The following is a 51,359-nucleotide window of genomic DNA, read 5'->3' as shown; positions in this document are numbered from 1 at the left end:
GTTTTGGCAAATTGGCATAATTTGCCCCAGAAATGTTAGTAAGGTTACTTACTGGGGGGAGCTGTCCATGGTCCAAGTTGTGATTAAATTCACAATAAGGCTTTGGGATGTCTGTGGCCATTCTGTACTTGCTTGGATCTATGTAACTTGCTTCTCTTATTACAGGCAGGTACTGGGCATGCGCGAAGCTCATTCCGCGCTGGAGTCCATCGGGTGAGGTTCCTGTTGCTGGAGCTCCCAGGCCTAGGCCTAGGCCCGTCGGTGGGAGGCTGGACCCGCCTCCGGTGGGTCCGAAGATCCCTCCCTGAGGTGGACACCACTGCTGGATGGCCGGATCCCCGGCGAAGAAGGGCAGAAGGTGAGGGGGCGACGCGGTCGTAAGTCGAGGACTTTCGCGGGTCGGCGGCGCGGCAGCAGCGGAGGTCGTAGGTTGAGGACTTCCTGCTCCCGGCGGCTCGGCGGCAATGGCGGCGGCGGCGGCTGATCCTCCCTCGTGGTCGCTGGTCCCTGGTCGCGTGGACTGGCCTGATGGGTGTCGTGGCGTTGGTGAGTAGCCGGTCCTTCTCTTCTGCCTCGGGCCTCGCGTTGTCGGTGTAGCGGGTGGTGAGTTCGAGTCCTGCGGTTGACTTTTCCTGCAGGCGGGCGGTCTTTTGTGCCGGTTGCTGGTGCGCGCGGAGTTTTTTGTGGGCTGTGCCTCGGTTGCCTGGTCTCTGTTGGTTGTCCTGGCCTTCTTGTGCCCCCCGGGATTTTTCTTCGATTTATTGAGTGCCGCGGGAGGCTCGAAAGCAGAGCCTAGGGCAGCGGTGATGGTCTCGATTGCCTTTTGCAACTCGAGATCGGTGGGCGTTTTTCTTTTTGTTATTGCGATCTCTTCGTGGTCGCTTTCAGAGTTGGGCTCTTCGTAGTCACTTTCTGAGTCTCCCTTGTCTGTTTCGGGGTTCGGGCATTTTCGCGCCAAGGGATTCAAATCCTGGCTTCCCATTGGCTGGTGCTCGTCCCAAGATGGCCGCCGGGAAGGGGGCGCGGAGATGGATTCTGCCGGCTCAGGGTCATCGGGTTGGGGTGGCTTACCCTTTTTTGCTGGCTTTTCTTTCTCTGTGGTCTTTGGGGCCTCGATCGCTGCTTCTTGTTGCTCGAAGAGGCTTTGAAGGTCCGCGATGAGGTTTTCTTTGTTGCTGTTTCCCTCCATCAGTTTCAGGATGGAGAGTTTGAATTTATTCATTTTCTGTGCTGTTTCTTCTTCCGGGGCGATGATTTCCTTGGATGGCCCCTCTTCATCTGATTGTGAGTCCAGGCTGGAGTCCTGTTCGCTTCCAGCTTCTGTCTCCTCCATGGCTGTGGCTTCGGTTGCAAGCTTCTCAGCCATCTTCTTGGTAAGAGCTCTGGTCTGTACTCTGTCTGCTTCTTCAGGGTAGGTGTTGGGTTCAGTCATTATCTGGAGTTATGGGCAACCGACCTCTGCTACCATTTTGTTGAAAGCTGGATCTAGCCCAATAACTCAAAGACATAGCCCAATTCTTTTCAGTAGTTTTATTGTTGGTCTGTTGGTACTGGAGGTCACTGACCTTGTACCTTTCTCTTTCAGGTATACATCTGGAATCAACTGTGGAACATGTGGTTGGCCCTTTTGTACCCAGGAGGAGGGGTCAAGAGGTAAGGAGTGGTTACAGGGATTATGGGATATGTGGTTAGTTAACCCTTGAAGGACCGGGTGGTCAGGGAGAAGTAATAGTTAGGCATTTATTATGACAGAGAAGAGACGGGGGCTCTGCTGAACCCGAGTTGGGGCTCCGAACTGAATTTCTGGGAGCCCAAAATTCTCGGCCCACCTGAACTGACGCTCAGAGGGGGCGCTCCCTTCCTTCCCAGCTTGCCAGGCCCTTTCCTCAAACAAGCAAGCCAGGGGGAGAAGGGCAGCTTTCCAGTTTTGAAAATACCCGCCCTCCTGTTGGCCCCCACCCCTTTCCAGAGGGACCCCATTCTTGGGAAGGGGACAAAGAAGGGCCAGCTTTCTGCCTGGCAGGAGATGCCCAGCCCAGGAAGGCTTTGGAGGGCAGAGTCACCAAGTTAAATTGAAGATAAGTCATAAAATAAAAGACTAATAAAATAAAAAAGTAAAATACTAATAAAATAAAATAGAATAAATATTTATTTATAATAATAATTTAAATAATTTTAAATAAATATTAAATAAATAAATAAATATTAAATAAATAAATAAATTTTAAATTTTAAGTAAAAAATAATAAAAAATAAAATAAAATACTAATAAAATAAAATACTAATTAAATTAAATTAAATTGAAATAAGAAAATATGAAGTAAAACAAAACAAAACAAAAACTCATGGAAGGGTGAAACATGGGGGTAGGGTGGGGGTCTCTGGCTCTCCAGAGCCCCTCCCTCCCTCCCTCCAGGCATGGCAAAGCAAGGCAATGTGGGGGCCCTTCCTCTCTCCCCTCCTGGAGACCTCTTCCCCTCCCCCCCCCTCCGCAAAGGGTCTCTTTGTGGACTGGAAGATTTGAAGGGGGGGGAGGGTGCCTACTGTACACAAGCAGGTATGTGTGTATGTGCGTACCCCCCCACACACACCCCGGCCCTGCCCAGCACACGCTTGCCTGCCCACATTTGCATCTGAAAGCGCTGGGTCAGTTGCCCTTTGACCCCTGGGGCTGGGCTGGCGACTCTGAAAGGCTTCAAAGCCTGTTTTTTTGGGGGGGGCGAAGGAGAATGAAGAGCCCCTTGTGGTGGGTCAGTTGCTGTCGGAAGGAAGGCCGATTTCTATAGCCCTGGAAAACAAGGCTGCCCTCCCCAGCCCTCCGAGTCTGCCTGTGTGTGTCTGTGTGTGTGTGTGTGTGAGAGAGCGAGAGCGAGAGAGCTCGCACTTGTAAAGGATCCACTGTTTTCCTGCTGTTCTTTTGCAATGTTTGTGTGACTCGACTTTCAGGTCAGTTTCCTCTGCTTGCCCTTCACACACATCCCTCTTCTGCATTCTCCCCCTTTGGAAGTCTGGATTTATATATATAAATATATATAATTTTTTTATATATATTTATATATATATATATATAAAACATATAAATAATATATATATATATAAAACATATAAAACATACATGCAAAACAAAAACATACATGCAAAATAAGCACATTTCATGTAGAAATCCAGAAAGCCAAAATCCGCACAGAGAATAAACGCATTCCAATGAGAAATGCAGTCAGTGACTTTTGATTCCCAGAAAGTGAGCCTCCGGTAGCCCATGTAATTTACACCCGATTTTAAACCACCTCCTAAATTTTACTCCTGGGGTGACTTTTGGAGCAGCCCCCCCTCCCACCACAAGACTTCCTATTTTATTTTATTTCATTTCTGCCATTGGGCTACGGTCAAGATCTCCCCTTCAGGCTTCATTGAATCTGTACCATTCCGAAAGCATCTACATTTGCAAGGTTAGCAAAACCTCCCTTCCAGCATTGCCTGGGAAGTCTGTTTTCATTATGTGGGTGACACACACTCCGAATTACTATTAGAGGGCTCTAATTATTAGCTTATCAGTTTTATCTTACAGACTCCAAGGACTTAAAATGAGCTCATTAAAACAAAGATCCTGGGTCCCCCTTTGCTGAACGGAGACAAAAGTTGGGGTGTAAAAATGATGCAATTTAGGTCACTCTGGTAGGGGAGATCTGGGCCTGGAGATCTGGGATTCGGTGCTTTCTTAAAAGTGGGGTGCTGCTTGTGGAGGGAACAGGTCGAGCCTTTCTGTGGGTTCGACATCACCTGGACACGGACTAGAGGAGTTTATAAACCTGGCTGGCTGTTCTCCTTTTGTACCCAGGACCGGAGGAAAGCAGAGGGACCTCTCCATTCCTGGATGGCATCCAGAGGCTCACATTGCTCAGCCCATGAGCCTCGCCACATGCACCGGTGGGCTTGATCCTGAGCTTGGGTGGGGGTGGGGGATGCCACCACCATGCTTATGGGCTCCCCACTGCAAGGGGAAGCTCGTTTTACTGGTCAAAATGGAGTGTGTATTTGTTCATTTATGGCACCTGGCTAGAAACCAGGAGATGAGGAGTTCTAGTCCCACCTTAGGCACGCAGGCTGGCTGGGTGACTTTGGGCCAGTCCCTCTCTCTCAGCCCAGCCCACCTCACAGCATTGTTGTTTTGGGGAAAAAGGGAAAGAAAAGGCGCATTAGATATGTTCACCACCTTGAGTTGTTTATAAAACGTAATAAAGGCAGGATATAAATAAAATACATAATAAAATCTTCACTGTCAAGGTGAAGGCTCTTCCCAAGGACAGATGAAGACATTTAAAAAAGGCAGATAGCAAAAAAGCCAGCATAGTTCTAGGCTGCATAAACAGAGGGATAGAACCAAGATCAGGTGAAGAGTTGATACCCCTTTTAAGGCTGCACCTGGAATTCTGTATCCAGTTTTGGTCACCACAATATTAAAAAGCTGTTGAGACTCTAGAAAGAGTGCAGAGAAGAGCAACAAAGACGATTAGGGGAATGGAGGCTAAAACATATGAAGAGCAATTGTAGGAATCTAGTCTAGAGAAAAGAAGGACTGGAGGGGACATGATAGCAGCATTCCCGTATCTGAGGGGCTGCCACAAAGAAGAGTTGGGGGTCAACTTATTCTCCAAAGCACCAGAAGGCAGGAAAAGAAACAATGGATGGAAACTAATCAAGGAGAGAAGCAACCTGGAATTATGGTAAATTTGTCTCAAATGGTATAAGGTTTCTTGCCTGAGCAGGGGGTTGGACTAGAAGATCTCTAGAGTTCCTTCCAACTCTATTGTTCTGTTAAAATTTAATTCCAGGCACTGGGGCCTTGACATTTTCAGGTGCAGATCAGGACATGAAAAGGGAGCCTCTTGGCACACCTTCACCCTTCCGAGGCCATTGGAGATTCTAGCTTAATTTTCAGTTTGATGTCACCGCATTTAGTCTGATGGTTGTGCATTGTGTTTTTTCATGTTGCTTCAAGGCGTTGCAACAGAGGTTGTGCCTTTAATAATTTTCTTTCCAACCTCAGCAGCCTTGCCTTGCAACATCCTCCTTCAATCTCCAGCTACATACCTGCCCTCCATTAATTTTTCTTTTTTAAAAACAATAAGCGGCACCAGTGAGGACAGTCTGCGTGGCTTTCTCAACAGAGAGACATTTCAAAACCTCAGATCCAGGGTGGTGATGAAACTGAGTTTTCGGGATGATTTTATTTCAGAAAACAGGGCACCCCCTTCCTGGCTTGTCTCTTGCCCGTTCTCCTGCAGCTTCCTGTCCTCCGGGAAGTCCCCATTCTCTGACAGCCCCTTTGACTTAGGTAGACGGCCTCCACTTGGGGGGTGGGGCTGCAGGTGGGCTGCTTTCTGCCTTTATTAAGGCAACATCAATCACCCTGGAGCCCAGCGAGGGGGGGGTGCAGAGAAGGAGAGACCCAAGAGGAGCTCACAACTTCTGGGTTCAGCCGAGACCCAGCGGTCAGATGTTCAAGACTGCCCCTCTGTGGGGTCAGCACTCTGTTGCCGGAGGAATATTTATCAAGCCTCTGTCTGGCCTTCACCTTTGATCTTGCTGACAGCGGTGGAAAAATGAATAAGGGGAGGGGGCGAGTTGCAGTAGATAATGGATGGAACTGGGAGGGTGGGGGGAAAGCTGTGGTGGAGAGCTGGATGTGCTGGGAAGCTGCTCCCCCCCCCCCCGCAGGCGCCAGGTTGAAGAAGCCAAGCTAGGACAGGGACTCCATTTCTTCATTTTTAAGGAAAACATTGGTATATTCCCAGGATGGACCCAGGAGGGAGGGAGGGGGGGGGGAGAGAGAGGCTGCCAGGGTTCCAGGCGCTCCCAGGTGCCTCCTGTGGGGAGCAGCACAGCGCAGTGTGAGCCCGCTTCGCTTCAAGCCCCCCAGGGGGGGGGCATGCGGTGGGCTGGGGGGGGGGGCGGAACATGGGGAGAATGGAGTGAAACGGGCTTCGGGGTGGCAGAAGCCCCAAGAGGAAGGCACCTGACTGCGCTGGAAAATCCCCCTCAAGAGTCTGGGGAAGGGGCTGCAAGAAGGGACGGGCAGCCTGGCTAGAAAACGGCTGAGGAACATGGATCTGAATAGACTAGAATAACAGAGTTGGAAGGGACCTTGGAGGTCTTCTAGTCCAACCCCCTGCTTAGGCAGGAAACCCTACACCACTTCAGACAAAGGGTTTTCCAACATCCTCTTTAAAACTTCCAGTGTTGGAGCATTCACAACTTCTGGAGGCAAGTGGTTCCACTGATTAATTGTTCTCAATGTCAGGAAATTTCTCCTTAGTTCTAGATTGCTTCTCTCCTTGATCTGGGGGAGAAGGAGGGCCAAGCCTCTTGCTGAGGGCCCAGAGGTGGCTCCTGGCAAGACACCTGTGCCCCGAACCTGCCCCTGCCCTCCAGCCTGCCCCCGAGACCTCTTGCCTTTGGGTCACTTCTCTGCAAGGAAAACAGATCCTCCCTTGAAAAGTGGAAGGCCGGGTGGGGTCCCAGGTGTGCTTGGATGGGGCACCATCAGGTAATCACAGGGGGCGGAACCTGAGCTGGGAAGCTCAAGCCAGGGTGTGGTGGATAAAGACCCCAGCAAACCCCTCACTTCTGTTGTTTTGCTAAGGACACTTTAAGCAGACTCTAGCCTGGCTGGACTGCTCTGGAGAAACCCGGGCAGGTCCGAAGAAGGACACCAGGGATGGGGTGGGCAGCCAGGGTGATGCACCTGGGACCTGATCCTTGGCTCTCGGGCCAAATTGTCCAAGGGGAGCCTGGGAGGAGGAGGGGAGGGGCAGGGCTTTTCAAACGTAGCCACTTTAAGAGCAGTGGCCTTCTAGAAATGGCCTTGCTGGTTGGGGGATTTTGGGAATTGAAGTCTGAAAAAAACCCCATCTATGGGATCCCAGGTGTCTGGACGCACCTTTTCCAAGCCATGTAGGTTAATAAACGCTGCAGCTGAGGAAAGCTGCTGCCTTTTCATTAAATTTGTGAGTTGGAAAGATTGCATTGCACCCAACTCCCTTGGGACGTGGGCAGCAACAGGCAAGCCCAGTGGAGACCATCTGAAGGACATCCCCCCCACCCCCAGTCAGGAGAGGAAGGGGCAGAGAAAAAGGGGCCTCTGGGCCCCTGGCGGTTCCTGGCACATAATGAGATTAAGTGATTTTATCCTCAAATTCATCCCAAACTCTCTTCCCCCTGGGACCAGAAACGGGCCCCAAACATCAAGGGGGCAGTCAGGGCAGGAGCCTGGGTTCTGGAAACCTGGAAAGCAGAATAAGAGAGTTGGAAGGGACCTTGGAGGTCTTCTAGTCCAACCCTCTGCTCAGGCAGGAGACCCTTGTACCATTGCAGACGAACGGTTGTCCAACCTCTTCTTAAAAACCTCCAGTGTTGGAGCATTCACAACTTCTGGAGGCAAGTCGTTCCATTGATTAATTGGTCTCACTTTTAGGAAATTTCTCCTTAGTTCTAGGTTGCTTCTCTCCTTCATGAGTTTCCACCCGTTGCTTCTTGTCCTGCCCTCTGGTGCTTTGGAGAATAGCTTGACTCTCCCTCTTCTTTGGGGCAGCCCCTGAGCTATTGGAAGACTCTGCTATCCTGTCCCCCCTGCCCTTCTTTTCATGAAACTAGACCTGCCCAGTTCCTGCAAGCGTTCTTTATACGTTTTGGCCTCCAGCCCCCAAATCATCTTACCTTTGACACTCTAACCAGCCCGGTCAGGAAGGATGTTGGCAGCCGCCCCAAAGGATTTTTTCCCTTCAGCTTTAATTCCAGCCGCTGGGAGGAGGGAGGGGCGGCCTCCTCGCTTGACCCCTTGCACTCATTTCTAAAATCACTTTGTTTGAACGTTGCCATCAGGATTGCTCTGCATTTCCCGGCTTTCTTCTTGACAACATCCTGTGCAGTTATCTGGATATTTTCGGCGTCCAGGATACATCATCTTCCTCACCCTCATTTTTTTTTGCAGTTTCAGACTCCTAGGGACCTTGGAGGTCTTTTAGACCAACCCCCTCAACCAAGGTTGGAGACCTTATAGAGCAAGCCCAGTTTTGCTGATGTTGATCTCAAAAATGAACCACTTCATGTTTTTTCTACCTCCTCCTCCTCCTCCTCCTCATCCTCCTCTTCTTCTTCTTCTTCTCCTCCTCCTCCTCCTTCCTCCTTTCCTTTCTCCCCCTCCCCCTTCTCCTCCTTAATGATAAACACCATCATTAAAAATAAACCCTCTTTCATAATTAATTTTTTAATTTAAAAATACAGAAATTAAAAGAGCTGCTTAAAAAAGAGAACCCACCCCCCACCCTATTAGCTAGAATGACTTCCAGCAGAAAATCAAAGGGAGCCTTGGGATGAGGGGTGAGGCTGGTGGAGTGAAGGAAGCGGGAGGATGGAGGCTGGTGGTGCAGATGGGGGTAAATTGTGGGACGGATTAATTAATTCTCAGCAGGTTAAGAAAAACCTTCGTGTCCCTGAGAGCTTCTGAGAAAATCCTGAACCTGCAAAGGCTTCCAGAAAAGGGATGCCAACAGAGATGTCTGCACATCCAAAGTTGCTTCTCACCATGTCGGTGAAAAGAGCCTGCGGGATCCGGGAGCCACAAAGAACGATCCGCTCCCTCCCTCCCCTTTGCAAAGCCCCAGTGCCTCTGGTCCAGAAAGAAGGGGAAGAAGGCAGGGAACCCACACCTGTGTGATGTCATGGTGGGGGACTGGGCGAAGGGAGGCTGCCAAGGGAACGGACAGATAAGAGCCAGCGTAGCCCACAGCTGCATAACAGGCAATAGCAACAGCGCTTAGACTTATATACAGCTTCGTAGTGCTTTACAGCGTCTTCTGAGTCAGCCCACAACTATCTGGCTCCTCATTTTACCGACCTCGGAAGGATGGAAGGCTGAGTCAACTTTGAGCCAGTTAAGATCGAACTGCTGGCAGTGAGCAGAGTTAGTCTGCAATGATGCATTGTAAGGAAGGAAGGAAGGAAGGAAGGAAGGAAGGAGTAGCAATAGCACTTAGACTTATATACAGCTTCGTAGTGCTTTACAGCGTCTTCTGAGTCAGCCCACAACTATCTGGCTCCTCATTTTACCGACCTCGGAAGGATGGAAGGCTGAGTCAACCTTGAGCCAGTCAGGATCGAACTGCTGGCAGTGGGCAGAATTAGCCTGCAATCCTGCGTTCTGACCAGGGGCTGCCAGGGCTTTCAGAGAGGAGCAGAGGAGGGTTTCGCCCAACCTATTTCGCCCAGGCTATTGCTTAACGCATTGTAAGCCGCTCTGAGTCTCCGGAGAAGGGCGGCATATAAATCAAATTAAAAAAAAACAGAAAAAAACCTCTCAGCCTGTTAAAAGGGCAGTGGGAGCTTTGTACTTTCAGGCCTGCAAACAGCTTTACCATTTACGCTCATGCGGTCCTGATCCCTGCCTGCTCTACCTGGCAAGGCTGACAGGCCTTCAGGGGGGAATGGTCCTTGCCCCCCCCCTTTGCTGGTCAGTAGATGTGTTTGTGTGTGTCCAGAAAGCCTCACTTTCTGCTCCATAAAATGGACGGGATTTCCAAATTTCTGGGTGGGTCCCGGGTGCTCTCATCTGGCGCAGGGGCCTGGGGGAGGCCGGTCGGAGCCCCTGCGGGCACTTGGTCCTGCAGCTGCCGGAGGGTTTGCAGGAGCGCCTGGCGCTGCTTGGCCTGGCGCCTGGCCATCAGCCCCATCTGGGTCTCCAGCTGCCCCACCTGGCTCTCCTGCTTGTGACGGGCCTTCTGGTAGGTGAGGAGCAGGGCGCTGCGAGGAGGAGAGAGGGGTGAAGGGGGGGCTGAGAAGGGGAGCCCAGAGTAGCCAGGGGAACCCCTTGCCCAGGGAAGGACCGGTGGGATCCAGAGACAGCAGGATAGGTCTTCCCCAGATGTGCTGGCTGAGGGAGATGGGAGTTTTAACCCAACACATCTGGGCGGGGAAGGGACCGCAGGAGGCTGGGACAGCCTAGCTTCTGTTTTCCTCCTGGCCACTCCATGCTGGTAGACTGCTGCTGTCCATGGTGGGTTTAATCTTAATGCCACACCTCATCAGTTTATGGAGAAAGTTTCTAAGACCCCTTGGAGGGTTCAGAGGCCGAGGGGCCACCAGGGAAAAGGGGGAGCCCCTCCCCTCACTTACCTATGGGCCTGGAAGAAGTCCTGCATGAGCTCCATGTCTTGTGCCTCATGGGCCCTGTAGTCCTGGCTCTTCTCCTCCAGGTCAACCCAAAGACCCTCCAGACGTTCCTTCAGTGCCTGGATCCTGCAAAGAGCCAGAGGAGGTCAAGGTGGGGATGAGGGAGCTCAACCTCCCCCCAGGATCAGCAAACCCGACTTTCATTGGCAGCCTGCATGCCGCCCAGGAGGGGATGATGGGGGCCGCGAGAGGGAACCCTGCTCTCATACGGGTGGGGTGGGGGTGGGAGGGTGGCATTCCTTTCCACCCGTCCCAAAAAAGCAGATGGAAGGCAGGAAACGAAGACTCACCCCCTGCGGGGACCTCGACTTACCACCATTTACTTAGTGACTGTTCAAAGTTACGACGACACTGAATAACGTGACTTGTGACCATTTTTCACACTTACGACCATGGTAGCATCCCCACGGTCACGGGATCAAAATTCGGAAACTGGGCAACCGTCTCCTATTTATGACAGTTGCAGAGTCCCCAGGTCACATGATCTCCATCTGCGCCCTACCCAGCGGGCTTCTAAGATGCCAAGTCAAAGGGGGGAAGCCAGGTTCGCTTAACGACCGCATGATTCACTTAACAACTGCAGCAATTCCCTTAATGACCGTGGCAAAAAAAGTTTGCAAACTCGGGTGCTCAACAGCCACCTTGCTTAGAAACACAAACTTCTGTTGTGAATTGTGGTCATAAGCCAAGGACCCACGTTAAGTACCGTGTGCCAGCTGTGGGATGAAGATTTAACGTTTTCATCTCCAAAAACCGAGGTGGAAATGGAGAGATTCCATCTGAATATCCAGGCTAAGATTTCCAGCATAGGAGCTCAGGCGAGGAGGAGGAGGAGGAGGATGGAGAACCAGAGCTTCTTTCTCTGGCTAAGGGCCCAGAGCGAAGCTGGCCCTGGTGGGACTGGATAGGACTTACCTGGGCTTTAGAGATCAACGCTGCCAATTGTGCTCTCAGCCTGAACCTCTGCTGGGCCAGAGCTTTGCACTCGGCTCTTCAAATCCCCGGGATTTTTTTTCACAGTTAAAAAATAATCTAAGCAATTTAATGTGCCTTGGCAGAGAGAGAAGTGGGGGGGGGGAGGGAGGGAGGGTTCTCTCACAACCCAACAATTCACACACACACCAGGGAATTTTCCCTTTTTCTTGGAGCCCTACATGATGCCAGTGGAGCAGATCCAGCTCATGGCAGCCCAAGTGCTGGTTCTCTATTTTATTTATTTTATTTTATTTTATTTTATTTTATTTTATTTTATTTTATTTTATTTTATTATTTTATTTTATTTTATTATTTTATTTTATTTTATTTTATTTTATTTTATTTTATTATTTTATTTTATTTTATTTTATTTTATTTTATTTTATTTTATTATTTTATTTTAATTTTATTTATTTTTAACATTTGTTTGCCACCCGCCTCGCTGCAAAGGGAACCTTACCGAGCCGAAGTCTCCAGGACTCGGAGCCTCAGGGCTTCCGGCTCCCTCCGGGCCAGGCTTCCCTCCGCGTTCTTGGGCTCAGCCGGAAGGGTCCTCTGGGGAAGGCTGTTGGGCGCCCAGGCCTGAGCCTTGGCAGAGGAGAAAGCAGCTGAACTCCTTGCTCAGGACGGAAGCATTTGGGGGTGGGTTGTGCGTTAAGTGATGGTTTCTCCTGGACCAAGGAGCCCCCTTCCCCTAAGTCATCTCCCGCCTTGACTACTGGAATGTGCTCTACGGAGGAGGGGGGGCTGCCCTTGGAAGGTATCCGGGAGCTTCAATCGGTTCCAAATGCGGCAGCCTGCACGCTTTGGGCAAGTCTAGATTTGCACACGGGTCCCTCTCTTGCGGGAGTTGCATGGCTGCCAATTTGCTTCCGGGTCCAATTCGAGGTGCTGACGGTCACTTTTAAGAGAGGTGCCACCTTGGGAAAGCCGTCAGTGGCGCAGTGGTCAGAATGCGGATTTGCAGGCTAATTCTGCCCACTGCCAGCAGTTCGATCCTGAGCAGCTCCAGGTTGACTCAGCCTTCCGTCCTTCCGAGGCCGGTAAAATGAGGAGCCAGATTTTTGGGGGCAAGAGGTTAACATTTGGTAACCACTCAAAGAATCCTATGATGCACTTATGGGTGGATATACGTCTGAGTCCCACTGCTATTCCGGGCAGGTGGGTGTCCAGTCTCTTCTTGAAAGCCTCCAGTGATGGATCACCCAACCACTTCTGGAGGCAACGTATTCACTATTTTTTCTCACGGTTAGGAAATTCCCCCTGCTGGATCTCTCCTTTGCAAGCCCCACCCGTTGCTTCTTCTCCTGCCTTGTGGTGCCTTGGATAATAGCTTGACCCCCCCCCCCTCTTCTCTGTGGCAGCCCCTCAAATATTGGAAGGTGCTGGTGAGAAGCAACTTGGAAGTCAGGGGAAATTTCCTAATTGTTCTGAGTTAGAACAATTAACCAGGGGAACTGCTTGCCTCCAGAAGTTTTGAAGAAGAGACCGGAGAACCCTTTGTCTGAAGTGGCGTAGGGTTTCCAGCCTGAAAAGGGGGTTGGACTAGAAGACCTCCAAGGTCCCTTCCAACTCTGTTACTCTATTCTATTCACCCCTGGTCCTTCTCTTTCTTAGACCAGTCCTTAGGCCACTTTGGGCCAATCGCCGGAGGTGGGCTGGCCGTCCTTCCCTACACAACTGGAAACCCTCCCCAGCACACCCGGCTCTTGTGGGTACGAAATGGGGCATCTCAAAGGGGGGGGAGGGGTCCGAGGCAACCCTTGGCGCTTCCTGAGGTTCCTGGGAGAGCAGAGGAAGGGGGGAAGGGGAGGGTCTGGGGTGGGGAGAAAGGTTTTTGCGGGAGGCTTTTACCCCGGAGTCTTCCTCTTCGCTGCTGCTGCTGCTGCTTTCTGAGGAGGGGTCTGGCTCTCCCCGGAGGTCTCGCTGCTCCCCCTGGAGGGTCTGGATCACCAGCAGGCAGGCAGCCTCCTGGGCGGGGAGCGTCTGGGTCCAGAGCGCCAGCCCCTGCTTGGCCTTGGCAGTGAGGTGCAGCCTGGTGCCCAGGTCAGCCAAGGCCTCCTGAGGGGGGGCAGAAGGGAGACAGGTGGAGGGAGAGCAGGGGGCCTAGGGACAGCCCCCCCCAGGTGTTTTGGGGGCGCAGAAGAGGGGAGGTCTCTTGCTTCAGCAGACCTCCAAGGTTCTCTTCTGTTCTTCTTCCTCTTCCTCTTCCTCTTCTCTTTGCCTCTGTTCCTGTTCCTCTTCTATTCTACTCTATTCTATTCTATTCTCTGGGCTCCCCCAGGCTCATCAGCCCCAGGGACCAAACCCCTTCAGTTTAAGGGCAGACCCCCCACCCCACAAAAACCAAATGGCTGCTTGGGGGGAGCAGAGGGGAGTCGGAGGGTGCAGCCTGGGTCCGTTCAATATATTCAAATGATTTGCTTGACTTGTGACCACCATTGGGAGCAGAATTTCCTTTGCTAAGCAAGTGGTTGGTCAATTTTATGACCATTTTTTGCCAGGGTCGTTAAGTTAATCACTGCAGCTGTTAAGTGAATACATGGTCATTAACCGAATCCAGCCTCCCCATCAACTCTGCTAGTCCGAAGCTGGCTGGGAAGGTTGCAAATGGTGACCACGTGGCCCCAGGATGCTGCAGCCGTCATAATACAGGCAGTCCTCGACTTACGTCGGTTCACTTAGTGACTGTTTGAAGGTTGAAAAAAGGGACTTAGGAGCCTTTTTCACACTTAATGACCACTGCAGCATCTCCCCCCCCCAAGGTCAGCTGATTTAAGGTCAGATGCTTGACAACTGACTCACATTTATGACGGTTGCAGTGTCCCCGGGGTCACGTGATCCCGTTTTGTGACCTCCTGACCAGCAACGTCAAAGGGGGGGAGGAGACCCTGTGACTAATTTGAGAACTGCAGTGATTCGCTTAACAACGATGGTGAGAAAAACAGGGCAAAACTCACTTAACAAATTTCTCACTTAGCAACATAAATTCTGGGCTCAGGTGTGATCGTAAGTGGAGGACCAGGAGCATTTGGCCAGCCCAGGTTTTGCAGAGGTATAAAAGAAAAGGGGGGGGACCCCAGGGAAGAACCCCCCCCCCGAAGAAAACAGCTCAGATGAGAAACAGAAGCGAAATCTGCACGGAATGGAGGAGGACGGGTAAAGGTCGATCTCTGGCTGGCCGGCGGGAGCGCTCTGCACTGCCACGTTTCGCTCTCGCTTGCTCACAAACCCCAAGGCCAGTGCTAACCTCTCTTTCTCCACCCCCCCACCCCCCCCCCGGCCCCTTCCTCGCAGGCTCACCCGGGCCGTGTGCAACTCCCGCAGCAGCTGCCCCTTCTCCATCCGGGGTGGTGCGGCCGAGCCAGGAAGCGCCTCCTGCAGGGCCCTCCGTCCCTCCGTGGCCTTGGCCGCAATGCCCGCGCTGAGCCTGGCGGCCACGGCGACCAAGCCCGGAGGCGGAGGGTGGGCGGGCAGCTTCAGGGAACTCTGCTCAGCCCGCAGGTGCCCGATGCTCTCCCGCAGCCTCTGCTTGGCTTCTGCCTCGGAGCCCGTCGGTTGCAGGGAACTGGAAGGAAAGCGGATTTCGGAAACTTTGAGGCCGGTGGACTTCGACTCCCAGAATTCCCCAGCCAGCTTTGCCTCCGGCCCCCCAGATGGATGGAGAAAGTCCCTCTCTTAAGACTAGCCAGGTTCTTCCAGGGACGCTTTGGACTCAGAGCGCCCCTTCCTCTCTGGGTCTTCCTCCCAGCCCTCCTCCTGCGATGGATGGCCCAGCCCCCAAATCCCGGCCCTCCCGGCCCCTCAATACCTGTCCGGGACCCCCTCTTGGTCCCAGGAGCTCCCGTCGGCCCTGCTGCAGGCTTGCAAAATCCAGGAAGCTTTCTCCAGGGCAGGGTTGGGGTCCTTGGATGCCCCTACCAGGAAAGGCCAGAGAGGGAGACGTCATGGAGTCCTAGGGCTGGAAGATACCTCAGAGGTCATCTAGTCCAACCCCTGCGCAAGGCAAGAGCTTTACGCCATCCTGGTCAATTGGTTGTCCGGCTTATTTTTCAAAACCTCAAAAGTGATGGAAAGCCAGGATGCAAACGGTTCCATCGACTAATTGCTCAATCACAACAGCACACATAAACGACATAAAATAAACAGAGTGACAGAATCAGAAGGGACCTTAGAGGTCTTCTAGTCCAACTGGAGGCTAAAACATACAAAGAACAATTGCAGGAATCGGGGAGGTCCAGTCTAGGGGAGAGAAGGACCAGGGGAGACACGAGAGCGGCCTTCCAATATTTTGAGGGGCTGCTGCAGAGAGGAGGGAGGGGGCCAAGCTGTTTTCTGGACTGCCATCAGTCAGAAATGGTGTAGGGTCTCCTGCTTGGGCAGGGGGTTGGAGTAGATGACCTTCAGGGTCCCTTCCAGCTCTATTATTCTGTTAACTCCTCTGCTCAAGCAGGGAGCTTTCTACCAGCCCTTTCAAACGGCCGTCCAGTCTCCTCTGGAAAATCTCCACTGTTGGAGCACCCACATTTTCTCGAGGCAAGCAGTTCCACTGGTTATTGACTCTGTCAGGAAGCTTCTCCTTAGTTCCAGGTTGCTTCTCTCCTTGACGAGTTTCCCCCCCCCCCCCCCGTGGCTTCTCCTCCTGCCTTCAGGTGCTCTGGAGGACAGCTTGACTCTCCCTCTTCTTTGGGGCAGCCCCTCAAATACTGGAAGGCTGCTGTCATGCCCCCCTCCTCTTCATTAGACTGGACATCCCCGATTCCTTCAGCCGTTCTTCCTAGGCTTTAGCCTGCAGCCCCCTCATCCTCTCGCTTGCTCTTCCCTGCACTCTCTTCAGAGGCTCCACGTCTTTCTTACAGTGTGGCAACCAAAGCTTCACGGGGTCCCCCTGTGCCCTGCCCCACAGTGCCCACCATCCCCCTTTGGGGCCAGGGGAGGAAGAGGCTGGAGGGGCCCAGCCAGCCATGTCTATAGGGGGGAGGAGAAAGACGGTCCCCCAGTTTTGGGGCCTCACCTGCCCGGGGTGCCTCTCCTCCTGTCTCTGGGCTCGGCTTCTGCTCCGCAGCCGTCAGCGCCAAGAGGGTCTCGTAGGCCTCCAGGCAGCGTTCGCTGGGAGGGGGGAGGTCAAGAGGGGAAGGGGCAACAGGGGCCACGCCAGAGCGAGGTTTAGGTCCACTCAGACTCAGAGACCCAACAGAGCAAAGACCGAGTCCAACTGGATGAAGGGTCGGCGTCCTGCTCTTCCCTCCCAGCAGCCCTGCGAGGTAGGCTAGGCAGGCTAGATGGGGAGTGTCAGTTCCCCCCCCCACCCGCCCCACAGGCCAACCTTGGCTGCCAATCTCCAGCCCCCCAATTCACCCCACGTTGCCCAGATAAGACTCTCTCTCTGCAACGCAGCTAAAGCCGAGAAGAGGGGCGGCTCCCCCTTGCACCCAGGGGGCTAGAGCCCCTTTCTCCCCCCCCATTTTTCCTGGGTCCCCAGGACCTTTTCTTCTGTGTTGCTGTTTATTTATTTTTAATAGCCCCCCCCCCTTCCAGAGACCCCTAAAGACAAATAATGTTATGAAAGGAGGAACACAGATTCAGGGGGCAGCCTGGAGGTCCCGTTGGAATACAGGCAGTTCTCAATTTACGACCACAACTGAGCCCAGAGTTATGGCCATAGGCTGTGCTAGTCATTAAGCCGGGGCTCACCTGCCGTGGAGGGCCAGGGCCAGCCCGGTCTGGTGGGACTCCTGGCATCCGAGCAGGAGGCTCAGTTGCTCCGCGTCCGTCTTGGACTCCTGCAGGGCCCCCGAGAGCAGCTGGTTCAGCCCCCGCAGCCCCTCCAGGCGCCTAGGCGGGGGAGAGGGGCCCGGTCAGGGGAGGGCTGCTGCTACGGCGTGTAACCCAGGTGTGCCCAGGGGGCAGCTGCTCCACCCAGGGCAGTGAGTCCATTCCATAAGTGGCCGTAATGAGGTTCAATAAAACCTATGCAGCTGCAAGAGGAGTGGACCCCAACTCCCCAAAGAGCCCCCACCTCGAGAAAAGGCCCAGCTCTGAGGGGGTGAGGAAGCCCCCTCCCCAAAGGCCTCCCCTTCCAGAGAACTGAGGTGGGGGAGGGGGGCAATCCAGAGGCTTGGGGCCCCTCAAAGGTCTTCGCAGGGCCCCTCTGCTCCTTAGGTCATCCCCCAAATCAGGCTGGGGGGGGTCATGGGACACTGTTACAACCCCTTCCCCAGGATGAATCGGTCAAGCAGGGTCTCCCTGCACAGGACCCCTTGATGAGAGTCTTACAGAAATTGGGGGCAGGGGCATGCTGAGGGATCTCCCCATTTTCAACTGCCACCCCCCAAGAGCAGGCTGCTCGTGGCCAAGCGAGGGAGGGGGGCATCAGGGACCCCTACCTGTGCAGCTGCTCCAGGCTGTCCTGGATCTCTGCGGGGGGCGAGGCTGGAAGGGTGGGGGCAGGCTGCATGCTGGTAGCCCCCCAGGGAGGATGGAGGCTGTTCTGAGCAACCCCTGAGGGCGAGTCCTGCAAGGGAAGGGGAACGTCAAAAATACAGCAAATCCCCCCCACCCAAGAGTTGAAGCTTAGCTTCATTTGGCTGAACCCTCTTCCCCCTCCCCCTTTCCTCTGATCTGGGGCTGAATCCCTCCCACCCCCCACCCCCCACCCCTGGAAGTGTCTCCCCTGCAGCACCTGGGCTCCTTCCCTGAGGGGGCTGGGGGCTCCTCCAGAGCAGGTCTCCACCCTGGACAGGCTCTCCTGCAGCTCCTGCACCTGGATGGAGAGAGGGGGGCAAGGAGGGTCAGGCAAACCGAGAAACACCCCCCCCCCAAAAGGAATTTCCCACAGGCCTCAAAAGGTGGAAAGAGCAGGAGCAGGAACTGAGTTATTGGTACCCTGAGTGGGGCTGTTTGAGGGGCGGCTGCTCCCCCTAATTTCTGATGGGACAGAAAAGACCCTTCCCCACAGAGGGGTGGGGGCTTCTCAGTTGCTGCCTCCTTCCCTGGCATGAGATGCCACCGGGCCTGTGATTGACAGCTTTCAGCAAGCTTTGAGCTTTGGTGGGTTTGATGCCTCCCTTTCTCCCTCCCTGCTCTTTTTCTTTCTTTCTTTTCCTTCTTTCTTTCGTTCTTTCTTTTCCTTCTTTCTTTCCTTCTCTCTCTCTTTCTTTCTTTCCTCGTCCCTCCCTCCCTCTCTCTTTCCTTTTTTTCTTCCTTCCCTCTTCCCGATCCCCAGGTTAAACCAGGCACCCCATCCCAAAACCACTAGCAGAGCCCCCCAACGCCCCCTGCCCAACGCCTGCCCAATACCAGGCTCAGGGCCATCAAGACCTCTGGCTCCCCCTGCTGGATCTGGTGGGCAGCAGCAGCTGAAAGTGGGCAACTGGCTGCTGCAAAGGGCAGCCATACCCTCTGGGTGCCAGAGAAGCCCGTTCACAAAAGGGGGCAAATGTTTGGCCTGCGCCAGTCGTGGGAAGAGTGCCCACAGGCTGGGTGGCACACTTACTGCCCAGGAGGGCAAACAGCAAAGGAAGCAGCCCTGGGTTGGTGTCATCATGCAGGCAGAGGGGAGAAGATCCAGATGTGAACGGGGGGGGGGGGGCGATGCCTGACAGAAGTGGAGGACGGGGGGACGGGGATCCTCTGGACTTTCCTGGACCTCCCCGCCCCCCCCCCCCGTCCCTGATCTGAGCACCTGGCAAGGGGGCTGAGCGGTTCTTCACTCGACTGCACAGCAAGAGCCCCTCTGTCCCCCCTTCCCTTCCCTTTTTTGTATATATATAATTTTTTTTTTTTTTTTAATACAAACATTCCATCTTACATTAAACGGTGTGTCATCTGAGTATAGAATTCTTTGTGTCTTAAGAATGAAACCTACCACCATATTCATTTCTTACATTCATTCTTATATTAATACTAATAATACTGATAAAATAACATAAACCTAACATTTCTCTTCTTTACTTATCTATTTTTACAATACATTGCTCAACCATTGATAAAATAACTCCCATGTATTATAATAATCTGATTCTTCCTTTTCTTGAATTGCAAGTGTTAATCTGTTCATTTCTGCACATTCTAATATTTTCTTAATCACATTTTCATCTATAGGGATCTCTTCGCTTTTCCAGTTTTGTGCAAATACAATTCTAACTGCGGTTATTACAGGAATAATCAAATATATAGTTTCTTTACTATAAATTCCCCAACAGGAACAATTCCGATTTTAAATCAATATGTTGTTGCGACATCTTCTCCAGCCACATGCAAATTTTTGCCCAATATCTTTTTGCTTTCCCACATGTCCACCACATATGATAATACGATCCCGGTGTCTGTTGGCATTTCCAACATTTAGTTGATTTATCTTTAAACATTTTGGCCAGTCTTTCTGTTGCTAAGTGTAAAACATCTTATATAAGTTTTCCTTGTATGCAGTTGACAATGTTAATTTGTAATTCCTATCCCATAGTTGCTGCCGTTTATCTAGCTCTATTGTGTGACCGAAGTTTTTTGCCCATCATAGTTCCTTTGACTTGTTCTTCTTCTAATTTAACACTCAATAAGTAACTCTACAATTTTTTTTATCGTTCTCTTTTCTTTCCTGTCAATATCTTATCCAATTCTCTGTTCCATATAAAAACCATAAAGTTTACCATCCTTTTCATATCATATCAATCCCCTGCTTTTCCAATTCACATTTCATTTTAAGTCCCCCCTTATCTGACCAGATATCTTTGTATCTAACAATATTTCCCATATTAATAATATTTGGATGTATAAGTGCTTCCATCCTCGAAAGCCAGACTGGTATCTTCAAGTAGTGTTGCTCTCTCTAATTTTTTCCCCTACTAATAGCAAAGCATTTCTTACGGACTCTACCTAAGAGCCACTTGCCTTCCTCTGCAGCTTCTTCCGCTCCTGCTGGTGGGCTGCCATGGAGGCCTTGGACCGGCTGAGGAGCTCCTGCTTGGCCTCCAGCTCGGCTCGGAGGGCGGCGTTCCTCTCCTTGTAGAGGGCGGTCATCCTCTCGCAGGGGGGGCCCTCAGCCTCCTGGGGGGGCCTCCCCGAGCCGTCCCTCTGGATCGCCACCAGCCTGGCTTCCATACCCTGGCAGGAGGCAAGCAGTCGGGCGGCCTTGGCAGGACGTCCCCCAGAGCCCCTCCTCTGCCCCCACCCGGGAGCCCACCCCAAGGCCAAAGGAGGCCAGGGGCAGCCAGGTGGGACCTCGGAGGAAACAAAGGGGCAGAAGCATCACGCTCAATTTTGCTCCCTCTTTAAAAGAACCTCTCTGTTAAACTTATTTGTTTCCGTTAAAAATTCTGTTAATTGTATAATTTTAATATACAATAATAATTATTCTGTGGAAATTACACTTGTTAAAAAGTAGGCAAGAAGACACGCTCCACTTCCTGGCTACTTACTCCCTGGCTGGAAACACAGAATACCAGAGTTGGAAGGGGCCTTGGAGGTCCTCTAGTCCAACCCCCTGCGCGAGCAGGAGACCCTACTAGACCATTTCAGACAAGTGGCTGTCCAGTCTCTTCCTGAAAACCTCCAGGGACGGAGCCCCCGTTCAGGGGTGTGTGTGTGTGTGGGGGGGTTCAGCCGCTCGCCCCCATCCCTCCCACCCCCTGGGCACCTGGGCCAGCTGGGCACATCCCTGCAGCTCGGCTTCCACGCTGGGAAGGCGGTTCCGGTAGGACAGGAGGACGTTCTCCAGAGAGGTGACGGCCTTGTGGACTTCAAGGAACAGGTCGGCCTTCCCTGGGAGAGAAAAGAGCCCAGTCCAGGTCAGCCAATTCCAGGGGTCAAGCCCTGGAGGCCAAGGCCCTGGGTGCGAGGTGGGGAGGAGACCGGGAGGACACTGGAAGAGGGACGGGAGAGAGGACCCACCCCTCCCTTTAGGCTGCAGAGGGAATTCTCTCCTCCTGGGAACACATTTGGAAGGGCAGGCGTGGGAAAAGGCAGGAGGGGACCAATCTGGGGGATGGACTAGAAGACCTCCAGGGTCCTCTTGTTCTAGGATCTCTCCAAAGGAGGCGGGGGCGTTGTCCTCTCCAAGGGCTCAATTGGCCAGACCGGTTTGACCTGAAGTCCGAGTCGGAGGCTCCTTCCGAAAAGAGGCCGGCCAGCAGAGGCAGCAATGGAGGCATTTTCTTCCTGGCTCCTGATTCAAGATTTCCCACCCAGAGAGCTGCTCTACTCAACAAAATCTGAGCCCCCGCTGGGGTCTTACCTTCTTCCGGACGGGCTGGAGGCGGGGGAGGGGGGCTCCTGGTACGCCTGGCAAAGAGGGACGGGCATCGGGGGAGGCTGGCGGTGGACTCGGAGCCCAAATCGGAAAAGAAGTCCTCCTCCTCCTCCCTACAGGGCAGAAGAAGGCTGGGTGAAGGAGCTGGGCTTGGGCTTGGGCCGGGGGGGGGGGAGGGGAAAGACTGGGGAGGAGAGGGGTGGGTGGGAAAGGAGGTGCCATCTGGAGTCCAGACTCAGCTCCTGGAGATCATCTCCATCCTTGGAGAGGTCTTTGGAGTTCATCTAAGCAGGGGGTTGGACTAGAAGACCTCCGAGATCCCTTCCAACTCTTTTTTCCTATTATATTCAGCCCTGGTGTCTCTCGGTGGTCTCCTATCCCAGATTTAAAGCATGCAGGAGGCTGCCCTGCACCACTTGGAAATCGTGCGCAGGTAGCCTTCGACTGACGACCTTCTCTTTAGTGACCGTCTGAATTATAACCGGGCTGAAAAAGTGAATGACCGTTTTTTCCCACGTCCCGTGATCAAAGGTCGGCTGCTTGGCAACTGGCATGTACTGGTGACAGTGGGGGTGTCCTGGGGTCCCTGATTGCCATTGGTGGCCAACCTCTGGCAAGGAAAGTCAATGGGGGAGGTCAGATTTGTTTAATGACCGAATGATTCACTTAACATCTTCATGGATTAACAGCTGTGGCGAGAAAGGTCATAAAATGGGACAAAATGCGCTTAACAACTGTCTCGCTTAGTGACAAAAATCTTGAGCTCAGTTGTGGTCGTAAGTCGAGGACTACAGTAATAATCTCCATCTTGCATCGGGGTGAAGAAAATCACTGAACTGCAGAGGGGCGCAAATCTTCACAAAGGGACCCTCCTGCTTTTTTCTGGTAGTTCTTCTGAGTCCTTGGGTGGGGGTGGGGCTAGAGGAAAGGGAAGGACCACCGGGGGACTCCTTGGGCCATCCAGACCATCCAGGCAAGTGGGCGCAGGGGGAGGAGGGAGTGGGGGAGGGGGGAGGGATGTACCTGGCTCTGTCCTGCTGCAGCCGCTCCATCTTCCCCTGCAGCCGGACGATGGTGACCAGCAGGCGGGTGATGCTCTCCTCGTAGTGCAGGGCGGCCTCTTCACCGGAGTCCTCCTGGCCAGGTGGGCCCAGCTCCCCCTGCGGCCCCTAAGAGAAGGAGGAGCATCAGCCACCCCCCGAGAACCCCACACCGCAAGGAGCCAAGGTGCATTCACTGGGCCGGCCTGGTTGCATTATGATTGCTTTAATTTGCAGGATTACAGTATATTATATTTATATTATATTTATATTATATTATATTATATTATATTATATTATATTATATTATATTATATTATTATATTATATTATATTATTATATTATATTTATATTATTATATTATATTATATTATATTATATTATATTATATTATATTATATTATATTATATTATTATATTTATATTATTATATTATATTATATTATATTATATTATATTATATTATATTATATTATATTATATATTATATTACATTACATTATATTATAGCATAGCATATTTATTATATACTATATTATATTTATTACATTATATTATATTATACTATATTATTTTATTTTATTTTTATTGTTTTATTTTTCTGTCTGGGTTTTGCTGTTAATTGCCCAGAGTTCATTTGAAAGAGGGACATTTATATAAATTTTCCAAATAAACGAATAAAATGCATTTAATAGGCACCAAAGGTTTAGGTTTCTGGCAAATAGATGGGGAAGAAATGGAGGGAGTGACCGATTTTATTTTCCTGGGCTCCAAGATCATCGCAGATGGGGACTGCAGCCAAGAAATTAAAAGACGCTTGCTCCTGGGGAGGAAAGCTATGGCAAATCTAGACAGCATTCTAAAAAGCAGAGACATCACCCTGCCAACAAAAATGCGTATAGTCAAGGCGATGGTTTTCCCAGTTGCAATGTAGGGCTGTGAAAGTTGGACCATAAGGAAGGCTGAGCGCCAAAGAATGGAGGCCTTTGAACTCTGGTGCTGGAGAAGACTCCTGCGGGTCCCTTGGACTGCAAGGCCATCCAACCGGTCAGTCCTAGAGAAGACCAACCCTGACTGCTCTTTAGAAGGCCAGATCCTGAAGAGGAAACTGAAAAACTTTGGCCACCTAATGAGAAGGAAGGACTCCCTGGAGAAGAGCCTCATGCTGGGAACGATGGAGGGCAAAAGAAGAAGAAGGGGACAACAGAGAAGGAGGTGGCTGGATGGAGTCACTGAAGCAGTCGGCGTGAGCTTAAATGGACTCCGGGGGATGGTAGAGGGCAGGAAGGAACGTGGTCCATGGGGTCGTGATGGGTCGGGCACGACTTCGCAACTAACAACAACAACAAAAGCCTTAGGTCTTAGGATGACAAATCTGCTGCTGCCATGCTTTGCTCAGGGCTGCTTAGAGTCCTGTGTGAAAATCTACCCACCGTTTCCAATTTCTCCTGGAATGTATGTTTTTCAGTGCCCCCTTTCCTAAGATTCCCATTTCTGCAAGTGTTTTTCTTCCACCTTCTGCTCTTTGTCCTAAAAGTTTGGTGGGCATTTTTCCTAAGTCCTGGGTACAGGTAGACCTCGACTTACAGCCATTCATATAATGACTGTTGGAAGTTACATCAGCACTGAACAGAGGGAATTATAACCTTACTCCACATTTACAACCGTAGCAGCATTCCCGTGGCCACCTGATCAAAATTAGGATGTTTGGCAACTGACTCATACTTACGACGGTTGCCGTATCCCTGGCCTGGATCATGGGATTCTCTTATGCAACCTTCTGATGAACAAAGTCAATGGGGGAAGCCAGATTCACTTAACAACCGTGTTACTCACTTATCAGCTGCAGTGATTCACTTAACAACAGTGGCAAGAAAGATCATAGAATGGGGCAAAGCTTACCAAACTGTCTTGCTTAGCAATGGAAATTTTGGGTTCAATTGTGGTTGTAAATGAAGAACTACCTGTCTACCTTTTCAACCAGGGAATTCTACGGCTGAATTCAGACAATTGTTACGTAGCAAAAGGCTTTTTGGCTCAGGTGTTGCCATAGAAAGTGGAAGTCCAATTCAATTTGAACTTACGGGGTGAATTTCCTTCCTTTTCCTAAAGCAGTGACCGAGGTATCGGGCCTTCTGTTCTGTCCCTGCTTCTCCTGCCAAATGAAATTTTCTATATGTTTGTGTGTGTATGAGTTTAAATCACATTTTCTCATTAGAGCATTTGAACCACTATAGCAGGGCTGGGGAACTGTGGCCCCTTTAAGATCTGCGGATTTCATCTCCCAGAATTCCTGAGCCAGCCCTGGGTCAGGAATTCTGGGAGCTGAAGTCCACAGGTCATAAAGGGCCATAGCTCACCACCCCTGAGCTATCGCCTCACAGGTAGATTGCACCAGCATTTTTTTCAGTCGTGGCACCTTTAAGTTGTCTCTGGACTTCAACTCCCAGAATTCATGCTGGCTGGGGAATTCTGGGAGTTGAAGTCCACCCATTTTAAAGCTATCAAAAGTCGAGGAATGATGGATTAAACCGCCTAATCTCCCAGTCCTCCTTTGCCCCCTGCAAGACACCCCAGGCAGGGCTCGGAAAGGCCCCGGAAGGGAGCCCAAAGGGCCACTGTGCCACAGCTTGGCCCTGGACTCTGCTCTCTGCTTCGGCTGAGGGCTGCAGACCCACCTTGGATGGGGCAGGAAGCCCGGAGTTGCTTCCCCCAATTAAACATTGGAAGCCAGGAATTTGGGTGTGTGTGTGTGTTCCTGTGTTTTCCCCAAGAACAATGACTTGTTTGTCCCTCCGTTCCCGGCTTCCAGACTGAGGCGGTCATTCTTGGGGATGCCAGGGGCAGCCTCCGTCCAGTGACTCCCTCGCAAGCCCAGGGCAGCTTCGCCAGGCAAGGAAGCCAGGAAGTTGCAGCTCTTATTGCTATGCCTCTGGTTGGTTGCCAGGGTCCCTCAGAGATCAACTAGTCCACCCCAGCTGCCCCCAAAGCAGGAAATTAGAGCATTTCACGTGAGAAAGGACTGCTTATCCGGTGGTTCTGGAGCTCCCGATGGAGATTCAGAAACCCTCAAACTGGACCAGAGATTTTTCCCATGGGATCCCCCCTCCCTCCAAATTCTCACCTACCTCTTCCATTCTTTCTCTTTCTGTCTTCTCTCCCTGGAGCAACCTGGTTCTTGGCTTCGTCCTGGCCCTGATGGATGGCGGCAGGCTTTTCCTGTTGATCTGCAGCCTTCCCAGCTTCCCTACACGTTTCCTGCCCTCCCTGAGAGGAAGGGGCCGGGCCCCGGTCGAGCCTCGCCTCGCCTTTATTCCTGGCTCAACAACCCACCGTATTTATAACTGCACCATACAAACCAAGACAGAAAATAACTTGGTTTTGTGGGTTAAAAATTAAGACTTTGTGGGCGGGTAACATCTGCTGTGGCCCTGGGGAGGTTAGGGGCCCTATTGGGACGGGAGGGTCTCGCACGGATGATGCATTTGTGCTTCATGGCACATCGTAGGACAGCCTTTCTCAACCTTGCAGCGGAAGCTGTGCAGCTGGGGGAATGGCTGGGGGATTCTGGGAATGGCTGGGGGATTGTGGGAGTTGAAGTCCGCACAGCTTCAAGCCACCAAAGTTGAGAAACGTTGTGATTACTGGAAATCCCTGCAGCAAATTTAAAGCAGGTGGAATTCTAAGCCAGCAGGATTGAGCTCCCAGCTGGGCCTCTGCTTCATTGTGTTATCAGTTGCAGCTTCTAGTGACTTTTAAAAAGAGGCTGGCTCCTGGGGAGGAAAGCCATGGCAAATCTAGACAGCCTACTAAAAAGCAGAGACATCACCCTGCCAACAAAAGTGTGTATAGTCAAGGCGATGGTTTTCCCAGTTACAATGTAGGGCTGTGAAAGTTGGACCACAAGAAAGGCTGAGAAGGCCAAAGAATGGAGGCCTTTGAACTCTGGTGCTGGAGAAGACTCCTGCGAGTCCCTTGGACTGCAAGGTGATCCAACCGGTCAGTCCTAGAGGAGATCGACCCTGACTGCTCTTGAGAAGGCCAGATCCTGAAGAGGAAACTCAAACCCTTTGGCCACCTCATGAGAAGGAAGGACTCCCTGGAGAAGATCCCAATGCTGGGAACGATGGAGGGCAAAAGAAGAAGAAGGGGACGGCAGAGAACAAGGTGGCCAGATGGAGTCACTGAAGCAGTCGCCGGGAGCTTAAATGGACTCCAGGGGATGGCAGAGGACAGGAAGGCCTGGAGGAACGTGGTCCATGGGATCATGATGGGTCGGACATGACTTCACAATTAACAACAACAAAAGTGACTTTTAATGGTTGTGTTAATTGAACACAACAACAAAAAAAGGGAATATTTAGGGGAAGGAAGGAAGGAAGGAGAAAGTGAAAAAGAAAGCAAAGAAAAAGAGGAAGAAAGAAAAAGGAAAGAAGGGAAAGAATTAGAAAGACAGGAAGAAAAAACCTAAAGGTCTAGAGTTGGGGGTGTCCAAAGTGTCCAGAAAGCGGGGCCCTTTTTCAATGCAATGATCTTTATAACTCATTTGGGGGGGGGGAATTCTGGGAGTTGAAGTCCAGCCTCTTAAAGGAGCCGAGGTCGAGAAACGGGGCTGCAAATCGAAGTCAGAAGCGGCCTTTGCAGAGAAAGAGGCCGGGAAACTCCGGGGCGCTGCAAGGTGGGCAGAGCGACCCTGCAGAGGCTCCCGCGCCTTCCAGCCGTCGCTCGCGCGGAAACTACAAGTCCCGGCAGCCCTTGCGAGGGCGGCTGCTTTGGGTGGTTTTTTTCCTCCCCCCCTTCCTGTCTCTCCGGGTGTGGCAGGTCCAGGTGCGGGGCGGGGGGCTTGCAAAGGGGCGGCGGGGGCTCCCTCGGGCTTCGCCCGGCGCTCCCTGGCTTTGCAACGCGGCGCCCGCGTGCGCGGCGCTCGCAAGGCAGAGGGGGGGGGCGGGTGGAGTGGGGTAAACGGGTGCTGGGCGGGGCGGGGGTGGCTGGGAGGGAGTCCAGGTCCTTGCAAGCAGTGGGGTGGGGGTGGGGGCGCTGCTGGGAAGGGGCTTCGCTGAACCCGGCTTCTCCTTTGCAGAAGGCTCGCCGGACCCGTCTGGCTGTGGGCATCGCTGGGCCAGGAGCCCCCAAAGGAGGAGAGGTTGCAGCCCCTCCCCGCCCAGAAGGTTGGCATCACTCCCTCGTCCGGAATCGCAGATTAAATGGGGGTTTGGGTCGATCGGGGACCCCTCAGCTGCTGGGGGGCCCCAATTGGCTCGGGGGGGGTGGCCGGAGCCTTGCTCAGAGTCGCCCCTTCCTGATCCTGCCTCTCTTAAGAAGGAGGGCTAAGATACGGGGGGGGGGGGGCAAGAGGATGCCTAAAGTGGAGAAAGTGCTGCAAAAGACCCCCCCCCAAAGCCTCCATTACCTCGTCTGGGGGCATAAGGGGCAGACTAGAGGAGGGGTCTCCAAACTCAGCCACTCTAAGACTTGTGGGTTTCTTTCAACTCCCATAATGCTGGCTGGGGAATTCTGGAAGTTGGAAGTCCACAAGTCTGAAAGTGGCGGAGTTTGGAGACCCTGGAATAGAGAATTGGCAGACTGGGTGGCTTTGCAACTGGCCATAGAAGATCTCAAGGGGTTCCTGTGTCTTGTGCACTTACCTGTGTGACTTCTGTCTGTTCAGGGTTGGAGGTTGTTGTGGTGGAGCTTCAGTTCCAGGATCCCCAACCAGTGTGGGAGGCCTCATCCAGAGGGGCCACAGACTGGGGAGAAAGGTTGCCTTAGATCAGTGATTTTTGAACCTTGGCAACTTGAAAAAGGGTGGGCTTCCACCCCCAGGATTTAAGAAGAACACTTGTTGTAAAGTCATTTCTTAAGACTGAGATGGGCAGCATATAAATAAATTCCTATTTAATGTTGGCAAGCTTGAAAACGGCTGCCCTAAATGGTTTTACTGTGAACTCTGCTTCTGTGCATCTCTGCGTTGTGTTTATCATTAATAATTTTAATTAAAATGAAAGAGGGAGCAAAACACAAAGATAATTGTATATATTCTCAAATAGAGAGGGGAAAAAAATCACCTAAAAATGTTTAATGAAAAAGTGAAAGAAATATGAGCAAGAAAAAGAAATCATGTAATCGTGTATAAATGTATTAGAACAGGGGTGTCAAACTCGGCTGCATAGAGGGCTATGTTGGTCCTCTGGGGGTGGAGAGGGGCATCACTCATGTCGGGGGCATCGGAGCCCGGGAGGGATGTGGGCGTCCTGCCCAAGCTCCGTTTTTACTGGCAGAGGCACTGCGGGCCGGTCCTTCGCTATTTCTAGGGTGACCCTGGAGGCCAGATCCAAGCACCCTGTGGGTGTGATCTAGCCCGTGGGCCTTGAGTTTGACACCCCTGTATTAGAAATACGTACGTTTTGGAATAATATTTTGCACTGGGCAAGTATGTATATCTGCCATCTGTCAGAAGTGGTGTAGGGTCTCCTGCTTGGGTGGGGGAAAGGACTAGAGTTTACTTTTACTTTACTTTATTTTGGATTTATATAGATGACCTTCCCACTCTATTAATCTGTATAGAATTGTGTTATGTTTACCATCTCCGAGTCTTATCTGTTTGCTATATCTCTTCCCCAAAGGGAGGACAGCCAGACTCCCACCACTCCCATCACTTTCCCCGGTGAGTGTCTGGCAATCCTGGACTCACCCCCGGACTGTGGAACTTGGATGGACACCTCGGAGACCAACAGCACGACGGAGGAGGAAGAGGAGAAAATGGCGGCCGAGCTGCGGCCCAGAACCCGGTCCAACCCGGAGGGGGCCGAGGACCGCACCCTCAGCATGCAGGCCAGCGTGGGGAGTCGAAGTGAAGGGGAGGGGGAGGCGGCCAGCACCACCACCAGCCCCCCCAGTGCTGCCATCCAGACTCCCAACGGCAAGACTTGGCTGGCCCCAACCCCTCCCTCCGAGTTCCAGGTCCGGACGCCGCGGGTGAACTGCCCAGAGAAAGTGGTGAGTGGAGACAACCCCATCCAGACACCCTTGCCCCCAGCTACTGCCCTCCCTTCCATTTTTCCCTTTCTCTGCATCTGCCTCCCCTTAACCAGATCTCCGATTGGCAAGAGATTCATCCATTTGGAGGAGAGACTTTGCAAAATGTGCCTCCTGCTTTGGACCATTAAAGCAGCTGCCTCCTTAGGATGTCTCAGCATGGCAGCGCACAGAGTTCCTGTCTGTATGTAGGTGTGTGTGGGTGTGGGTGTATTTGTGTGTGTGCTGGCACATGCAGCACATTTGCTGGGACTGTCGACACACATTCAGGTCTTTGAAATGAAGAGGTCCCAAGGATGTTGCTGCTTTAATGAGTCCCAGGAAGGATGCTTTGCTCACAGAAAGAAATTTTGTGAAGCTCTTTTGCAAATGCTGCTTATATGCGGGGTCCCCGGTGCTCTCTGAGCTGGGTTGTTTCCTTGCAGACCCTCCCTCACCAAGCTAGGGAATGAATGAATGAATGCTCCCTATATCCCTGACGGTTAGAACGCCCAGCCTAGTGGTTAGAGCAGTGTTTCCCAGCCTTGGCAGCCTGAAGGGGAGTGGGCTTCAGCCTCCCAGAATTCCCCAGCCACGCTTCTTATCAGTTGCTGGGCCTGAGAAACGATGCTTGAAAAGACAGTTGATCAGACTGAGGGTTGGACTAGAAGACCTCCAAGGTCCCTTCCAGTTCCATCTGATTGATTGATTGATTGATTGATTGATTGCAGGAGAGCATCAGATGGGCCAAGTGTAAGGTTGCACGAAGAGAAAGAAATAATTGCAGAGGCCACTCAAAGAGGGCCGGGAAGAACAACGGTTCAAAGACAGCTAGGAAAGGGAGGGGGTGGGGTGTCTTGAGTGCAATTAAAAAAATGGAGGGGGGCAAACAGGGTTCAACTGGGACCCCCAGCAGAGGGGGGGGGTGGAATTGGAAGAGAAGGGGGGGAGGTTGAAACAAGTGGGGCTGGAGCTGAAAATGAGGCTTGGGATGGGAACGATGGCTCTTTGGTTCTCTCTGTCCTTTGCATTGTATCACTTCCCTCCCTCTGCCCCCCCCCCCCCGAAAAATATGCAGGTAGTCCTCGACTTATGACCCCAGGTTGGGCCAGAAATTACATTACTGAGCAAGAGGGTTCTTAAGCGAGTCGTGGCCAATTTTACAAACTTCCTTGGTGCAATCTGTAAGCGAACGGCCGCCGTTGTTCAGTGGATCGCATAGTCGTTAAGCGAATTTGGCTTTGTTTGTCAGAAGCCAGCTGGGAAGGTCACAGATGGTGATCCCATGATCCCCGGGATCCTGCAGTGGCGGTAAATATCATGCCAGTTGCCAAGCGCCTGAATTTTGATCCCTGGGGGATGCTGTGACAGTCAAAAGTTGTAAGTCGTTTGTAACGTTTGCCCTGGTGGCGCAGCAGACTAAAGCACTGTTATTAACATCAGCTGCCTGCAATTACTGCGAGTTCAAATCTCACCAGGCTCAAGGTTGACTCAGCCTTCCATCCTTTCAAAGGTGGGTGAAATGAGGACCCAGTTTGTGGGGGCAATAAGCTGACTTTGTATAAATATACAAAAGGATGAAGGCTGTTGCTTAACGCATTGTAATCCGCCCTGAGTCTCTGGAGAAGGGCGGCATATAAATTAAAGCAAGGAAAAAAAAAACAACTTCAAATAAGTTGAGGATTTTCTACAATGAGATGGAAAGACACGTATGAATCCACCCATTTTCTCTTGCACGCACACCATTTAACCCTGTCTTAATAAAGAAGAAGGAAAAGTGAGAAAAAAGAACATTTAAAAGACCTGAATAGATCGATGGAGAGTGAGAGGCAGGAATCGCATCCATGTTTAATTTCCTTCCTTCTCTGTCCCAGATCATCTGCCTGGATCTCTCGGAGGAAATGTCCCACCCGAGGCTGGAGTCCTTCAACGGGTGAGCCGGGACCCCTCCCTTGGCCAGAGGGATCTTTTTTTGGGGGGGGGTTTCTGGCTTCCTGGGGCCCAGCAGATCCTCCTTGGGTGAGAGGGGGTGCCGTCTCTGGCTTTGAAGGGTGGCTGGCCGGGCACGGAGGACAAAGCTGGCTGGCCTTTTGGTTCTTGCTGTGGCTGTCCCGCCTTCAGGCCGAAGGGGGCGTCCCAGCCTCTTCCTGGGGGTGCTGCAAAGGCCTGCAGTTAAGATTCTAGTCCTCTTGGCTGAGCAGAAAGAAATTCGGGGGTCTCCTCGTGAGGCGGCCTTGTCTCCTCTAGAACCAGCCGCTTTCTTAGATCTCTGGAGGGGGAGGAAGGCCGGGGCATCTCTGCAGTGCTTCGATGGGCATTTCCCTGGCGGTGCCTCATGGGCCTCCTCTTCCTCTCCTCCCCCTGGCAGGCTGAAGACCAACGCCCTCAACATCTCCCAGAAGATGATCGAGATGTTTGTCCGCACCAAGCACAAGATCGACAAGAGCCACGAGTTTGCCCTGGTGGTGGTGAACAATGACGTCACTTGGGTGGGTACGCTTGCGGGGGGGGGGGGGGGGGCTGTTACACACACACACACACACACACACACACACGGCGGGGTGTCCTTCCCTGCCTTGTCTGCCCCATTTGCGCCCAGACGGCCTGCTCAGAACGGATCTGCCCACTGGTGCCCCTCCGCCAAGGCTTCCCAGCGGTTTCACTGGCAGAGACTGCCGACGGGGGTGGGCATCAGGGCTTCGGCCTTCATTCCTTGAACCCAGGTCAGGCGGGTTTTAACGTGGGGACTCTCCACTGCAGGGAAGCATTTGCTGGTGCTGCCAGCTCCCCTTCGCCGGCTGAGTTCACGCAGGTGGGTAACCCACTTTAGGCCGGCCGTGTTCCTCGGAAGAGGCCGGTTGGGGCAGAGACCGGATGCCGGACACTCCGCAAACGGCCTCTGCTCCTGCTTTCTGGCTTTCACATACTGGCAGTCTGCCAATTAAAACAGTCCATTTAGTGGGACGCCAGGGGAGACAGGAGAGCATCTTCCAGTATTTGAGGGGCTGCCACAGAGAGGAGGAGGGGGGCCAAGCTGTTTTCCAAGGCGCCCAAAGGCCAGACAAGGAATAATGGATGGAAACTGATCAAGGAGAGATTCAGCCTGGAAATAAGGAGAAATTTTCTGACAGGGAGAACAGTCAACCAATCAAACAGAAGTTGTGGGAGCTTCATCACTTGAGACTTTCAAGAAAAGAATCGACCGCCATTTGTTAGAAATGGTGTAGGGTCTCCTGCTTGGATGGAGGGTTGGACTAGATGACCTATAAGGTCCCTTCCAACTCTGTTAATCTGTTAGTTACCATTCAAAGTTACAGCAGCACTGAAAAAAGTTTATGACCATTTTTCACGGTCATAAATGACCTTTGCAGCCTTCCAGTGATCATGTGACCAAAATCCAGACCCTGGGCAGCTGACTCATATTTATGACGGTTGCAGTGTCCCGGGGGTGCCCTGCGATCCCTCTTTTGTGACCTTCTGGCAAGCCAGGTCTGTGGGGAAGCCAGGTTCGCTTAACAACCGGGTTACTCACTTATCAACTGCAATGATTCGTTTAACAACTGAGGCGAGAAAGGTCATAAAACGGGGCAGAACTCAACAAATGTCTCATTTAACAACAGAGATTTTGGGCTCCATTGTGGTCATAAGCCGAGGACTACCTGTGCAGGTATTCCTCGAATTAGGACCGGTCATTTGGCGATTGTTCGAAGTTACGTCCTTGGGGCTCTCAAGACCCAGTGAGCCCTCCCCTCCCCCACCGTCACACAATCACATTTTGGGCTCCTGGCCGCTGACCGACATGTCACGGGTGTTTGCAGGGTCCTGCAGATATAAGACGTTTTCTCCAGAAACTGGCATTTATTTCTGTTTTCCAGCAAGGAAATGACGAACAGTGGATTCTTTGAACTGCTTTCGCCTAACGATGGTGATTCACTTAACGGCCACTATAAAAAAGCTCACCAAGTGGTCGCGTAGCGGGCAACGCGACTTGTGAGCGTAATTCCAGGCTCGTTCACTGTCGTAAACTGAGGGCTGCCTGCGATCCCTGTGGATCCCACAGGATCCGAGCTCACGCGGCCGCCTCTTCCTCCTCCTCCTCTCCGTAGCTCTCCGGCTTCACTTCCGAGCCCAGGGAGGTTTGCAGCTGCTTGTATGACCTGAAGACCATTCTCTGCAAGTCTTTCAGTATCCTTTCCGAAAGGGAAGGGGGGCCCCCGCTGGCAGGAGAAGCAGGGGGGGGGTTGACCTCTGCTAGGGATCTTCCCCACAATTAGGAAAATCTGATCCGATTTGGAGGAAGAGACGGGGAGAAAACCAGGCTGTGTTTTGAAGCTGACCGTTGCCAGTCTCTGGGTCCAATCCGCCTGGCCCAGGGTTCCCACTTCTCGTCTGGCACAGGGTCTTGGCAAGGGCAGAGTCACTTGTGGGACCCTGGCAGAATTAGGATCTGGCCCCGCAGGAGAAGAAGAGGGCCTGGGAGGTTCTGCAGAGCCACTTTTGCGGTTGGAAAGGGAACCTGGGTCCCTGAAGGGCAAATCAGAAGAGAGCTGGAGGGGACCTTGGAGGTCTTCTAGTCCAGCCCCCTGCAAGGCCACCCTCAAGGGTTGAGAAAGGAGGGGCTCCAAACAGCCCCCTTGCTGGGATTCTACAGATAGCGCCTCGATTTTCACACTTACGACCGTTGCAGCATCCCCGTGGTCATAGTTCAGACCCTTGGCAACCGACTCGTACTTACGACCGTTGCAGTGGCTCGGGAAGGGGGATCACGCAATCCTCTTTTTGCGATCTCCCGACAAGCAAGAGTTGTTACTAACTCAACAATGGGCAGGTAGGGTCATAAAAATGGGGCCAAACTCTCCCTTAATAACTGCCTCGCTTAGCAACGGAAATTATGGTCGTAGGTTGAGGACTATCCATTGGGGGTGGTTCCAGCTGGGGATCCTGGCCTTGCGGAGGCGTTTGGAGAAGGTCTCTAAAGTCTCCAACCTTGGCAACTTTAAAACTTGTGGACTTCAACTCCCAGAATTCCCCAGCCAGCTTTGCTGGCTGAGGAATTCTGGGAGTTGAAGTCCACAAGTCTTAAAGTTGCCAAGGTTGGAGACCCCTGCTCTAAATCCAGGCATTGACCTCAACTTTTGCTGATCAGATCTGGAAGGCCTTTTCAATCTGATGTGAGTCTTTCACCTTCCTCCCCCTGGGCTTGGTTGTCCCTTCCGGGGTCATTGGCAGGAGCCCTTGGTGGTGGTGGGGGATGTCTCCAAATGGGGGGGGGGCAGAGTGTCCATGGCAGCCCTCCCCTTGAAGCTCCAGCCGTGCGTGGGAACGCAAATATCGGCCTTCCTACGAATCAAAGGCAGGAAAAGGAAACGCTTGGAGCTGCCACTCAGAATCCAGGAAGTTTGACGTTAGGCTGCAGCCCAGGCAGTCCTTGACGTATGGCCCTTCCTGCCCTCTGGCCGAATGCCTCCGTTCCTCGGGACTGTGCCGGCCGGGAGGGTTGGGGCACTGGGTCCTCCTGGCTCTGCCGCCCACCACGCCTTGTCTCGTTCTCTCGGCAGACAGCAGAAGACGGAGCTCCCGGTGATGGAGAACATCCAGACCATCCCTCCGCCCTATGTGGTGAGGACCATCTTAGTCTACAGCCGTCCTGCTTGCCAGCCGCCCGTGGTGGTGACCGACCAGATGAAGGTGCCCGCTTCCTTGGTCTCACAAGGCTGCCCCCGCCTGGAGGGAGGGAATACACACACCCACACAGAGTTTTCGGTGGTACCCCGAGTCTCGTGTAGAACAGATCTGAGATCCCAGCAAGCCCAGGAGACCGCAGAGCGGGACTCTTGACTTCTGCAGCCATTGCTAGGAGGTGGGAGTCAGTTTCTGGCTCCCTGACAGAGAAACAACAAAAAAAAAAAAATAGGAAACTCCCTTTTGATCGCACTGCTGGCTGTGAAAGGGGAGGAAGGAGGGCTGAGATTCTCTTCCCCTCCTGATCGCCTCTCCTCCCCCCCCCAGAAAATGCTCCAGTGCCCTTATTTCTTCTTTGACGTGCTCTACATCCACAATGGCATTGAGGACAAGGAGGAGGAAGTCACCTGGAAGGTAAATCCGTTCCTGGGTTCTCTTTATTTTCTTTTCATTCTAACTTCTCACCCAAGGGATCTCTGACCATGGCCCCTTTAAGACTGGTGGACTTCAACTCCCAGCATTCCTATAGAGAGAATTATATCAAAAGATGGCCCCACTTTCTTTTGACCCAACCATCTGTGGACCTTTGCCCTTTCGGTTTTTATTCCTCCCTTCTTCTGCTTTCCTTCCTTCCTTCCTTCCTTTTATTCATTCTCCTTCCTTTCCTTTCTCTTTCCTTCTTTCTTATTTATTCACCTTCCTTCCTTTTCCTTCATCTCTTTCCTTCCTTCCTTTTTCTTTCATTTATTCATTCCCCTTCCTTTCATTTTCTTTCTCTTTCCTTCTTTATTTATTCCTTCCTTCCTTCTTTTTTCTTCTTTTTCTTTCTTTCTCTTTCCTCATTTATTTCCTTCCTTCCCTTCCTCTCCCTCCCTTCCTTTTCTCCTTCCTTCCTTTCTTCCTTCTCCACAAGTCTTAAAAGTGGCCGAGGTTGGAGGTGCCACCGTAAATCAAGGAAGGAGAAGATCTTTTGAGCAATGCGATCCAAGCTTCCGGTTCTGGAGGTCAGCCAAGGGACCCTTTCCGAGTTGTGGACCGGGAGCAAACCCTGCCCGGTCCCCCATCTCCTCACGTGCGTGTGCCCCCCTTCCCCTCCCAGGAGACCTTCGCCGCCTTCAGCAACCTGGACGCCAAGGGCACCAACTACAAGTACGAGGTCTCCCTGAGCGGCCCGGCCGTGGAGCTGCACAACTGCATGGCCAAACTGCTGGCCCACCCCCTCCAGCGGCCCTTCCAGACCCACGCCTCCTACAGCATGCTGGAGGACGAGGAGGAGGCGGCGCCCGAGATGGAGGCCGTGGTGTGACCCTCCCGATCGGACCGGAGGGGGTGGGCTGGGAGGAAGCAGGGAGATCAGCCTAGCCCTTAGCCCGTGAGGGGGCTGCGAGGAAGACCCTCTCTCTCCTTTGTAACCTCCCTGGCTGGGGAACTTGCACGGGTGGTTGGGACAACCCCCCCCCCCAAAAGGATGAAAGAAGACCTCCATTTGGGACACTGGAGGGAGCGGCTTCCCAGGGAATGAAAAGCCTGGGGGTTCGGTGTTAGTTGATTAAAAAATGTGACCTACCTTCCTTGCGAGTCAGATCTCTTTCCGTTGAAGGAATCCGGTGTTGCTCAGCTGGATTCCAGTAAAGTTTGGAAAACTCTTCTGGCTTTTGGTCTTTTGCTTTTCCAGATGCGTCTCTGGCTTCTCCCGGGGACTCCAACTAACTTACGAACATTTGTTTGACTGCTCTTAAGTTACGATGGTGCTGGAAAGAGTCTGGTCCTCACACTTATGGCCATTGCACCCCCCACGGTCCCATGACTGCAGTTTGCATGCACAGATTTTGCTTTTAAAAGTAAAAAAAAAAAGGCTCTGACGATCACAGCTGTGCCTCGCGATCATGGGAGCCTTTTTTCTACCTTTTAAAAGCTTTTTTTTTTTACAAGCTATTTGGCTTTTAAAAGTTAAAAAAAAGATCGCGCACCACAGCTGATCACTCCTCCCCCCCATGCGCTGTTCTGCTTACCCCATGCCTCCTTTTGGTGTGTACTGTGTGCGTGCACTTCGCATTTGTGTGGTGCAAACTGTGCGTGCGTGCAGGGCGCATTTGGCGGGCAACATGCATCTGCAGCCAGCAAACTGGTAGTAAACTGGTTCAGATTTCACCACTGGTCACCACCCCCTATTTTACACTACATAAACATGACCAGATAAATACATACATACATACAAAATTATGTATATAGCAACATGTATTATATGACACAGAGAAACAACTTTACAAGAAACAACATAGTGTTATACATATAAACCGAATGGGCAACTCACAGCTGATATGTTTATTTCTTTTTAATTTCTAAGGCCACCCAACTCCCAGTGCCTTAAGGCAGCTCCCCCAGATGTTGCCCACACAAGGCATAAATTCTCCAGACTCTGCAAATGGAACGTGGCTTGCTAGTGAGGGTTGCCTGAGCCCAGCCCAGCCTTGTGCAAGCGGCAGTCTGCACGTCCTCAAGATTCCCCTTGGCTTCCCTTGCCAGCTGGTGCTCTCGGACGGCTTCCCTCGATCGGGGGACACATTCTGAGGGTGGGAAGGTGCATTTCAAGGCAGCAGAGTCGGCCCGTGCAAGGATGACCCCGTGCCTACAGGAGAGGGAGAAGCCGTCCGGCTGCCCGGTTCTGCTTGGCTCCTGAAAAAGGATGGAAATTACATCCTGATCTCTCGGGCTGTGTGACTGCCCAGTACAGCTAGTCCTCGTCTTACAACAGTTCACTTAGTGACCATTTGAAATTACAGCGGCATTGGGGAAAAAAACTTATGACTGTTTTTCACACGTATGACCATTGCAGCATCCGTGTAGTCACATGATCGAAATTCAGACACTTGGTTTAACTCTTCATACTTAACGATGGTTGCAACGTCCTAGGAGGCCACTTGAGCCTCTTTTGCGACCATCTGACAAGCAGAGTCAATGGGGAAGCCAGATTCCCTTAAGAACATGACTCACTTAACAACTGCAGTTTCACTTAACAACTGTGGCAAGGAAGGTTGTAAAATGGGGGAAGACCCACTTAACTGTCTCGCTTAGTAACAGAAATGTTGGGTTCAATCCTGGCTGTAAATCAAGGACTGTTCCTAACGAAGTCGTTCTTTAAAATCGTCCATCTACGGCCGTGTTTCTCACCTGGGTGACTTGAAGGTGGGTGGGCTTCAACTCCTAAAATTCCCCAGCCAGCATGAATTCTGGGAGTTGAAGTCCACCCATCCTCAAGAGACTGAGAACTAGAAACCGGTTTAGGCTGCCCTTGCAAATCTCTGCTACCAGCAGTTTATATCGGAATTCCTGGGTTGCAATAGAGGCTGCAATAAGGGTGAAGCAGTTAAATACTCTGTTTCCCCCAGAATAAGATGTTCCCTGATAACAAGCCCAATCGGGCTTTTGAGCACAAGGCCAAGTGCTTATTTCAGGGTTCAAAAAAATATTAGACAGGGTTTTATTTTCGGGGGAAACAGGGTAGTTAACCAATGCAAATAGGGAACTAAAGTTTGCAGCATGAAAAACAAGAAGTGCTAGTTCCAATAAGACTGTGAATGCATATATATTTAAAAGCAAACAGGACACATTTAAAGGCTTCCTGATTTATTTTCCAAGAAATCAAGTATAATATTAAATATTTATTTCTTTAAACAGCTGGGTTTAATGCCATTGCAGCTTCTGAAACTCCATGCCTATTAAGGAATCTGGATTCTTTTATTAGGTGTCACTAAATCAGCCAGTTCTCTTTTATCTCATTTTTAAATAGATGAAATGGGAATCGATCCCTGTGAATGAGCCAATCCTGTCCTGAACCCATTCAAGAAATAGGAGGGGTGGAAAAAGGAGGCGGGAGCGTTGGAATTCCAACCAATCACCGTAAAGCAAGGGCTCTTCCGATTGGATAGGCAAGCAGCCCATCAGGGCGGCGACGTATTACCGCGGCCTTCCAATGAAAAACTCCGAGGGAAGCTTCAAACGACGGGAACAAGATGGCGGCGCCGTGTTGACTTCGTGGCTTTGGAAACTCTATGGCCACTGACCACCGACCGAGATGAGTTCGCTACGCCGGGCCGGGACGCGCTGACGCGACCGGCCTCCTCCGCCTCACGGCCGCCTCAGCAAACCGACCGCCCCGCTCTGCCGCCTCCGAGAGGCGACGTAAGACGCCGCTCTGCCGCTGGGGAAGAAGTGCGCATGCGTGCCCGCGACTGCCCGGCACAGGTGTGCCCCTCCCTTCCCCGCGGCCGCCCCCTAGCGGCGCCATGAAGCACAGCGCTTTGGAGCTGGCGGCGCGACTCTGCGGGGCTCTGCGGGACCGGGACGACGCGTAAGTGGCTCGTGGATCCGCCTCGCGTGGCTTCTGCACGTTTTGCAATGAGAAGAGCGGATCTCCGAGCAGGAGTGGCCCAGTGCCCCCCTCGCCTCGCCCGAAAACTTGCTTTGCCAAGGATCCCCGGGCGCAACTGCCAGGTGTTGCGTTTACCTGGAGGAAGGTGCATTGGCAAGCCGGCCTCCCCGCTCTGCAAAAGCACGTTTGCGGGGTGCAGGCCGGTTGATCGCAGGGAGCCTTGGCAGCGACAAGGGATCAATCAATCAATCAGAATAGAGCTGGAAGGGACCTTGGAGGTCTTCTAGTCCAGCCCCCTGCTCAAGCAGGAGACCCTGACCCATTTCAGACAAATGGCTGCCCAATCTCTTCTTTAAAACCTCCAGGGATGGATCACCCACAACTTCTGGTGGCGAGCTGTTCCACAGGTTAATTGTCCTCACTGTTAGGAAGTTTCTCCTTAATTCCAGGTTGCTTCTCTCCTTGATCATTTTTCAACCATTGCTTCTTGTCCTGCCCTCTGGTGCTTTGGAGAATAATCTGACCCACCCTCTTCTTTGTGGCAGCCCCTCAAATACTGGAATGCTGCTATCATGTCCCTCCTTTTCTCTAGACTAGAGAAACCCAAATCCTGCAACCATTCTTCCTATGTTTTAGTCTCCCAGCCCTTCATCACCTTAGTTGCTCTTCTCTGCACTTTTTCCAAAGTCTCAACATCTTTTTTGTAACGTGGTGACCAAAACTGGATGCCGTGTTCCAGCTGTGGCCTTACTCAGGATTTATAAAGCAGGGCTAAAGCAGTATTGTGATTCTGTGCCTCTGTTTATTCAACCAAGGATTGTATTCGCTTTTTTGGCTGCTGTCGCACATGCCTGGCTCAGGTTTAAGTGATCGTCCACTAGGACTCCGAGGTCCCTCTCACAGTTCCTGTCTTTGTGCCAGGTTTCGCCTAATCTGTCCTTGTACCTTTGGCTTTTCCTGTCCAGGTGTGAGGGTTAGGGAGGAGGTTAGGTCAGAGCAAGGGTATCAAACTCACGGCTGCGAGTTTGACACCTCTGGGTTGGAGTGTTAGGGAGGATGGGCCAAACTTGGGACCAGTGCAGGGCACTAAGGGGAAACGGCCTTAGGTAGCAGCACCCCTCCCTCACTGAAAAGAGACTGTCTTCTTGCATGGGGCAGTGGGTGATCAGAACTGTAATCCTGCAGCTCTTCTTCACTGCTGGCTTCTAGCACTGCAAGGGACCTTAGAGGCCATGTAGTCGAGCCCTCTGCAATGTGGCAGCTATGGCAACTTTACAATTTAGGGACTTCAACTCCCAGAATTCCTGAGCCAGCCCTGCTCTGCAGCCTCTCTGGCAGGGAGGGTCCTGCAGCCTCTGCTTCAAAATTTGGCTGGAAATTCTTCCCTTGAGGAGAAGCCAACATTTAAAGGGGCAGCCTGTTCCTCCTCCCCCTCCTCTTCCCCCCCCCTCCCAAAGCCTCCCAGCCCACCTCTTCTGACTTAGGAGACCTTTCGGAACTGTATGCAACGGAATTTCATGTTAGCGTAGTGTACATTTAAAGTGACAATAATGTTGAGGGGAAGGTGGCCCTGTGCTCCCCTTACCTGCTGGGGAACCTCCCTTCTTCAAGCCCCCCCTCCCTCCCTCTGCTTTCAGGATGGTGGCTGCCCTGCTCCAGGAGGGAGCTGACCCCAACCTGATCCTGCCGGAAGGAGTGGCCCCCATGCACTTGGCTGCCGGCCTGGAGCAGGAGAACGGGATACGTGGCCTCCGCCTCCTCCTCCAGCACGGGGGAGACCCCAACGTCAGGTACGTGAGGGAGCTTTTTCTCTCCCTGCGAAGGACGTTGGGGAGCGCAGACCCTCGACATCTCGGCCCAAGAGGGATTTGAATTGAGCCAGGATGGGTCAGGACCAGGGCATCTGGAGGAATGCAGCTTGGCAGCTGAATCAATTAGCAGAAAGGAGGAAAGGAATAGAAATAGAAGGGGGGAAAAGGCAGGGAGGGGAAGGAAGGAAAGCAGAGTGGGGGGGGAGAGAGAGGAAGGAAGGGGGGAAAGAGGGAGGGAGGCCCTGCTCCTTTCCCAGGAGAAGCACTGGGCTCCAAAAACCTGAAAGACGGAAGAGAGGAGGTGAAGGGAGGGAAAAGAGGGAAGGGAAGGAGGAAGGAGATGGAAGAGGGAAGGGGAGGAAGGAAAGGAGGGGAGGGAGAAAGAAAGATTGTGCCCATGTCCTCTCTCGTCCCAGATCTGGGGAAGGCCTCACCCCCCTCCACGTTGCTGCCTCCTGGGGATGCACCGCCTGCTTGGGGCTCCTGCTGGCCGAGGGTGGCGACCCTCACCTGGAAGACCAGGTGGGTCCAAAGGCTTCTCTCCCCAGGAGGTGGCGGGTGGGGCTGGCTACCTCTGCCTCCGTTTAGGACTCCGCTGGGGGGAGATTGTCCACTCCACTGCCTGGCCACACAACCCCTGCGACCCACAACTGCGTTAAGGGGAAGAACGGGGTCTGATGACCTCCACTGGCCACTCAGTTTTCCTATGTTGGCTGGGTCTCTGCCCCACAGGAGACGGGGGGGGGGGAGCAAATCCCCCCCCACCCTCCAAAGCATTTAAATCGGTTCTGCTTTTGCCTGATTCTTCCCCTCAGGTGGGGGGAAAAAATCTCCTGTTTCCACTTTAGGATCTGGGGAGGATAAGTTACCCAAAGGTAAATCCCGTCCCGTCAGCTAAACAATGCCGGCTGCCGGGCCCGCGGGGGAGGGCCTTCTCTGTGGCTGCCCCGGCTCTCTGGAACCAGTTACCTCTTGAGGTCCGGACCATCTCCACCCTACTGGCCTCCTGAAAAGCGGTGAAGACCTGGCTCTTCCGGCAGGCCTGGGGCCGTTGGTCTCGCTCTTGTCATCCGGCGAGATCCGGTCATGAATGGTGTGAATGAGTTTTAATATTTTTTAATATTTTTAATTTTTAAATGTTTTTTATAATGATTTTAAATGCCGCCCTGAGTCTTCGGAGAGGGGCGGCATACAAATTGAATGAATGAATGAATGAATTAATTAATTAATTAATTAATTAATTAATTAATTAATTAATTAATTAATTTTCCGTTTCAGCTGGGAAGAAAACTCAGGCCAAGTTTTATTTTTTTTTTAGGTTTTGTGATTTAGGCCTCCTGCCTGTGTCGTATTTTATGCTGCAAATCCTATTTGGAATTTAAAAGGTTAAATAAACCGTAAATCACGGCTCCCAACTTCATTCCTTTAAATGGAGCGAAGGGGCTCAGACTGAGGACCCAGAGGGTTGGGGGCAAGAGGCTGGCTCCGTAAACCGCTTAGAGAGGGCTGTGAAGCGGCAGATGAGTCTAAGGGCTCTTTACCCCCAGCGGCCCTCTGAAATTCTGAGCTGAAAGCCTGGTCTTGAAAGCTCCCTTCACCCCATGGTCTCAGGTTCCTGCTTGCTGCCCCACAGCCGACAGATTTGACAGGAGACCCATTTCTCCTGAGGACGTGGCTTTGGGGACGCCTCTGCCCCGAGGAGAGTCCGTTTCAGAACCGTTCCTAGCACGACGGTGGTCTTGGGTTGTGATGATGATGGTGGACTTGACACCTTCTCTAGATTACAGGGAGCCCAGATCTGGGGAGCTGGCGGTGGACTGGAAAGAAGCCCCCAGAGTGGAGAAAGAGGGCCGCAGCCCCCATTGGTTGATTCGGTCTTTCCTTTGTGTCTCAGGATGGGAACTCCGCTTTCGACCTGGCTGTGGAGCAGGGGAACGCAACCTGTGTCAACATCCTGCAGGACGGAGGGTGGAGCAGCAGCTTCCGTAAGTGTCTCCCGGTCATAAGGTCTATGAAGACTGTCATCCAGGTCAGGGTTGTCCCAAAAGTGTTTTTTCAAAAGGCAACTGGACTTTCTTAGTTTTTCCTTGAAGGGGTTTCGCTTCTCATCCAAGAAGTTTCCTCCGTTCTGAGGGAATGGTGGAGGATGGAAGGATTTATATTCCTTGCAGTCACCATATGCACTATTCAGATGACCCTGAAAGTACAGATAAACCCCCAAGTGGCCTCCAGGACTCTCAGAGAGAGCGCTAACGACCAGAGGACTGCCAAGGGGTATAAATCCTTCCATTCCCCACCATCCACTCAGAACTGAAGAAGCTTCTTGGAGGAGAAGCGAAACATCTTCAAGGAAAAACAAAGAAAGTCCCGTTGCCTCTTGAAAAAGCAGCTTTGGGACTGCCAAACATAATCTTAACAAAAGCCTTCAAATATTCCTTCCCCCTCTACCCCCCAATCTTTTATGCAGCTCGGCGGAGAGCAGAAAGCTTCCTGACCACCATAATGGAAGATTCTGGGCAAACAGGGCCGGGCAATTCTCTCACTTATCCATCTGGTAGACTGCCACCGTTCTCCCTGAAGGAGGCTCGTCAGCACGGGGAGCCACCTGGGACCTTCCGTCAGCCTGGGGGAGCCGCTCCCAACGGTGCCCCTGGGCCTTGCACCCAGGATCGGTCGGCCTCTTCCTTTCTCACCGAGTGCTCCTGGCGGGGCGACACGATTTTGGATCTGGCTGACTTCGGGGTCCAGCCACTGGACTCCCCCAATGCCTTCCTGCCCCCCGGGAAGCCAGCTTTGAGTTGTGCTGATGTACAGACCCCCTGGGATAGCGAGGTGGGGCACTCTCTGTCGGACGCTGGTGTGAAGCAATCTTGGGGCATCCGGGCCTCTGCAGAGGAAGGGTGCAGCTCACCCCCGGGCCCAGGGACGGCTCTGGGGGGTCCCCTCTCATTAGTGGGCTCCGAGGGTCTCTCGTTCAGACCGGACATGCCATGCACCACAGGATCCCCACAGAAGACCCTGCCCTCTGCCAGCCTCGGAACCAGGCCTGGACCAGAAGCAGCTCGACTCCGTCACCCACAGGATGCCAACGCCTGTGGCCTTTCTCAGGGGTGTGGCTCCCTGGATCCCGGCCTCTCGGTGACGCTCCCAAGCCAGGATGGGCCGGACGTCACCTGTCTTGGTCACCTGGCTGAGTCCACAGCCGTGTCAGACTTGGGAAAGATCGTGGTTGACCCGGCCTCTGTCCTGGGGGTCAGCGGGACTCTGGACGGATGCTCAGGGAGAGGAAGGTCTCTGGGCAGGTGCTCAGCTGCCAGCACTGACCGGTATCTTTCGTGCATTAGTGAATGTTATACAAGTGCTGTGGAAGGCCCAGGATATAGCTACGTTCATGAGTGGGAAGACAGGAAGGCTGCCCCTAGTGGCCCTGCGGGTGGCTGCAACACCAGCAACGGAGGGTCGTGTGGTGGGCCTCCAGCCTGCATGGGGACCGGTCTCCGTGGCCAGAGGATTCTCCCCACCAGAGGGGCTGCCCGGATCTTTCCCGGGAGTCAAGATTTGGCTCTGCCCCACAGTAAGAACACATGGGAGGTTTCACAGAGGAGGGAAAGGTCCATGATGAACTCCCCAGAGAACGAGGCTCCTTGGGAAGGGTCTGCGTGGGGGACTGAGGGACCCACTGAGACTTGGGGGCTGCCCGTGAGATGCCAGGAGCCAGCCCTCTTTGGAGCAAGGGAAGAGCTGGCAGAGGTGGCCATGAGAGGGTTAGGGAGATCGGCTCTCCCCACAAGCCCCCGGCAGGCAGGAGAGGGGCAACCGAGCTCACCCACTCAAGACACCATCCCTGTCCAGTGGACGTCGGAAGGGAGGAATCATTTCCGTGGCTGTGGGGGTCCACTTGAGCCGAGCAGCACTGTGGGTGGCACAGAGATGGCCCCGAGCCCACTTGCCATCGTTGGAGAAGAGCCCCCCAGCACTCTGGATGCCCAGCTGCGGTCGATGATGCTGGCCACCAAGGTCGCCCACTCCCCACTCCTCTCCTCGAACCGGAAGTGCTGCCCTGCGCCCCCCTGCCCCCAAAGCCCCCTGATTGGGGCCCTTCCCCAGCAGAGCCTCAGCACCGCCTCTCTCTTCGAGGAGCCCCTGGAGATGCCGAGGCGCCCCAGGAGAGTCAGGAGGGGCCCCGGACCAGCCTCACCCCGAGGGGCTGCCAGTCTCAGCCGCTCGCCTCCCCCGGCCAGAGAGGCAGAGGAGACGGGGGAGGGCAGCGCTGTCTCGGCTGTTCCCAGCTGCAGGAAGATGCCCTCGAACCCAGGACCTGGCTCTTGGGGCTGCTCCCTTGCCAGCTCAAGGGGAGACCCCTCCAGGAGGACAGAGTTGGGGGCAGGAAAACCCTCTTCAGGAGGCGCTGCTCAGGGCTGCCCAGAGGTTGGGCGTCTGGAGAGCTTGGGAGTCCGAGGGTCTCTGGGCAAGCGAGCAGAGGAGACCTCCAGGGTCAGTTTCAGCCGGCTGTCTGGGAGGGGCCCGTCTGCCACTTGTCCCCCAGGAAGGCTGAGCCCCATTTGCCAGGAGGTGCCGCTGTCGCCGGGGGGCCGGCCTGCAAACCTGAGCACCACGGAGCCCGTGGAATACCTGTACGTGGATGAGGAAGAGGGACAGACCCTCATCGAGCGGCACCTGCCCCCCACGGACGACTCGGGGGCCAGCAGCTCCGAAGACACCCTCGTTTGCGACTGGCGGGCGTGTGCCAGGGCAGCGGTGGGCAGGCAGGGCAATGGGGAACGCGCCCCCTTGAACCCAGAGTATCTGACCGATGACGCTCTGGCACGCAAGCTGCGCGAGTTGGGGGCTGATCCAGGACCGGTGACGCCCCTCACTCGGAAGTTGTACGTGCGGCTCTTGGAGAGGCTGAGCAGGGACCCTGAGACCCCGGCCCGGAAGGGCTCTGCAGGTGGGTGCCTCTGGGGGAGGGTGGAGGAGAGAGAGACTCTCCTGGGGTGGGGGGAGAAGGGAGGGGTGGGAGGAGAGCTTGAAAAGTAAATTGAGGTGGGGGCAAAGTGGGGAAGGTGAGGTTTGTGGGCCGATGTCCTGGGTGCAAGGGGGAAGGTCCTGGCCTTAAGGGAGCAGGAGGGGGTGTGTGTGTCCCTGAATGACCCTCTTCCCGGAGGAGCTCAAGAGAAGTCCTGAACAAGATGTGGGTGGGGGGATTTGACCCACCAGAGGACCCGGCTCCTTCCAGGGGTCCTGGGCCCACCCCCCTCTTGTGCTCAGCCTACAGCCCAGAGCTGGCCTCTGCCCTGGACACCTACCGGATCCCCACCTCCAAAGCCGACGAGATGGCGCTGGCCGCAGAGTTTGACCGGCCGGACAAGAGCCGGAGGTGGCGGGAAGGGCTGCTGAAGTCCAGCTTCAACTACCTGCTGCTGGATCCCAGGTAGGAGCCCCTCGGAGGGAGGAGGGGGGCTATGGGGGCAACATGGCTGCCTGGGCCGGAGAGCCAAGCCAGCTTTGGGGGCTGCGGGGAGACCCTCACTGATGGCCTTGGGGTCTGCTCTTCCGCAGGGTGACCCAGAACCTGCCCGCCCGCTGCCAGCTGCTCAGTCCGGACGAGGCCTTCCGGACCTTCGTCCGTGCCATCTTCTATGTGGGCAAGGGGACCCGCGGCCGGCCCTACCGCCACCTCTACGAAGCCTTGACCCACTACCGGGAGGGCCAGGGGACGCCGGCATGTCCGCAGGTGGGGAGTTGTTGGCAACTCTGGGGCCTTTTCAGGAGAGTTTCTTGAGCCTCCGCCTCCTCCGCTAAGTGTGGAGCTTCCAAATTCAGGGGCAGTCTAGCTTTGATCCCTTGGGGATCGATCTTTGGCTGCTTGGTGTGGCTGCCTGACCCTCGGCTTGAAAGCAGCTGTTCTGCCCCCTCCCCAAGCGGGGCTTAGATTGCAAACCCCAGAATTGCCCCCCTCCTTGTGGGAGGCTGCAGTTTGGGGAAGGGGAGGTGGCCATCTGGGTCCATGTGCCTCCCGAAAGAGGCGGGCAGGGCTTTGTTCCGCCCACCTTGGCGCTGCTGCCCTTTGACCAGGTCTCCCTCTGCCCTGCAGGTCTCCTCCAAAGTCCAGCACATCCTGGAGATTTGGGCCGGGGGACAGGGGGTCGTCTCCATGCACTGCTTCCAGAACGTGGTTCCTGTGGAGGCCTACACCCGCGAGGCCTGCATGGTGGATGCCATCGGTAAGGGCTCTGGGGGTCCACACGACGGGGGGGGGGGCTCCCTCTTCCTTGCAGGCCCCCTTCTTCCTTAAACCCCCCCACCCCCAGGTTAGCTATGTCTCAATTCCATGGACTTCAACTCCCAGAATCCCTCAGCCAGCTCAGGTGGCTCAGGTTGGAGACCCCTGTTCTAGTCCCACCCCAAGGCAGGAGTGAGTTTCATCCCCTTTTCTTCCTGCATTTGACCACAGCTGCTTCTGCCCACCTGGCCTTTCCCAGCCCTGCCCCCCCCCCCAGACCCCAGAGGTGGGGACTGTGCCCAAACCCCCTCTTGGCCCAGGCGTTGGCATTTGGGGCAACCCTCCATGCAGGGAGGGTGGGAATTGGAGGGTCCTTGCAGGGTGTTGTGTGATTGCAAGCCCTTTCTCCCTCTTGCCTCCCCCTCCCCAGGTCTGAAGATGCTGACCAATCAGAAGAAGGGGAACTATTACGGCCTGGTGGTCGGCTGGCCCATGAAACGCCGGCGGAGTCTGGGGGTCTTTCTCCTGCACCGAGCTCTGCGGATCTTCCTGGCCGAGGGCGAGCGGCAGCTGCGGCCCGCTGATATCTGAACTGGCCCTTGAGGGGGGGGGGCGTGAGGGCCTCTTCCCTCCAAGCAGAACCTCTGGGCCTGGGGCTCATCCGAGGGGCTTGACCCAATCCCTCCTTCACACAACCGAGGGTCCAGATTCTGGAATCCCTCATCACGAGCTCCTGCGCTGGACGTTGAGCGGAGAGTGAACGCTGCACCCGTGTTCAGAAGCGATTTTGGGGGCTGGGTTACCCGCAGGAGCCCTGCTGTTTGCTGTGGCTGGCATACCTGGTGGGTGGGGGTCCCAGTTGCATCCAGTCACATTGTGGGAGAGGGTCACAGAGCGAAGCAGGAACCCCAAGGCCCTTCCCAAGCAACAGCTGTGGGCTCAGCCCCCAACCCTCCATCCGTGGGGGACCCTGGGGAGGGGTCTTCCTGCACCCTAAGTGCACCTCAGTCAGCTCTTCTGGGAACCTTCACGGGTGCCTCTTCCTCCTTTTGTGCAGGTGGGCCTGAGGGATGTTTTACGGGGGGCAGGGGGGACTTTTAAAAAAATGCTGGGGCCGCATTATGTTTTTAAAGATTTTTCTGGGATTGGGGGCATTAAACGAGACGAGCGCTGGATTCTTTCTTTTTGAGGTGGGGAGGGGGTGTAATTGAGGAGGGAAAAGGGGGAGGATTAGGAACCCCAGGGCCTCCCATCTTTCTTTACAGGCGGTCCTTGACATATGACCAATCACTTAGTGACTGTTAGAGGTTCTGACGAGCCCCCCCCCAAAACGTACTTATGACAGATTCAAAGTTCTGACGGCCATCCTCCCCCCTCCCCATCCCCTATAACCACATTTTGGGCATTTGGCAAGTGGCTTTAATTTATCCTCCATCTCAGACTAAATACTTATTTATTAAATTTATTTGCCGCCTGTCTTGTTTCTAAGCGATTCTGGGCACTGTATTGCGGATAATGGACTCACTTAATGACTGTAATTTTCACTTTACAGCTGCCACGTTTGCTTTACGACCGCTGCAAAAAATGTAAAATTGGGTCGGTCACGTGGGTGCCTTGACGTAACAACTATCACGACAGATGACAGAAACCCCAGAGCCCGTTATGGTGATATAATTTGAGGACTAGCAAAGTTTCTTCTTGAAAGCTTCCAGTAATGGAGCACCCCCAACTTCTGGTGGCAAGCAGTTCCACTGATTAATTGTCCTGATTGTTAGACAATTTCTCCTTAGTTCCAGGTTGCTTCTCTCCTTGATGAGTTTCCACCCGTTGCTTCTTGTCCCGCCCTTATCAGGTGCTTTGGAGAATAGCTTGACTCTCCTTCTTCTTTGGGGAAGCCCCTGAGATATTGGAAGACTCTGCTGTCATGTCTCCCCTGGTCCTTCTTTTCTCTGGCCAAACCCAAATCCTGCAACCGTTCTTCATCTGTTTCTGTCTCCAGGCCTTTAGTCGTCCCAGTTGCTCTTCTTGGCACTTTTGGCAAGAAGAGCGACTGTTAACTGTTCAGCTGTTGAGTGGCTTGAATTTTCTCCCTGCAAATGTGGTCTGAAGCTTTTCCAGCCCCTGGGGGGCTTCCTGGGATGGGTGGAGGGGGGGGGAATGGCTTCAGCAGAGCTCCAACATCCCACCTCTTCTCTTCCCTTCTCAGCCAGAAATGCAAAGCCAGGCTGCATTTCCCAGGTGCAGGAACCCCTCCCTCTCTCCTTCCTTCCTTCCTTCCTTCTTTCTTTCTTTCTTTCTTCCTTCCTTCCTTCCTTCCTTCCTTCCTTCCTTCCTTCCTTCCTTCCTTCCTTCCTTCCCTTTTTTTCTTTCTTCCTTCCTTCCTTTCTTTCTTCCTCCCCCCTCCCTCCCTCCCTCCCCCCTCCCTCCCATAAGGTAGCTAACATATCCAGCATTCCTTCCTCTTCGCCCCACAACAACAGCCCTGTGAGGTGGGCTGGGCTGAGACTTCGGGACAAGGTCACCTTGCCAGGTTTCATGGCTGACTGCCGTTTGGGTCCTTGGAGCTGCCCCATTGGATGGGAAGGGGGCAGCCACTGAGATGGCCAAGCCAGCATCCTTTTGGGGAGGGGAGAGAACGACCAGAGCCAACCTGATGCCAGGCACAGAAGATTGCCCTGCAAGGGGGAGAGGGCACCACCTGGTGTCCCTCAGCCAATCAGCCTCAATGGGTAAACTCAAAAGAGAAGGAAGCCCACCTCTCCAGGACACAAGACCCTTTAGTTAGGACACAGTGCAGGCCGGGGCTTCTTCCCAGGGAGGGAAGTTCAATTGGCAGCCCTCAAAAAGTCCCTGCTTACGATTCCAAACAGATGACTCTCCTTTAAGAATTGGGTTCGAGCCCTTCCCAAGTCTGGCTGCCAGTCAGAGCTGGAATTTGAACACATTTTTGCAGAAAAAGTGTGGGCGGGGATGGGTGGGTGCATTTTGTAACTGCAGCTTTAAGAGGGGTGGACTTCAATTCCCAGAATTCCAGCCAGCATGGGGCATTCTGGGAGTCAAAGTCCCTCCCTCTGAAAGCTGCAGAGGTTGAGAAATACCCACCCCACTGGTTCAATTACTCCTTGAAACGTGATTCGACATTTTCTCCTGCTGGGAGCAATGAAACTTTGCTACCCAAATAGTTCAGAATTATTATTTTTGGCCTCACTTTCCTCAGCAGAACAAGGAACTTCAAGGGAGCTGTATGGGTGAAGAGACATCTATCTGTGCGCATGCAAACAGAGTAAGAAACTTTGACTGGGTCCAACTTGGGGGACTCAACCACATGGCTCCATCCAGGAGTCCCCAATTTCCCTGGAGGGATGAGAGGGTCGACCTTCTTTAGCTGGGGACGTGCAGCCTCTGGAGAGGAAAAATGGCATTTTACGGATGTTTGGGTTCACCTTATTCCTGCACAGAGCCCAGGGATTGAAAGGCACATAATTTGTGCACCTGGACCCCAGTCCTTGGCAGCTGCAGGTGCCACAAATGGGGTCCCTTTCCTGGTGATTTGTGGTAAATGAGAAATTGTGTAGACTTTCTACGAGCAAATGGCAATAAGGGACTGTCTTGAACTACAACTTTGCAGTTGTTTAATCTGTCAACTATTTTTTTCTTTCGTATGTGTTAATGTCTGACGGGTCCAATAGATGTAGAAGGTTACAAATTTTGGATTTGTTTTGCAAGGGAGGGGAAAAGCTGCTGCTGTTGTTGCAATACGTTTGC

At 53.1% G+C, this 51,359-nt stretch overlaps 2 protein-coding genes across 5 annotated transcripts; one reads left to right on the top strand and one right to left on the bottom strand.

Moving 5' to 3' along the window:
• Window positions 1–9,171: 9,171 nt before the first annotated feature.
• USHBP1 (USH1 protein network component harmonin binding protein 1) lies at window positions 9,172–25,667 on the bottom strand. The gene is made up of 15 exons (XM_070931953.1): window positions 25,618–25,667; window positions 22,472–22,617; window positions 21,434–21,561; window positions 20,837–20,961; window positions 20,092–20,304; window positions 17,885–17,965; window positions 17,589–17,716; window positions 16,897–17,037; window positions 16,217–16,311; window positions 15,014–15,119; window positions 14,506–14,770; window positions 13,057–13,263; window positions 11,663–11,784; window positions 10,171–10,293; window positions 9,172–9,798 (listed from the first exon to the last, which is right to left on the bottom strand). Exons 1-15 carry the CDS (start codon window positions 25,624–25,626, stop codon window positions 9,543–9,545), a joined length of 2,145 nt encoding a protein of 714 aa, XP_070788054.1. The 5' UTR covers window positions 25,627–25,667; the 3' UTR covers window positions 9,172–9,542.
• A 1,480-nt stretch (window positions 25,668–27,147) lies between these two features.
• Window positions 27,148–36,831, top strand: BABAM1 (BRISC and BRCA1 A complex member 1). 4 transcript variants are annotated; one of them, XM_070944776.1, is made up of 10 exons: window positions 27,266–27,316; window positions 27,570–27,657; window positions 29,113–29,485; window positions 31,378–31,436; window positions 31,872–31,992; window positions 33,610–33,688; window positions 34,650–34,674; window positions 35,062–35,122; window positions 35,513–35,599; window positions 36,285–36,831. In XM_070944776.1, the coding sequence occupies exons 3-10, from the start codon at window positions 29,201–29,203 to the stop codon at window positions 36,489–36,491; spliced, it is 924 nt and encodes a 307-aa protein (XP_070800877.1). In that variant the 5' UTR covers window positions 27,266–27,316; window positions 27,570–27,657; window positions 29,113–29,200; the 3' UTR covers window positions 36,492–36,831. The 4 variants fall into 4 exon arrangements, with proteins under 4 accessions (XP_070800873.1, XP_070800877.1, XP_070800865.1 ...); XM_070944764.1 differs by having other exon boundaries at window positions 35,062–35,191; XM_070944772.1 differs by lacking the exons at window positions 27,266–27,316; window positions 27,570–27,657 and adding an exon at window positions 27,148–27,167 and having other exon boundaries at window positions 35,062–35,191.
• The last annotated feature ends 14,528 nt before the right edge of the window (window positions 36,832–51,359 follow it).

This window comes from Pituophis catenifer, unplaced genomic scaffold (assembly GCF_029215685.1).
Source record: "Pituophis catenifer annectens isolate HBS135680 unplaced genomic scaffold, rPitCat1.0.hap2 SCAF_1, whole genome shotgun sequence".
NCBI lineage: Eukaryota > Metazoa > Chordata > Lepidosauria > Squamata > Colubridae > Pituophis > Pituophis catenifer.
The sequence above is the reverse complement of the archived record's forward strand: the minus strand, read 5'-3'. Positions and strand labels throughout refer to the sequence as shown.

Bases quoted from the DNA above. Each gene is read 5' to 3' on its own strand.
- USHBP1 (XM_070931953.1), bottom strand. The intron at 16,312-16,896 runs GTGAGCCCCGGC...CCCCCCTCCCAG, and splicing joins GCCCTGGCCCTCCACGGCAG to CGAACGCTGCCTGGAGGCCT. The intron at 10,294-11,662 runs GTAAGGTTCCCT...GGCTCTTTGCAG, and splicing joins GTCCTGGAGACTTCGGCTCG to GATCCAGGCACTGAAGGAAC.
- BABAM1 (XM_070944772.1), top strand. From the start codon at position 29,201: ATGGACACCTCGGAGACCAACAGCACGACGGAGGAGGAAGAGGAGAAA. The intron at 31,437-31,871 runs GTGAGCCGGGAC...TCCCCCTGGCAG, and splicing joins AGGCTGGAGTCCTTCAACGG to GCTGAAGACCAACGCCCTCA. The intron at 34,675-35,061 runs GTGAGTCTTTCA...TTCTCTCGGCAG, and splicing joins GAAGGCCTTTTCAATCTGAT to ACAGCAGAAGACGGAGCTCC.